Genomic DNA, 72,089 nt, shown 5'->3' with positions numbered 1-72,089 from the left:
CCTGAGCTTGCCATTGCTAAGCTAAGTTGAACTATTTCACTTGGCCTAATTTTTCTGGTTATTTTATTTCTTAAAACTTAGCACCAGCTGAGCTTGGTTGCTCACGCCTATAATCCTAGCAACTTGAGAGACTAAAGCTGGCGGATAATTTGAGGCCAGGAGTTCAAGATCAGCCTGGGTGACACAGCAAGACCTCATCTCCAAAAAAAAAAAAAAAAAAAACAATTAGCCGGCTGTGGTGGTGCGCACCTGTAATCCCAGCTGCTCTGGAGGCTGTAGGGAGCCTGGAAAGTCAAGACTGCAGACTGCAGTGAGTAATGATCACACCATTGCACTCCAGCCTAGGCAACATACCCAAAATCTAAAAAATAAGTAAAATGAAAAACTTAGCACTTATTTTTATTATGGATAAAAACAAGAAGGTGCTTGGCAGAAACAGCACAGCCCAGAGGAAAAAATGGCCCTATTGGTTTCTACCACCCTGATCCTGAATCCCCTGTGACACACAGGGTTAGTATTCTCTCTTTATGGCTAACGAGTTTTGCTGATCTAGTAGTATTTAGGCAGGACAAGTAAGGCCTCAGGCTTAGGAAGCCAGATGCCTGGGGATTTGTAAGGGAGAGCCCTGGGAGCCTTCCCACGTTGCCCACCTGCACAGAGCTGTGTGCCCTTAAGCAAGTCACTTCACTCACTGAATCCTTCTTCTTTATTAACTGGAGGATGATTGACACCCAGCTTGTCTTCCTAATACCATCACCCATCCATTGACCAGACACTGTCTTGAGAATCAAATAAGATAGCAGAAAAGGTTTTTTTAAAGCCTTTTACCTATGCTACAGAATAGTATTAAATAAACCAAACACACACACACACACACACACACACACACACACACATTTAAGAGGGAGGGGAGGGCGTTTCAGGCATATTAACTGCCCTAGGGACTGATAATGAGGACATAAAGTCCCTATAAGCCAAGGTCCAGGGCTGTCCTGTGTTAGCAGAGCCCTTGAAAGAGCTACCACAGGTCCCAACCATCTATTTAAGAACAAAGGGGAAAACACAACCCACAAAACCAGAGAGAAGAGAAAAAAATAAATAAATAAGAAACCAGGAGTACTGGTGCTTCTGAGGGCAGGCGGAAAGCACAGCCTTAGCCCTGGGGCTTTGATGACATCAGCACTGGCCAGAAAGGAGCTCAGCACATCTCCCTGCCCCTCCCACGGGTTCCAACCCCGCAGCTGCTCACCGCCAGCAGGGCCGGCACCTGAGTCACCCACTTGTCAACGCCTTGGGTTTCCCTTGGAGTCCTCGCCCGCCAGGGCTGCCAGATGATGAGATCACAGCACTTGACAAAACCCTCTCTTTCAAAAGCACTTTTATCCAAATGATTTTTTAAAAAAAGAATTTAACAGGCATTATCTTACTAGCTGTTCCATCTTTGGCAAGGCCCACGGCCTGAATACATTAAGGTGTATTCAGGTTTGAATACAACTTATTTTTTAGGGCAGTCTTAGGTTCATAGCAAAATTGGGCAGAAAGTATGGAGCTCTCACAGACCCCTTGTTCCCCCAACATGCACAGCCCCACCCACTATCCGCATCCCCACATCCTGCACCAGAGTGCTACGTTGGTTACAATCCAAAGTCCATAGTCCATGTTAGGGCTCACCCGTGGTATTGTACATCCTATGACACATTCAGTTTTCAAGGAGAGAAACAGGCAACAAGGGTTCAGAAATGCATACCCTCTCAGTAGAGCAAGGACTTCACCCTCCCCAACCAGGACAGCCTTCTCTCCATCCTTAGTGTGATGCTTTCCTTCTTCAACCATAAAGCAAGGGAACACTTGATAAGTATTAACACGTGGGGAAAGTTTTTTCTAAAGCAGAATCATCTAAACTAGTGCTTCTCAAATTTTTACTTGAATACAAATCCCTTGAGAGTCTTCTTAAATCCAGATTTGGCTTGAATAGGTTTGGGACGGAGCCTGAGCTGCTCCAACAAGCTCCCAGGGGATGCCCACGCTGCAGGTGATCAGACCATGTTTTGAGGAGCAAGGCTCTGTTTTAAGGGAGTGGCCACAGGGAGTGGGAGCTTTCAAGTGAGTGGATTGGGCCAAATCATACCTCTGCCAGTGGCTGGATCTAAAACAATGTGATGATCAAACTTACCTTGCAGGACTCAAGAGGACAATGAATGCAAAGTTCAGTTCTGAGCTGGCACTCAATGACCTGAGTGTAACTACTGTTACTGTCCTTTTTGTTACTATTAGTATTATTATTATTAAGGCAGAGTCTCACTCTGTTGCCCAGGCTGGAGTGCAGTGGTATGAACTCGGCTCACTGTAGCCTCCACCTCCCAGGTTCCAGCAATTCTCGTGCCTCAGCCTCCCCAGTGGCTGGGATTACAGGCATGTGCCACCACGCCCAGCTAATTTTTGTATTTTTAGTAGAGACGGGGTTTTGCCATGTTGGCCAGGCTGGTCTTGAACCCCTGACTTCAAGTGATCCACCCGCCTTGGCCTCCCAAAGTGCTGGGATTACAGGCATGAGCCACCACACCTGGCCTGTTACTATTATTATTATCACTCTTCTTCACTCTTCTTCTTCTTGTTTTTGTACTTGCCCAGGTGAGAGTACAGTGGCATAATCAAGGCTCACTGAAGCCTCAACCTCCCAGGCTCAAGTGATCCTCCCACTTCAACCTCCTGAGGATCTGGGACTACAGGTGTGTGCCATCATGCCTGGCTAGTTTTTTAAATTTTTTCTGTGGAGACAGGATCTCCCTATATTGCCCACTCTAGTCTCAAACTCCTAGCCTTAAGTGATCCTCCCACCTCAGCCTCCCAAAGTCCTGGGATTACAGGTGTAACCACCATGCCCAGCTTCATTATTCTTATATCTGATTTTGATCAGTTTTCCTTTACCCATCTTTGTCTCAAAAAGCATATTATCTACTTTTGGATAATTTTATATTAAATTTTACATTAATTTTACATAATCTTGCAAAGAACACCTCATAAAACCAGATTAGCTTGTAAAGTCTAGGCTGTGAAATTAAAAAAAAAAATAGATTAGCATATGAGTTCATTGAATCACATAGACCAAAATTTTAAATACATCCAAAATCTTTTATTTTACTCTGCTTTTGAGGAAAATCAAAAAACAGGGTTCTCCCCCTGCCTCTGATCTCCTCCCTCAAGGCTCTGATTTGTACTTCAGCCTTTCTTGTCTGGCCTCACATGCATTCACTTCAATAGCATCATGTTAGATCTGGACAGAACATTCAGAGCTCCCAGCCCATCTTCCCCATTTTAATAAGATAATTGCGGCCCAGGAAGATTAGATTATTTGCCCAAAGTGATAGTTATGTTTTTTGGAGCCAGGAAAAGTTATATTTATATCATTTTCTTTAAGAAAGATTTGCACATAATAAAAGACAACCTTCATATACGTGGGGAGTGTGAGGGGAAGAATGATGTACAACTGCACATCTCTAAATCATGTGCAGACAGAAAGACAACCCTCTAGATTAGTGGTTTCCAGGATGTGGGATTTCACAAGCCAGAAAAAAAGAAAGAACTCTTAGTTGAAGATTTTACCAACTTCTGGCTTTGTCAAGAGAGAAAGTTTTTTTGTAATTACAATTCACTAGACCATCATCCCATAAAAGAAAACCTAATAGCAAAAAGAGAGAGACAGTGAATGGGCATAATCCCAGAATAAAAGGCATTCTTATAATTGTAGCTTTATGAGAAGCTGAATTATATCTCCTTATTTTTCTTATTTTGTTACAAACCAAGCAATCAGAAGTGATCCCTTGTTCTTAACCTACTTTGCATTACACGTGCCTTTGAGAATCTGATGAAAGCAATGAACCTTTCCCCAGAAAAATGCGCAGACCTACATACATACAAAATATTATCTCACACCAATCAGAATGGTTATTATTAAAACGTCAAAAAATAACAGACACTGATGAGGTTGCAGAGAAAAGGAAACACTTATACACTGTTGGTGGGAGTGTAAATTAGTTCAACCATTGTGGAAAACAGTATGGCAATTCCTGAAAGCGCAAAAAACAGAACTACCATTCAACCCAGTAATCCCCACTACTGAGTATGTACCCAGAAGAATATAAACCATTCTACCATAAAGACACATGCATGCATATGTTCACTGCAGCACTGTTCACAATAGCAAAGACATGGAATCAACCTAAATGCCCATCAATGACAGATTGGATAAAGGAAGTGTGGTACATATACACCATGGAATACTATGCAGCCATAAAGAAGAACAAAATTATGTCCTTTGCAGGGACATGGGTGGAGTTGGAGGCCACTATCCTTAGCAAACTAATGTAGGAAGAGAAAATCAAATACTGCATGTTCTGACTTGCAAGTGGAAGCTAAATGATGAGAATATATGAACATAAACAGGGGAACAGCAGACACTGGGGCCTCTTTGAGGGTGGAGGGTGGGAGGGGGGAGAAGAGCAGAAAAAATAACTATTGGGTACTAGGCCTAGTACCCGAGTGACGAAATAATCTATGCAATGAACCCCCATGACATGAGTTTACCTATAGAACAAACCTGCACTGTACCCCTGAACCTAAAATAAAACTTTAAAAATGGAATGTAATAAAAATTTTACAAGTTAAGTCCACACATTTGCAGGCCCAAGGTCAAGATCACCTGCTGTTAGCTGATGACTTAATCTCTGCCTGACTAGTGACTTCACCCTCTGGTCATCCTTAAGGGTTCTGAGGTCCTGTGCAAGCTAGAAAAGACTCAGAATCTAGCTGAGCAACAGAGCAAGACCCCATCTCTACACACACACACACACACACACACACACACACACACACACACACAAGTTAAAAATAAGAAAAATAAGCTAGGCATGGTGGCATGAACCTGTGTCTCAACTACTCTGCAGGCTGAGATGAGGATAGATACTTGAACCCAGGAGTTTCAGGCTTCAGTGAGCTATGATTGCGCCACTGTACTCCAGCCTGGGCAACAAAGCAGGACCCTGTCTCTAGGCGGGAAAAAATAAGAAGACTCAGAAGAAGGTCCCACATTCAGGGCCTGAAGCTCTCGGGATTAGTCTTCTGTAAAGTGGCATGAATCTTCATAAACGAGAATAAGAAGGAGCTTCTTCTCCTTTGCCCAGACCTTGACCATCAGTGATATTGCCAAATCCAAAAAGATCCCCCAAAGCCCCAAGCCCAGAAGCTCATCTGGGTTCAAGACCAAAAAGCTCCACCTGGTGGTGTCAGATCATGGGAATTCTGGGCAATAAGCCCGGGAAGAGGCAGGGCTGCTCTGAAACCTGGCCAAGGGAGACTGTTCATCGGATCTCACACGGTTCCTCTCCAGGCCCCGCCAAAGAGGCAGGAAAAGGTAGCCGAGAAGAAAGTTGGCTCAGGTCCAGCTTAGTGAGCGATGATGTAAAAATGGGGTGGAAGGTACCTAAAAATCCTGGTCCAAAAAAAGCCTGGTGACATCCAGAAAATGATGAGTTGGCAGGTACACACAAACCATGATATATGTGCATGACAACATCATCGCAGCTTGCTTCTGAGTAACAAGCAAAGATGTAAGATGCTTCTTGACTTTCAGCTGCCGGCAGACACTCAGGACAGCTCAGCAAGGCTTCTCAGCAGCATCTGTCTTAAGACAATCTCAGCCAGGAGAGGTGGCTCACCCCTGTAATCCCAGCATTTTGGGAGGCCGAGGCGGGCAGATCGCTTGAGCTCAGGAGTTTGAGACCAACCTGGGCAACATGGCAAAGCCCCATCTCCACAAAAAAAAAAATACCAAAAAAAAAAAAAATTAGCCGGGGTGGTGGTGCATGCCTGTAGTCCCAACCACTTGGGGGGCTGAAGTGGGAAGATCACTTGAGCCCAGGAAGTCAGAGCTGCAGGGAGCCAAGATCACACCACTGCACCCCAGCCTGGGTGACAAAGTGAGACCGTCTCAGGGGAAAAAAAAAAAGACAATAAAGACAATCTCCATCTACGCCTACCTGCACCATCCAGCTACCCACCCCAGCTGTGGTTCCCAAGGTCATCATGCAGAACATAGGAAATCGTTCTACAATATCCCTCTGGAAGAGAGGCCAGAGAAAGAAGAAGGAAGATCTTCCTTGCCTTCAGTGCCTGTATATTAAAAAGAAGAAAATCAAATTTGCAACCTACCTATCCCTTCCTCACTCCCACCCCATAAAATACTGTAGAGTAGTTTATAATATACCTTACTGTATATCTTAGCTGTGTTGCAAATGGATGCAGTTGCTCTTTCCTTAAGTCTGTACCGATGCCTGGCTCTAATATCTATAGCATTTAGGAAGAATGGGGTAGGCTAAACAGATGTTATTAACAGGAACAAGTCTCCCTGGGTGCATTAACAACCCTTTTTTTGCAGACAAAAGCTGAGGAAAATCCTTAATGGTTTCAGGGCTGGGAAAAGGCAAATGATAGGGTGTTAGGGAAGTAGGGAATCCTTCAAGTCATTAAAACCAATTCTTTTCTCAAGAATGCCAAAAAAGGTGCTAATTTGCCATATTTAAATGTAGATGAATGGTAAATTCAGACATTTGGCAGTGGATTTGATAGCCATAGGTACCTGAAAATGGCCCCTTCAGCCCCACAGGGGTTTTAAGATGCTGGTAGTGCTTTATTTCTTAAACTGGGTGGTGAGGACCTGAGGATTTGTGTTCTTTTTGAGACAGGGTCTCACTCTGTTGCCCAGGCTGGAGTGCAATGGCACAATCAGGGCTCACAGCAGCCTTGAACTCCTGGGCTCAAGCGATTCTCCCACCTTAGCCTCCCAAGTAGAAGGGACTATAGGCGTACACCACCATGTCCAGCCAATTTTTGTGTTTTTTGCAGAGACAAGGTTTTGCCATGTTGGTCAGGCTGCATTATTATTCTTTAAACTGTACATATGTAAGGAAAATCTTCTGCTTTGTCTGTACGTCTCATTAAAATAAAAATATTTCATTTTAAAAGTCTCCATTCCCATTGCCAACTCTACTCCAAGTTAGTAGGACGAGACTTCCGGATCGGATTTGAAAGTGTCACTCTTTTGGCCACGCACGGTGGCTCACGCCTGTAATCCCAGCACTTTTGGAGGCTGAGGCGGGTGGATCACGATGTCAAGAGATAGAGACCATCCTGGCCAACATGGTGAAACCCCATCTCTACTAAAAATACAAAAATTAGCCAGGCATAGTGGCGCCCACCTGTAACCCCAGCTACTCTGGAGGCTGAGGCAGGAGAATCGCTTGAACCTGGGAGGCGGAGGTTGCAGTGAGCCAAGATCATGCCACTGCACTCCAGCCTGGGACAGAGCGAGACTCCGTCTCAAAAAAAAAAAAAAAGTGCCTCTTTTTGTCTCTGTCCCTTTAGGTCTCTTCCTCTGTGTTTCTTTTCTTTGTTTGGCTTCCTGTTTCCTGACCCTGCTGGAATGTGAGCAGCAAACCTCCAAGAACACAATCTGTGAACAGCTCTCGCCTGCCACAGAACTTAGGCCCGCCTCAGCCTCCATGTGTTCAGGAGTGAGGCTGGCCAGAGACTCCCTTCCCTCCATGGCCCGAATGGAGGGACAGACAAGATGAACAGAACAGAGCCACCCCTCCCTGGGACCCACCACCAGAGGTCTGGGTCGCAGACATGAAGCTGTTTGACTCAGTTTCAAGAGCCCTAGGACAGTCAACAAATGACAATCTCTTCCAGCCATGCCCAGCACTAAAAGGGGTGACAGGGAGCAGGTTCTCCAGAAATAGCCTGCTCGAGTTCTCTGTAGTGCTTGCTCTTTTTTTTTTTTTTTTTTTTTTTTTTTTCTTTTTTTGAGACAGAGCCTCGCTCTGTTGCCCAGGCTGGAGTGCAGTGGCATGATCTCGGCTCAATGCAACCTCTGCCTCCCGGGTTCAAGCAATTTCCGGCTAATTTTTGTATTTTTAGTAGAGACAGGGTTTCACCATGTTGGCCAGGCTGGTCTTGAACTCCTGACCTGAAGTGATCCACCCGCCTCAGCCTCCCAAAGTACTAGGATTACAGGCATGAGCCACAACACGCAGCCCGCTCTTTTTCATTCTCTCTTCTGTCAACACAAATGTCAGCAATCAGTTCTAAAAGCTGCTTGGGCTTGATAGGTAAGGAAGCATCCAGTGCAGGGAAAAGGCCCCGAGTAAGGCAAAAAACAAACTCACCTTCCACTCTGGAAGAGAAGAGCAGGAACCCGAGACCCCCAGCCCTTGGTTACAATCAGCCCTGCTGGAAACAGTTTTGTTGAGTCCTCGCGAAAGTGGAGCTGAGACAAGTGGCTGTGTGAGCTCAGCTGGTGTGGAGGAATCCACTCAGAGGAGTGAGGCTAAGGTCATGCATGCCACCAAGCGCCAACTGCAGGTATTTGGGGAGTATCAATTAAAATAGGATGTAGAGGCCAGGCACAGTGGCTTATGTCTGTAACCTCAGCATTTTGGGAGGCTGAGGTGGGAGGGTCCCTCGAGTCCAGGAGTTTGAGGCCAGCCTGGGCTACATAGCAAGATCCCATCTCTACAAAAAAATTAAAAATTAGCTGGGCATCATGGTGCACATCTGTAGTCCCAGCTACTTGGGAGGCTGAGATGGGAGGATGGTTTGCGGCAGGGAGGTCAAGGCTGCAGTGAGCCTTAATCACATCACTGCACTCCAGCCTGGATGACAGAGCAAGACACTGTTTCACAAAGTAATAATAATAAAACAAAGAGGGGCACACGTCCTCAGGACCTCCTGAGGCTATGTCATAGGCAAAAAAGTAAATAGATACAAAGAAAAAAGAATGTAGATGGTAGTAAAGTAACCTCCAGCCAGCCATAATTAAAGGAAACAATAAGTTAGAGAACGCATCTTCTTTGAAATGCGAAGTCATTTAAAGAAACTGGTTAATGGTGATTAACAGCCATTGAGGGTTTGAATGAAACCCAGTGAAATGACAGAGTGAGTACTTTCTGCTCCAGCACAAAAGATGTTGTAAAAAGGGTGGTCAGACCCTCCCTTGGGCTCACCGCTGCTGGAGGGCAGGTGTGGGTCAGTCTCACCTCCTAAGCAACACAGCCACCTCCTCTGCTGTCTTCTCCTCTTTATTTATTCATTCATTCAAATCAGAGATGGGTTCTCTCTCCGATGCCCAGACTAGCCTTGAACTCCTGGGCTCAAACAATCCTCCTGCCTTAGCCTCCTTGGGATTATAGACGTGAGCCACCACACTCAGCTTGACTTTTTTTGTTTGTTTTGTTGTAGTGGTGGTGGTGTTTTTTTTTGTTTGTTGTTGTTTGTTTGTTTGTTTTGTTTTGAGACAGAGTCTCACTCTGTTGCCAAGGCTGGAGTGCAATGGCGCGATCTTGGCTCACGGCAACCTCCGCCTCCTGGATTCAAGCAATTCTCCTGCCTCAGCTTCCCGAGTAGCTGGGATTACAGGAGCCTGCCACCACGCCCAGCTAACTTTTTGTATTTTTAGTAGAGACAGGGTTTCACCATGCTGGCCAGGCTGGTCTCGAACTTTCAACCTCAGGCGATCCGCCCGCCTCTGCCTCCCAAAGGATTGGGATTACAGGCGTGAGCCACCGCGACCGGCCTGCTTTTTTTTTTAATTAAAAAATATTTAATTGACAAATAAAGACTGACTAATTCAAGATGTACCACATGATGATTTCATGTACGTATACGTGGTATGATCATGGCCACAATCAAATCAGCGCCTCCGCCAGCACCCACGCTGCCTTACACTGTCTTCCTCAGCTGGAAGAGCTTTTCTCAGCTACCAATAGAGGCCTATTTTGGTTACTTATTTAGAAGTTACCATTATTTCTATCACTAGTGGTATTCTAAGTCTTTTGAAATCAAGTAGCATTTCAATTAATTTTTTTTCAAGATCCAAGATTTGAGGCCTTGCTGAGACAGTGACAGGGATTAAAACCCCAGATTAACTCACTCAAAGATGTTGACTTCAACCCTAGTAAATGTGTCTCCACTCTGACTCCTCCCAAAGTTGTTCTCAACCGAAGCTTCTATTTTTAATAACTTTCATTGGTAAGATACTTGAGGGGGAAAAAAAAACACAATATTTCCTGTAATGATTCATCACTTCTTCCTGAAAGGGAAGAACTGTTGATTCCTAGAGTACAGGACTGTCTGTTTTAAAAGCAAAGCAAAGCACTTCACAGCCTAACCCCCTTCTCTTGGATGGGACACACTCAGATGGTAATCACATCCATCTGATGTGATTAAAAAAAAAAAAAAAGCAGTAAGTTTCTTGACATCTCTGGAAGAGAGCCTCTTGCCTCAAACTTCCTAGTGGCATTACAGTGCTCCAGGACTCCACACATAGTCCAAGGGAAGAGAACAAAAAAAATACCTCATTTTTATTTCAAGTTTACTCTATTAAGCCTTAAGCTTGTCATTTAACAACTCTGGGAGATATCCCATTACTCCAATTCTACAGATAAATAAACTGAGTCTCAGAGATTAAAAATTATGACCATGGTTGCACAGCTGACAAGTAGAAAAGCCAGGATTTAAGTCTAGGTCTGTATTATTGCAAAGCCTTGGTTCTTTCCAATATACTCTGGAGTCCTCTAAACTACAAGATAGTTAATAGAGAGGGTGGGTCTACCTATCAACACCCAGGAGCTTCTGTAGTGCAAATGTCTTTTTAATGATATATAAATTTTTAAAATATGTTTTAATCCAGAAAAACATGTATTGAGCACTCACTAGATGAATGACATCGCAGTGATTAAAAGAAAAAAAAAGCATCTAGTCAATAAACACATGATCACATGATGTCAATTTCTTTTCTTTTCTTTTTTTTTTTTTGAGACGGAGTCTCACTCTGTCTCCCAGGCTGGAGTGCAGTAGCGCAATCTCAGCTCACTGCAACCTCTGCCTCCTGGGTTCAAGTGATTCTCCTGCCTTGTCCTCCCCAGTAGCTGGAACTACAGGCATGTGCCACCACGCCCAGCTAATTTTTGTATTTTAGTAGAGACGGGGTTTCACCATGTTGGCCAGGCTGGTCTCGAACTCCTGACCTCAGGTAATCCACCTGCCTCAGCTTCCCAAAGTGCTGGGATTACAGGCGTAAGCCACCACACCCAGCACTGTCAATTTTTTAAAGTTAATGTTGTTTGAAACTATAGAGCCATTTCCAAAAAAGTGAAGCAATCACAAGCTGTAAATTCCTAACAAGTCTCTGCAAAGCTAGTGGTAAAACAAAAGGAGCTGAGAAGCTGTTTAAAAGCAAGAAGGGAACTTAAGGTACATCAAGTCCAAATGTCCCTATTTATAGACAATAAACTGAGGCCCAGAAGAGCCCATGACTTGCCCAGGGTCATACAGTTCAACCATGACAGAGCTGAGCCCAGAGCCAAGCCGGTGGGAGTGGTCAGCTCCAGGACTTCAGCAGAGGCACCTTCTACATAACTTCCCCAAGAACCCTCAGAGAGGCCTCCAGCAATAACATAGAATTCCAATCCTGAGGGCGCTCTAACAGAGATCCCTATGGCCCCCGGCAAGCTTCATCATCACAATGTCCTCTTCAATTAAGCTCTCTAACTTTGGACTGAGGCCCAGTTGCTAAGGATCAGTGGCCAAGCGTGTGGAGAGTGATAGTTAATTTTATGTGTCAACTTAGCTAGGCTCTGGTGCCTAGCTGTTTGATCAAACACCACAGCTTGGTGCAGTGGCTTAAGCCTGTAATCCCAGCACTTTGGGAGGCTGAGGTGGGAGAATGGCTTGAAGAATTAGATACCAGCCTGGGCAACATAACAAGACTGCGTCTCAAAACAAAACAAATTAGGCTGGACGTGGTGGCTCATGCCTGTAATCCCAGCACTTTGGGACGCTGAGGTGGGCAGACCACTTCAGGCCAGGAGTTCAAGACCAGCCTGATCAACATGGTGAAACCCCGTCTCTACTAAAAATCAAAAAAAATTAGCCAGGCATGCTAGCGCACACCTGTAGTCCCAGCTACTTGGGAGGCTGAGGCAGGGGAATCGCTTGAATCTGGGGGGCAGAGGTTGCAGTGAGCCGAGATCCCACCACTGCACTCCAGTCTGGGTGACAGAGTGAGACTCTGTCTCAACAACAACAACAAAAAATTTAGCTGAGCATGGCAGCACAGGCCTGTACTTAAGAGCTACTTAAGAGGCTGAAGCAGAAGATCCCTGAGCCCAGGAATTGAAGCTACATTGAATTATGATGGTACCACTGTACTCCAGCCTGGGCAACAGAGCAAGACCCCAACTTTAAACAAAAAAAAATCAAACACCAGCCTGGATGTCACTGTGAAGGTATTTTTTAGATGTGAAATCAGTGGACTTGAAGCAGATTGTCCATCATCTGTGTGGGCCTCACCCAATCAGTAGAAGGTGCTAAAAGAGTAAAGATTGAAGTTTCCCCCAAAAGAAATTCTTTTCCCAGCCTGGCCAACATGGTGAAACCCCATGCAAAAATCAGCCAGGCATGGTGGCAGGTACCTGTAATCCCAGCTACTGGGGAGGCTGAGGCAGGAGAATCACTTGAACCCGGGAGGCGGAGGTTGCAGTGAGCTGAGATCAAGCCATTGCACTCCAACCTGGGTGACAGAGTGAGATTCAGTCTCAAAAAAAAAAAAACAAAAAAATAAAACAGGGAATTATTTTCAAGACTGCATTATAAAAACCCTGCCTGCATTTCCAGACTCCTGCCCTGTGGAATTCAGACTCAAGACCAACATCAGCTCTCACCTGAGTCACCAGCTTACTGGCCTGCTCTACAGATTTCAGACTTGCCAGCCCTCACAATCACGTGAGCCAATTCCTTAAAACAAATCTCTCTCTGTCTCTCTCTCTCTCTCTCTCTCTCTCTCTATATATATATATATATATGCAAGGATATATATAAAATCCAAAATCCAATATATGGATTATATATGTATATATCCTATTGGTTCTGTTTCCCTGGAGAACCCTAACACGTGGAGCATGAATGAATGGTGTGACTCTAGGCTGAAAATGGGAAGTAGAAAGCAGATAAATTAGTGAGTGCCCATCTCGTGAAAGGCACTATGCTAGCATCATGTTCCAGGGTACAAACTCTGCCCCTAACCTCAAAAAGCAGAAGTTGAATAAGGCTTCAAGGCTGAAGACTGGCATATGAGGCGGATTATGTCACCCTCCTTTTTGAGATAAGAGCATTGCAGCCTTGAGAGATTCCAGAACTTGTTCAAGCCTCAGAGCTGCTGTGTGGAGCCAAGATCCAAACCCCCATTTGCATGACTCTGAAGGCACAGTGTTTCCATTTCACCACAGCCCTGATTTATCTATGATGTCTCCAGAGTCAAAAGGGGGAGAAGGCTTCAGGTAAGATGGAGAGGGCCACAATGTCAAATGCTTCTAAGAGGTCAAGGAAAGAAGGTTGGATGGTGCTGGGGACAGGGGAGAAAAGCTCCATCTGCTGCCCCAATTCAAGATATAAACAACTGAAGCCTTCCCATGGTCAGTTCCAAAATAAAGGTATCTCTGACCCATTTAGAAAGAAAAGGAGTCACCCTCTGAAATTTCTCCTGGAAGGACTCAACTGGAAATCATGTCTAGTGATATCAAAGAGTCAGAAATTTTTTTTGGAGACTCAAGTGATCGGCAAAATGTAAATGGAAGAATAGGGTAAACAAAGCTACAAAGAAGGAAGTCCTGGTAAAAGTACAAAGAATAATAAGAATATAAGAAACAATGGGCCGGGTGCGATGGCTCACACCTGTAATCCCAACACCCGCCTGGGAGGCCCAGGCGGGTGAATCACCTGCGGTCAGGAGTTCGAGACCAGCCTGGCCAATGTGATGAACCCCCATCCCTACTAAAAATACAAAAATTAGCCAGGCGTGGTAGCGCATGCCTATAGTCCCAGCTACTCAGGAGGCTGAGGCAAGAGAATCACTTGAACCCGGGAAGCGGAGGTTGCAGTGAGCTGAGATAGCGCCAGCCTGGGTGACACAGTGACTCCATGGCAAAAAAGAGAAAAAAAAGAATACAAGAAAGAATGAACAGAATGTTGAATCACAGAAATGTTAAATATTATTAAATCTATGCCAATGTATTCCACACAGACCAATTTGTATTTGGTATGCCATTATAAATTATAAGTAACATGCAACCGGTGTTCCCAGGATGATTTTCCATGGATAAGAAGCCTTGTGTTCTTGGTATATGGGTCCTCTGAATTAACTATAGTGGGTTCACAAAGTTTATTCAAATGGAGTCATCACTCTTTCCTGCCAGCCCAGCTACTGGTCATTGCCCAGCTGATTAGAGCCAGAGGTCTTCCCTCTGCCAGATTCAACAAGAGGGAGCATGAAGAATGCAGCCTCTTATTTACAAGCTGTGAAGCCTGCAAAAACTTTGCCGAGTGTATCTGTCCGTTTGGTGATAACTGATCTCCAGTGGCTCAGAAAGGGCAGTTGTTTGGGTTAGCAAGTGTAGGTGTCTGTCCTGATTTTCTGCTCTCGCAATGCTTCCATTTACTTCAGCAAATGTGGCCTGGTGATTCACAGGAGACCAGTGGTCATGTGGGCCACTCCCTGGAGGGAACTCAGAGGTGGTGTTTGGAGACACATGCAATCTTTGAAAACCCATATTGGCCCAAGTCTCAGTATCTTGTTAATTACTAAACCAATTAATGAAGCATTACTCAGAGTAAAAAGAAGTTATAGCTTCTGCCAAAGTCCAAGCTTTTGCTCACAGTGCTTGGTTCTTGCATTTCCTTCAGTGACCTCTCAGCCTAGCCCACAGCACCAAGGTCATGAATCCCCGAGCCTGGAAACCTGAGCTCTATACTGACCAACCACAACCCAACCTCTCTGAGACTCAGTTTCCTCAGCTGGACCTCAGTCAAGTCTCTTCCATCTCTAAAGGTATATGAATCGATGATTTAAGTGAATAAATGCAGTGTGAGGTACCTAGATTTCCTTAATCAGACAATACCATGAAAAGTGTTTCCACCAACACCTGAACCACCAGCAGTACAAATAGAAACTGCATATTCTCTCAGAAAACACAAGAGAATCGACTGAAAAAAAATATGAGAATTTTAAATGGTTCTGGGAAAGAGGCTTACTATACTCTTAATGAACATGACAATCCATTAGAATAAATTAACATCAAAAAGTATTGAACACCTAAGAATAAACTTAACCAGAAACATGCACAAGATCTACAGGAAGAAAAGGTTAAAATGCTTATGAGGGACACAGAAAAAAAAATTTTAACAAACAAAAAAGACACACTTCATCTTGGACAGGAAGACTTTACAAAATTAAGATATTAATTCTCCCTAAGCTAATCTAAAATTTTAATATTATTCCAATAAAAATACTAACAGGATTTTTTTGAAAAGGAACAAGCTGATTCTAAAGTTTATGTGGAAAAACAAGTAAGCCAGAATAGTGATCAAATTCTTATTTAAAAAATAAGATTAATGAAAAGGAGCTGGCCTTCTAAACAGTAAAATACACGCAAAGTATAGTCATGCCCCCCACAATGACATTTTGGTCAAAAATGGACTGCATATATATGAAGGTGGTCCCATAAAGTGATAATACTGTATTTTTACTGTACATTATCTAAGTTTGGATGTGTTTAGATACATAAATACTTACCATTGTGTTACAATTGCATACAGTATTCAGTAGAGTCACATGCTGTACAAGTTTGTAGCCTAGGAGCCATAGGCTATATCATTATAGCCTAGGTATGTGATAGGCTAAACCATCTAAATTTATGTAACCACACTCTATGATGTTCACACAATGATGAAATTGTCTGATGTATTTCTCAGAAAGTATTCTTGTCATTAAGTGAGGCATGCTTATATAATAATCAAAGAAATATGTATGAGATTGATACATATATAAACATATCATTGGTACAAAATAGAAAACCCAGAAATAGACCCAAAAATATATGTAAATTTATATTAAATATATATACACATAAGAATTTATAAAAGAATACATATACATATGAGAATTTATATAATTTTAACTTTCTATTTTCAATCAGTGGGAGGGAAATGGATTATTCAGGAAATGATGCTGTGACAATAAGGTTGCCATTTGGACAAATGTTGAATATATACTCTACATGTTACAACAACCAACAACAAAAGTTCCAGATTAAAAAAAAATGCAAACCTCAAAAATAAAACCATAAAAATAATAGAAGAAAACACGAGATTTAAAAAAAATCATCTTAATGGTGGGGAAGGCCTTCCTAATATTATACAAAACTCCAAAGTCATAAAAGAAAAGACCAATAAATTTAATTACTTTATAAAAGAAAAGATCATCATGACTTTTTAAAAAGTATAAACAAAGTAAAACAAAAAACCAGAATATATATATATATATATTTCAAGTATATTTCAGACAAAGGGCTGCTTTCCTTAACATGTGAAGAACTTCTCAAATCAATGAGACTGATAACCCAATAGAAAAAATAAGTAAAGAAAATGGACAGAGATGGGCAAAAAGTTCACATAAAAGGAATTACACATGGCTCCTAATCGTAGGAAAAGATGTTCGACTTCACTCACAATAAGATAAAAGCAAAACAAAACTCAGAGAATCAAGACTAACAAGATCAGAATGTTTGACACCAGACTTGTGTGACAAAGAAAAAACACTCTTGTCCATTGCTGGTGGGAATACAAATTGGGGAAACCTCTGTGAGAGCAATTTGGCAATATCTATCAAAATGAAAAGTAGATACCCTTGAGTCAGTAATGCTACTTCCAGAAATTCATTTTACAGATATATTTGCACCTGCGTGAAATGACACAGATAAGGGATATTAATTGCAGCATTACTCAAAAAAACCAAAGGCTGGAAACAAATGTACTTAAATATGGCACTGATTAAATAATGACCTACCCAGATATGCTAAGTGAAAGAAGCAAAATGCAAAGCAATGTGTATAGTGCGCTACCCTGTATGTCAAAAAACCGGAATATATTGTGTGTCCCTAGTCAATGCATACAATCTATGCAAGAAATAAGAAGTTACGGCTAGGCGCGGTGACTCACGCCTGTAATCCCAGCACTTCGGGAGGACTAGCTGACAGATCACTTGCGGTCAGGAGTTCAAGACCAGCCTGACCAACATGGAGAAGCCCCATCTCTACTAAAAATACAAAAATTAGCTGGGTGTAGCAGTGCATGCCTGTAGTCCCAGCTACTGGGGAGGCTGAAGCAGGAGAATCACTTGAACCTGGCAGGTGGAGGTTGCAGTGAGCCAAAATCATGCCACTGCACTCCAGTCTGGGTGACTGAGGGAAACTCTAGCAAAAAAAAAAAAAAAAAAGGAAGGAAGGAAGGAAGGAAAAGAAAGAAAGGAAAGAAATGAAAGAAAGGAAGAAGAAGAAGGAGGAGGAGAAGGAGAAAAAGAAAAGAAAGAAAGGAAGAAACAGAAAAAGAAGGAAGTAACATCTGGGAGAGGAACTGACTGACTGAGGTAGAGGGGTGAAAAGGACAACTTTTTTTAGTGCATTCTAACTTACAACTTTGTGATTTTATACTAGCCAAGAAATTTTAATTAATGCAAAGGCCAAAATTGCAGCTTCCAAGACAAGACCTGCAGAATCCAGTTCTCTGGGGGAGTTATGGACTCTGCGATTTTCACAAGCCCTGTGTGTGATTCTCGTGCACATGGGAGTTGGAGAACCCCTGACACAGAGCATCCTTGGCAATGCACACTTATCAAAATAATAATAGCAACAATGATGTAAGCAGTAATGAACACTTATTTAAAAAGATAAAGCCCAAGACACCACTGCCAAGATCTTGTGCAAGTTTTCCTGAAAAAAATTCTTTGGCACAGCTAAGCACAGAGATTTTACACCACAACAAGGTATTCCTTGTTCCCTCTGGTGTTCAGTTTTAACCACTGTTCATCATTTCACCAGCTTTTTTACACTTTACAAAATGCTTTACCCTAATCTTTTGAGCTAGATAAGAGCATAATAAGCTGCACTTGAAGTTACAAGAAAAGGGGAAGGGACTCACTCCAAAAATAGAACGATACCTCTAAACTTTCCAGCTAACAACTAGGCACTCTCTTGTATGTTCTAAAGAAACAACTAACTGTGAGAAATACGCATGTTTACTCAGTTTCTTCAACCTAGGCATACCTGTGTTGCAAATGATACTTGTGTATTTCTGAGATGCGAGGGGAGAAAGAAAAAGCATAGCCTCTGCTCTCGGACAGCGATGGCTTCCCTCTGTGTTCTTCTATTTCTTCACTATTTATTTTATTTTATTTTATTTTATTTTATTTTATTTTATTTTTTGAGACACAGTCTTACTCTGTTGCCCAGGCTGGAGTCCAGTGGCACAATCTCGGCTCACTGCAACCTCTGCCTCCCAGGTTCAAGTGATTCTCCTGCCCCAGCCTCCCAAGTAGCTGGGATTACAGGCATGCATCATAACGCCCGGCTAACTTTTGTATTTTTAGTAGAGACGGGGTTTCACCATGTTGGCCAGGAGGGTCTTGAACTCCTGACCTCAGGTGATCCACCCGCCTAAGCCTCCCAAAACGCTGGGATTACAGATGTGGGCCGCCATGCCCGTCCTGTTTTTCTGCCTTTAAATCAAGAGGAAAAGACAACATGATGTAGTGATTAGGAGCATGTGCTCTGGAGCCAGACTGCAGGGGTTCAAATCCTAGCTCTGCCACAGTGCAAACTTGGGCAAGTGACTTAACTTCTCTGTGCCTCCGTAGACACATCCCTAAGATGGGAATAGTACCACCCCATTTACTTGGTATGAGGATTAGATAAATGGGTATATGTGAAGAATTTTGCATAGAAAATGGCACGTAGTGTTATATAAATATGTGTTATTCCTATCTCAGACCAGTCTTGGAGCATTAAAGAAATAGAATTCACAAAAGTAAGGGTAAAAACCCTGGAAGAGTGATGAGACAGAGAGGAAAACTCTGTGGTAGCTAAAGAGAAGACACAGAAGGCAAACAACAATGAAATGTTGATTGTTTCCAAGAAATAGAAAACCAACTATAAGATATTGAAGCAATGGGCCAAGCAAAGCAAAGCTGTTTTTTCCTTGTTCTGCGGACTGCTCCAATGCCAGACTTTTCCATTTTCCGGTCTGGATTCGTATCGCTGTCTCAGTTTCATATGGGGGACGCAGACCAAACAGGTTCAGCGTTAGGGAGCAGTGGCAGCCCTTACTAAACCCCTGGGTTCATGAAAATGACTGCAACTCTCACCCTCTTTGGCCTAAGGTTATGGGAGGACTTGGCCTCCAGAGATCAGATCTGAGGTGGGGAGGAGACAGGAAGAGAGGAGACTGTAAATCTACCAGCCTCCTTACTCACAGAGGGTCCCTGCGAGCCCCTCAAACTCAGCCACAGACCTGCCATCACCTTGCATACAGTCTGCCCATGGGACTGAGGGATATAAACGCAGATAGAAGGGACCTTCTAGACCCCAACTGCCCGATCTCGCCATTTTTTGGCTACTGAGATCCAGAGAGAGCAAACAACTTGCCCCAAAGCTATAGGATATGTAGATGATTATTTTGACAGACAGACCACTGATAACTGAAATATAAGCACCTCTCCTCATTAAATATTCTTTAATAACTATATTTTAGTCATTTTTAAATGTTCTTTCTTTAAAAAAAAAAAGCCACCAAGCAAAATAAGTATCTCTTGAGTCAAAATAGTGACATCAACTGTGTAATGGTCACTTCCCTGTGACAGCTACCAGGCGGCAAGAGCAGTGAAGCACCCGTCGTCACACTGGTTCCCTAGTGCAGACTTGGAATATGCTGGAGAATATTCAGAGGAGCATGGGTGCTTGCTCTGACACGAGTCTCAGAGGTGCAGACACACACCTGCAACGTCCTAACTTTCCTTAGAAGCAATTTGGAACTATTAACCACAATATATTTATCCAAAGTCCCTATAAACTAAGACTTTCTGGCATCCTTTATCTTGAAGTTGAACCAACTGAAAACACGCTTTGACTCCTCTTCTGCCTGTCCTACTGATGTCTGTCACCTTCTCCTGCCTGATCCCAGCCCCACCAGAAGGTCATAAGCAAAGTGGCCTTCTCAGAATGCAGCTGCTGAAGGCTCAGCCACACAGAATCCATCCAGGGGCCTCAAGCAGCCAGACCTGTAGGTACCACATTTTTTCCCACAGACCCTGTTCTGAAAGATTTGGTCTAGCAAGTTTATTAATATGTTTCCCATTTAAAATAATCAAAGCATATCTGACTGCCAATTAGAGTTCCCAAGCAACAGAAGATAACTAGTATTGCCACACTGACTTGCTAGTATTTCAACCCAGAAACAAAACGCATTTTAGCCAGGTGCAGTGGCTCACGCCTATAATACTAGCACTTTGGGAGGCTGAAGGGGAAGGATCACTTGAGCCCAGAAAGTTGAGGCTGCAAGTGACCTATGATTGTGCCACTGCTCTCCAGCCTGGGTGACACAGCCAGACTTTGTCTCAAAGAAAGAAAGAGAAAGAGAGGGAGGGAGGGAGAGACAGAGAGAGAGAGAGAGAGAAAGAAAGGGAAGAAGGAGGGAAGGAAGGAAGGAAAAAGAAAGAAAAGAAAGAAAGAAAGGAAGGAAGGAAGGAAGGGAAGGAAGGAAGAGAGAAAGAAAGAAAAAGAAAGGGAGAAAAAGAAAGAGAGAGGGAGGGAGGGAGAGAGAGAGAGAGAGAGAGGAAAAAAGCATCTTAATAAGCCAGCACTGCCTGATTCTGAAAATATTTGCTTCTGCCTGCCACCTTTCTCCCCACTGCACTGCTCCAACCTGAACGCACCCTGGAATCTGGCACAGCACTGAAGACTCGCTGGGTTGCCCTCCCAGCAAAGCAGTCAATTTATCTATGATCTGAAATTACATCAAATTTCCAAGGACTGTGAAAAACATTTCACATGAGCAAGAAGTTAATTTATTTGCACTGGGAAAGGAATGGTTCCCTTTGCTTTCCTGACCCTCCCATAAGCACCAGGAAACAACATTAAGTGACCCTGAAGAGAGACCCCAGACAGAGCCTTCACTTATTTAAGATGGCCTCAAATCAGCCATGTGTGACAGAGGACATAAATTCTACAGCCCACAATACACGGTCTGGGGATTCTTTAAGCTGAGGTGCAGCATCTATTTGAATGCATTCCCTTTTGAGAAATGATTGGGTCGTGTTCAGTTTCACATGTCATACTCTGGGAGAAGAGTGCTGAAATTGTGTTTAACAAACTTCTTCTTTATGCAATCGTAGGTAAGAAAGTAATCATTTAAAAACCCAGATAGTGGAGTTCATTGTGTTAGGACAGGCTACAACAAGCCCCCTGTCTTCTGCCCACTGCAATTTGTTTCATAAAAACTAGAATTATTTTTAGAACTGGAAGGAGCAATATTTGAGATCATCCCAGAAAAAAGGTCATTTGGAAGCCCCAAAAAGAAAAATTCATTTTCCAATCAAACCATATTAATTTTAACAACTCCCAACCCAACAAAAAGCACTCAAAGTAATGAGAACCATAAAAGGAGGGAGGAAAACAGACATCAGTTCATGGGGATAATAATTTTCTTCTGTTGTCAGAACAGCCTTGTTCTATTATAAAACAATCAGCTCTCATGCATCCTCCCTCCATTTCTGCAACCCCCTGGATTAGAAGGAGTCTCTCATTTCACTCTTCTTGGCCTTGTTGAAGAAGCACAGGTGACCCACAGGACATCAGACTCTTACAGACCATAACCTTCTGATATTCCAGGTAGTCAGACATTATTCAAAGGACCTATGTTGCAAATCATGCCACTCTCTTTCAAAGTCAAGTTAGTACTTAATATGTGCCAGGTATTGTGCTAAGCACTTGGCATGGACTATCTCACTTAATCCTGTGATTTATATACTATTTGCCTTTATTTTATATTAGAAAGATGAAAGCTGGATAACTTGCCCAAGGTCACAGAGCTTATCCACGGCCAAGCAGGGACTTGAAGCCTAGTGATCTGCCTGCATACCCAACACTCTTAACCATTGTCCTGGCCCCCCTTATGATATCAGGGTGCATGTGGGCCTTACTGAATTCCCCAGAAACACATACACACACACACACACACACACACACACACACACACACTGGCTATGGACACTGTCCCTCCATAGAGTAGCATTCACCAGGAATAAGGAAGACATTCCTTTTCTTGAAAGATTCAGACTGAACCCTATAGAATGACTGTAATAAGTGCATGAAAAGAAGTAAAAAATACTGTACACTCAGGGAGCCACAGTTAAAGGCTATCATTCTGTATTGTGAAACAGCCTCCTGATTTCCTGAAATCTACTCAACAATGAAGAAAATACAAAGAGGCTGCTGGAATCATTTCTACCTATCTTCTGATGGGGGTAACGTCTGCAACCTCCAGTGAGACTTCAAGGCACGTTGCAAAAGGAAAAAACTGAAAGCAAATCACTCTGTTCTTGGGCCAGAATATATTTCATTCACAAAGAAAAAAAAATATGAACTTTCTAGAATGTTTTTAAGCATTGATCCCAACAAAATGCTTACCATCTCAAATATAATACTGTGTCCTTCCCACTTATAAAAACTGTCCCCAATGCACATGGAGAGTGGTAACTAACCCCATGTGTCAACTTCAAATAAGCCAAGGTATAAAAGGTACAAAACAGCTCCAAAAGGACTATGCTTTGAAAGGAAGGCCTTAAAGCATTTTGCAAACTTCACGTGCACTTGTTTTATATGAATATCTATAGTCACATACAGCATAAAAAGAAAGCTTTGAAAAGGGAAGGAACTCACTGTACAGAAGACAAAACAATACCCTTTTTATTTTTAAAACTCTGGTGAAATAGGTTTCCATAGGACATCCCATTAAAAAAAATTAATGTAAACCAACCTGCCTGTGGGTTAGTCACACTATACAGACTTCATCAGAGTGTTTACAGATACCTAGAGTATTTACAAATGCTATCCGTTAGGTAGTAAAGTGTTGTTGCAATTTTTCCAGCACATATTCCACAGTAAAATAAAGGGGGTATATTGGTGTTCTTGTATAAAAATTCTTAACAAACAGAGAAAGGCAATTTTCCTGAGAGAAGATTTGTTCTTGAAATATTTTTCTTTAACAATTGGAAATATAGAAATGGGATGTAGTTGTAAAAGAAGCATAAGAATGTCTAAGTTAACATTTTTCTTTTAAATTATTTTAAGTACCATTAAGTTAAAATGTTTACATTCATTATAAAAAATGCTGTTAAATCTTATGCAAATGATTTAACACTGATTGCTGCAACGCAAATTGCACTTTTTAAAAAAATTATTGTGTACATGGAAGAAAAATATCTTGTTTGCTACCCTGTTTACAAATTCCGACTGACTTCAGATCAGCCACACAATATGAACTTTGAGAAACGTCAGTCACAGTGTATGTTAAAGTTACAATGCAGTCTTGCAAACTGAGTAATATTTTTGACAAGAGACCTCATGAACCGACTCAGCCTCCAGAGATGTGTACCAAATGGCCTCAAGTGATCTTCTCCATGAACGCACATGAAATCTGGATGTGGAAAAGGTATGCAGAAATTCTGGAACAACCAAAATTGATCAGAAGAAGCACATGATTTTGGACAAAATGCAAAATCTTTTTTTTTAAATCTCTCTCAATATTTCTTAGCAGGCAAGGCCCGGGTCCTAGTCCCGGCTTCTGGAAGTGGAGCAGGGTCCGCCCCGGAGGCGGGCTGGCTGGAGTGGCCCAACGCGCCCAGTTGCACTGGCCCTTCCCTTCCATCTTCTCTCACTCTTCAGCAAGCCTCTTGGGAAAAACATCTCTTTCAAAATAAAGGCACGAGAATCACGTTCTGTCAGCGCAGTCGCCACTGTCTGGACTGCTGCACAAAAGCAGACACGAGTGGAGTGAGGCCCGCGGCGGAGCCCTCCCTGCCTCCTGGCGGCGTGGGCTCAGGCCAGGGCCAGGGCGCACCAGGAATCCTGTCGCACGGAGGACGTGACTTCAGCTGGCGAGGCCAGACTGACGCCTATGTAGAGCCCATCTTGACCCGAATACTTGAGCTCGCTGTTCTCGGGATTGGTGCTCTCTCCCGCGCCAGTCATCACCGGAGCACCCGCCTGGCAGAAGAGGGGGACACAGAGGAGAGACGAGAAGGCGAGAGGCGGTTACAATCCTGCTAGTGAAATACATGGGAGCTAATGAACGGGTCTGTGCAGCCAGGGCCAGAGCCGCTCCTGGGCAGACCCAGGGCAGGGGAAACGAGGCCGGCATTACTATCCCCTGTCCCCAGCAAGTGGGGGCTTTTCCCTGCATTGCACACAGTGCCACTGACCTGACCACTTAAGCCTTGGAAACTTTAGAACTCAGGGCAGGAGCCACTGGCAAGATGCAAAGCTGGACAAAAGGAAGGGGAGCTGAAGAAATCCTATTTGTAAAAAGTGCCAAGCTCTAAGATCTCTGACTGAAACAAACCTCACTGTGTGGGTGAATAGGCATTAATGATGCACACACAACCTGATCATTTCCAAAGAGAAAATGCAGAGCGCACACGCGTGCACACACACACACACACACACCCCTCTAACAAGGCTTATCCAGTGATGGCAAAGTCTTTTTAGACTTTTTAGAAAAGCTGCACAGTTCAACATTCCCTGATAAGTGAAATTTTTGAGCACTGACTTCATGGAAAATAAACCTATGCATATACAGGTTTTAAAATCTACCTCATTTACCTTAATTCTTTACAAGAACAGTCCATGTCTGAAGCAGACCACGTTATAAAGAAAATGCTAACATCCTCTATCTGCCATGATCATGCCAATGATTTCTTTCTTTTTTTTTGAAACAGAGTCTCACTGTCTCCCAGGCTGGAGTACAGTGGCACGATCTCAGCTCAGTGCAACCTCCATCTCCTGGGTTCAAGTGATTCTCCTGCCTCAGCCTCCCGAGTAGCTGGGATTACAGGCACGCACCACCACACCTGGCTATTTTTGTATTTTTAGTAGAGACAGGGTTTCACCATGTTGGCCAGGCTGGTCTCAAACTCCTGACTTCAGGTGATCCGCCTGTCTGGGCCTCCCAGAGTGCTGGGATTACAGGCGTGAGCCACTGTGCCCGGCCACAATGCTTTCTTGAAGCACAAGTTCACCTTTCCCCTGTTCCACCCATTCCTCCCATTCACAAGAAAAAGGCCAAATAGGAAACATCATATAATTTAGTAAAATCAAACCAAAATAACTAAAATCTGTTTAGACAACAGTTTGAATAAAGTTGCTTTTGAGAAGCTTTTTGAAAAATTTCGCCATATTCATGTACTTTTTAAAATCACCTTTTTCCTTCTAAAAGTTCAGGAGCTCTTATTCCTTCCAAGCTTTCAGGGTTCCATTCTATAAATTACCAGATACTTGTTATTTGACAGAGGTAGGACATTGTGTACTTTTCAAAGAATTTTTTTTACATACATAATCCCATTAAATCCCTAAAACAGCCATTTCTCTGGCACCAGACACAGGTGGAACAGAAAGGAAGTGTGCCGAGCCTCCACGGCCTGCAAGTGAATGAGGTCTAACTCTACTCGTTTTCCAACAAGATCTGGTTTGCTCTCAACCCTCACCATAAGGGCACGAGGCTGGGAGGCAGGACTTCAGACGAGCAAGCCCTCTAAGTCTAAGCACCCAAACTTCCTTCCTCCCAACCAGACAGACAAAACCCAACCCCTCCACAGGTAGCCACTCCTTCCCTTTCCCAGCAGAAATGAGGTTTTATGAAAATCCAGCAACAACACTGGCCCCACACCCAAACTTTTGTTTATATAACACAAATGTAAAGACTTAAACTGAGGCTTTTAGGTGCATTAAAAAGCAAATTTCACAAAATCAGTGAGATGTCTAAAGCTTCAGATGGATTCTTGTGGCAATTCTGAAAGAGCTAAAATAATCCTGTCCAACGAACTGAATGCCATGAACTCGGTTATACTTATAAACAGAGTGATTAACTTTAGCCCTTAATTCTAGAGACTCCACTAGAAGAAAATCCAGTGTGGATCCAGATTTAACCCTCAAAGAAATAAGCAAAAGGATGATATTCAATTACAAAAGAATTATTTATTTAGAAAGGAATTATTAGAGTGAGCTTCCTTATAATGATATATGTCACATCCAACTTTGCATTGATTTTCTTATTCGAAAACAGGCACATCAGCATATGCCTCTGACTAAATCTGACTTCACCGAAACAAGTGTTATTTTCTGAAATGGAGAGGGTCCTGAACTGGCCCAGGAAATAGCCCATCTCAAATGGCAGGGAAGTGCCAAGACAGCCAAGGGGTCTGTCACCATCACCACAGCCAGCAACAAGAAACATAAGCAGGCTGGGCACGGTGGCTCGTGCCTTTAATCCCAACACTTTGGGAAGCAGAGCAGGGAGGATCACTTAAGCCCAGGAGTTTGAGACCAGCCTGGGCAACATAGGGAGACCCCCATCTCTACAAAAAATACAAAAGTTAGCTGGGCATGTAGTCCCAGCTATTTGGGGAGCTGGGGTGGAAGGACTGCTTGAGCCCAGGTGATGGAGGCTGCAGTGAGCTATGATTGCGTCACTGCACTCCAGCCTGAGGGACAGAGCAAGACCCTGTCTCTAAAAAGTAAAAATTAAAAAAAAGAAGAGAAAAAAAGAAATATTGGCAAAGCACTAAGTGACAGCCAGACACTAGACCAGGAGCCTGAAAGATAGTCAACTGCCCCAGGAGCTCCCAGGCTATGTGGGGAGCCAAGATCCATACACATTAGAAAGTCGACTGTTGGCTGCTTATCATGAATGACAAATGAGTGGCTGAGACAGGAAGGTAGACCAAGAGTCAGAAAAGGAATAGCAGAGGGCAAGGACTCCTGGGCAAGGAAGCAGAGGCAGCCCGCACAGGAGCATGAGCAGGAAGGGAAGCAGCTTGGACTCTCAAGTCCTGTCCTGATTCAGTCTCCTGCTGAGTGCAGTTCCCCCTGAGCCTCCTCTGTGCCCGGGGCCTCACATTTCCCACCTCAGGGATGGTTGCGACAATTAAATGAGCTAATGTTTGTAAAAGCGAAGGCAAGGTGCCTTGCCATGTTAAACATTCCATAAAGGGAAGCTATTGTTATTGGCGAGAGAAGGATGTTCAAAATGGGAGGCAGAACGGATGAAGAGAGGCGGTCACCTGGCCTGTTCAGAAGAAAAACCAGCTGAAAAACAGAAGGATGAAGCAAAAGAGTGAACAGACCATGTGGGAAAGGTAAACCAGAAGCCTGACATACAGCTTTGTGTGCCTCAGTTTCCACACCCATTAAGTGGGATAAAAAGAGGCACCTATGTCATAAGGTTATTGCAAGAATTAAATTGGCTAGGCCAAGCGCGGTGGCCCACGCCTGTAATCCCAGCACTTTGGGAGGCTGAGGCAGGTGGATCACCTTAGGTCAGGAGTTTGAGACCAGCCTGACCAACATGGTGAAACCTCGTCTCTACTGATACAAAAAAATTAGCTGAGCAAGGTGGAGCATGCTTGTAATCCCAGCTACTCAGAAGGCTGAGGCAGGTTGCAGCGAGCCGAGATTGCACCACTGCACTCCAGTCTGGGCAACAAGAGTGAAACTCCATCTCAAAAAAAAAAAATTAAATTGGCTAATATATGTAAAGCCCTTGTAACAGTGTCTGAGAACAGTAAAGATTATGTCAGTATAAGCTACTCTTGTTATCTAATTATTATTGTTAAGGTTAAGAGGCTTGGATCTAATTTATTCTCCTCATTCTATCCTTCAGTCCAAGCAAGTTACCCCATCACCAGGCAGAGGCAGAAGCAGTGGGAACACAGTCGGAGCTCAAAGGGAACCACCTCCAGAATGACCCTATTCAAACTGTCACTGACAGTTCTTCACAAAAATAAATCAAAAGTGTTCTGTAGCCATTCAAAAGTCTCATGACTCTTTCTCTTTTTTACTTTTTTTTTTTTTTTTTTTTGAGATAGGGCCTTGCTCTGTCATCCAGGCTGGAGTGCACTGGGTGTGATCTCGGCTCACTGCAACCTCCGCCTCCTGGGCTGAAGAGATCCTCCCATCTCAGCCTCTGGAATAGCTGGGACCACAAGCATGTGCCACCATGCCCAGTTAATTTTTGTGTTTTTTGTAGAGATGGGGTTTCACCATGTTGCCCAGGCTGTTCTCAAACTCCTGAGCTCAACGGATCCACCTGCCTCAGCCTCCCAAAGTGCTGGGATCACAGGCATGAGCTACCACACCTGGTGACTCATTGACTCTTTTTCAACAACCCACATTAAAGAAACGTTAACACCCTGAATGTTATTCTTACACCTGAATAACAATCCCAAAAGCAATTGGCGAAAATAACCTGTCTTTTTTTTCAGACAAAATGTTAAGCTATTTGGCAGGCCAAGAGTCCTGCTATCAAAGCGCAGACAGACCTCAAATTCCACGAGTGATGCACTCCTAAAAATAAATCTGCTCATTTGCAATTAAAAGCAATAGCTGAGCCTGTCAGAAAAAAAATGGGGCAAGTACTTGTGCCCAATGCTTGGTAGCCTTATTTTATGTGTAGATATAATAATATTTAAACATGAAATACTGCAAAGAAAGGCTGATGTTACTTACATAACACCAGTCCCCTCACTCATGGCTGGCGGGGCTAAATTCTGGTACACCCACCTTACAGAAGGCAGTTAGCTGCAATATCAAGAGCCATCCAGAAGTTTAGACCCTACTTCGCCCAGTAATTTCACTTCTGGAAATGTATTATAAGGAAATAATTCAAAAGAAGGGAAAGGCTCCGCAAAGGAAGCCAACCGTTGCAAGGTTACTTCTAATAGTAGAAACTATAGAAACAATCTAACGTCTAATAATATGGGAACGGTTTAGAAAAGCAGGGCACATCCGCTCAATGAACTATTATGCAATTATTAAAAATAATAAGATCATGGAGCAAAATGGAAAAAATCCTGTAATACCATGTTAAGTGAAAAACAGTAAGATATGAATTACACGTCATAACTGCAATTTATCCATGCACATGTGTAAGTATTACAAAGGTCCGCTGGGAGGAGGGGAGAAACAGGGGACTAGCTGAGAGGCCCAAGTCTATTAGCCATCTATACCTTCCTTTGAATATTTTTCTTTGAATACTTAAATTGAATTGCATAGTAAATCTATTTAGGTTGGTGCCAAAGTAATTGCAGTTTTTGGCATTGACAGTAATGACAAAACCCACAATTACTTTTGCACCAACCTAATAAACTTTGGGGATGAATAGAAGACATGAGTACCAGAAACACAAGGCACTTAAGGGGACAAGCCAACCTTGATGGGATCAGAAAGTGGCTTGAAAAAATAGGAGGGAACCAGAGTCGGGGCACTAACAGGAGGGCGGGTCAGAAGGGCCCCCATCCGCCCCTGAAATCATCTCCCTGCCACCTGGCATAGGCCAGGGCCTGGCCAGCCATGCACATGTGAATCTCACAGTTCTATACAAGTTAAAACAACCAACACGTCAGCTCCATGCATCAGTGTAACTTCAGCTCTCAAAACTGATATTCTCTCACTCTGTCGCCCAGGCTGGAGTGCAGTGGTGGGATCTCGGCTCACTACAACCTCCGCCTCCCGAGTTCAAGTGATTCTCCTGCCTCAGTCTCCAGAGTAGCTGGGATTACAGGTGCCCACCACTACACTCGGCTAATTTTTGTATTTTTAGTAGAGTTAGGGTTTCACCATATTGGCCAGGCTGGTCTCAAACTCCTGACCTGAAGTGATCCGGCTGCCTCGACCTCCCAAAGTACTGGGATTACAGGCATGAGCCACCATGCCCGGCCTCTAAACCAATATTCTAAAAGCAGAAGGCGTTCAGAGTTGGCACAGCGACTCTTCTTAAGAAGCCTGGCTTTGTCCTGTTTTTGTTCATCTTTTAAGTCCCTTTCCCTCACAGATGTTTGTCAAGAGCTGCCTACTGAGAATCAATACAATGTGTGTGGGGCGGGGGGTGGGGGGAAATCAGAGAAAAATGTACTATGATCCTGGACCTAATACACACACATACAAACACACGTATAAATTTCAGTTGGTTAATATATTTTCCCACAAATAATTCAACCCTTTAAAGGACTTTAGTTCAGATCGCAGACATCACAACCCAGCAAAAGCAGGCACTTCACTAACCTAGACCAACCTAAACAAACGTTCCTGAACAAAAGGGAGGGGGAGCTCCGGAATGCCCACAGCTCAACCATCCTCCCTCCTTTGGGCAGGCAGCACAGGCCAGGCGGAGGTCCCTGCTCTCTCCCTGATCAAAGTGCAAGGAGGGTGGAGCAGAAATCGGCTCTGTGTTTCCATTCAAGGCTTATCTGCCCTCCACCCTCCCACAGACAACTGAAAATGGAGGCACTTCCTGTTGAAAGAATGTGTTATCAGGGCCAGACCCAGCCTGGGCTTAGCACTGAAAGCTGGCCGGGTTAGGTGGGAGACAGGCAGAGCAGCTGGGCTGGAAAACTCCCTCTAAAAGGAGTAAATGACTTCAGGGAGAGCTTGGGCTGCTACAGATTGGGACATGGAAAATATCCGCTAGCCTGAGAAGTAGCCACAGTTCATCTTTAGATCACCTGAAATTTTTTTTTTTTTTTTTTTTCCCCTGTGAGGAGCCTTCACTCATTTTTGGACACATATCTGAAAAGTCAAAGATTTCTGATTGGATCAACTCATGGAGACAAATGCCCAGCAGTGTCTCTCTTTGTTTTCCTTCATTTCGCACATCCCATAATGGGGAGGGCAAGAGACAGCTTCTGATGGGAAGGCAACACAGCCGAGAAAAGGAAACCCTGAAAGGGCGTAGCCTTTTCCAAAGAAAAACATGGGTTCTTCGGCTTGTGGATTACATGCATAAATTTCCTTTGAGGAAGAAAACCAGAGGAGTGTACGGGGCATGCTCTATCTTCCTTGCTGGAATCTCTCTTCATGCAGTTTCGGTCTGAAGAAAGAAAACACTGCCCCCCAGGCAGGCTGAAGGACGACTGTGTGATCCTTCGCAGAGCAGAAGACTTTGATGGTGATCACATGCCTCCTTCACTGCAAGGCAGACTGTCGGCTCCCCCAGCCTCTGATCCGTCCTTCCTACACATCTGAGTGAGATTGTGCTTACGGCTTTTTCTTGTGTGAGGGGAAGCCAGCCGTCCCTCACTGCCAAAGCTCTTCTCTGCTTTTGTAACCTCTAGGTTAGACTCCTGTGGTGCTTTATAGCTGCCTTCCTCAAAAGGGGAATTAAAAACTTTGTATAAATTCCAACAAAGGGGAAATGCTTTCCTGCAAATCGTAACTTCCACTATATAAACTACGATCATTTCAGTTTGGCTAGAGGTAACAGAGGACCAGACACAAAGTGACAATAATAGTTTAGAAGGTCACACATGAAAGACACACGAACACACACAGATTCTGTCTCCACCAGGACATGTGAAAACCAATCACAATGAAACTCTCAAATTCTTAACAGCTTAATAAAACAAAAGAACATGGACACCTTTTCTCTAGAGAGTCACCGTCACCTCAACTGATGACCTAACTATTCAGCAGAATAGTTTTGTACATTTAATTCGGCAAACAAATTCCTTACTGGAAATTTCACCGGCTGCTCTCCCACTCTGCCCCAACCCCTACCCCTCTTGCCCCTTCTAGGCCTGAGTAGGCAAGGTTATAGCCACACCAAGGGATGCTGCCCTTTTCAAGAAGACGAAAGCAATTCTATGCACGTAATCTATTCTGGACAAAAGAGCAAATTGCTTTATGTATCTGTGCACACTCAACAGCAAGCATGTTGTGGTGAAGAAAGGCGCCAAACTTTATAAGTACTCTGGGATTATCACCAAAATACTGATGTACAAATATAAATTGCAAGGGAGAGGGTTTGTCCCACAACTTGAAGTCAATGAGGACCCTAAAGAAAAAGCTTATCTTCTAAATGAATCAGAATGAATTACACTATTCTAATCTTCAAATTAAGTGGGACAGAATCCTGAGGCAAGATTTAAAACCTGGTGAATTATGATCTTAATTTTTATAACAAAACTGACTTTTCAGGAGATGGATGAGCATCTTAATCTCTCCATCTTAATTACAGAAAACATACCAAGAAGCATTTACAATGCACTTAAACCACAAAAAGCATTAGGAAAGTACTAAGTATCAGAAGGAATAAAAAATTTGCTATCAGTGAAATACAAATCTCTAAAATGTGGTTACTTTCTTAACACAATAACTCTACATCTCTAAATTTCCCCATTAAGAAAGTGAGGATCTTATTCTAATATCTTGGGATGAAAAAAAATGCCACGCAAATAAAGCTGATCACTATTAACTTCCAAGATCCGTATTTAAGTAGTGCTATTCTTCTTAAACTTCAAAGAGGTCTCCAGGCATCTCCCACTCACTCTACACAATACTCCTAAGGACCAGATGGTAGGAATTACTTTTCCCCTTTAGTAGAAGGAGGAAAACAGAGGCTTTACAGAACCTTGGCAGCTTGCTATACTCACACAGACAGAGCTGGAGCTAGCGCCTGGCTGCTGGAATCTGTTTCCTCCCAGCTGCTAATCCGTGAACCCCCAGAATAAACTTTTGACCATATTCAGGCTTCACCACGAATCAAGCAACTAAATTTAATGAGAGCTTTAAATGTAAAATACTTGTGTTTAATAAAATAAAAATATGGTTCTGCAGCATGTGGCCCAGCTCTGGTGAAACTGTGCCAGGCCAACAACCAAAACAGGCAGCACACCATCAAGTCGGATCATGATTTAAGCATCGTCAGATGTTGACTTGGAACCGTTTACTCATAAGACCCCAACAGGACATTAAAATCAATGCCTAGTTATGTATTTGTTCAAATCATTCTTAAAATATGAGGTCAATAAAATAATGTCTTTGTGCTCAGTCTCACAAATTCTGAGTACTGGGCCTTTAAAAAAGCCTGATGTGATGGGTAGCTGAGTGGTGAATTGTCACATTGCCAACACCTGTCTTTGGAGATGCTTTTTTAAAATTATTAAAATTTCAGAGAAAATTAACAGGTAGGTCTAAACATGAACAGAACTAACAGATTGTACTTAATTCATATCCACTGGATCTTCATACTGCTAGTAACTCTTCTGGCAGACACCCATGAAATGCATAATAAATTACTTTTGTTCCAGTAAAGGAATTCGTTTTCTTCGAAGATTCATTTAGCAATAACCTTTCAGAGCAATCTAAGCCAGATTTCTTAAATTTGGCCATGTTTTCCCGTAACATTATTTCATGTTTTCTGACAATTTTGTATATTCTTATAGAGGCGTGCGGCGGGAGGGGGGATGGGGAGAAAACTGCAAAGAATCTGTAATTTGCAAAGAAAAGCTGTGTTCTGGGATGAGGCTATAAGAAATGGTGAATAACTTCTGCCCACACTTATTCTTTTCTTTATCCAGTATTCTGGCTATCAGATAGTGATAATGGGTCACTTATTAAGTAAACCACAATTCTGTGATAAATTATGTGGACATATGTTACAATTTAAAGCTTTACTGTTTCGTAATGTATAAAGCCATTGGATATTGATGTAGCACACAATGCATTTTTAAACTACTTCTTACCATCCTCCCTGTCATACACACACACACACACACACACACACACACACACACACACACACGAGATTTAAAAAAAGGGAAGTCTAGAAAAAGCCTTGAGATCAGAATGAAAGTATGCAAATCCACATGCTTGAACATTCCCTGCCGGGGTGACGTGTGACTTTCACGCGAAGGCCAATGTGGTCAGACAAGAACTTGAGTTATTAGAAGGGGCTGTGAACGTAGAAAGAAAGGGAGCCTGGCACATAGGGAGCACGAAGATAAAATGCCAACAAAATATTTATGTTCATGGGTTGTAGCATGTGGCAAGTGGGATATTAATAACTGTGATGATTGGTCAACTCCCTGGGAGTGGTAACAGCCCTGGACTGGGAGGCAGGAGACGTCGGTTCCAGTCCCGGCTTCAACACTGGCTTGTTTTGTGACCTTAAGGAGTCACTCCGGATCTTGGTTTATAAATGAGGCAATAATAATACCTAACCACACAACTCTCTCACAGACCCTTTGGGAGATTAATGATTTTTTAACCCCTTTGCTACTCATTTAGAAGAGAGTGTTTTGGACGATAGACTCTGAAAAAAAAATTAGGCACTTGACAATTAAGAAATGCTTTTTCAGTGGTTTCTTCATAAACATTCATTGAAGACAATTTTAACATTCTGAAAAGTTCTAAAACTTAGCATTTGTTTGTGTATGGATTTAAATCGCAGCATTAGAAGGATTTCAGTATGGCAATCTTGTGTTTCTCTTAAAAGAACCTTGTTATAACCACATTAGATATGTCAACAAAAGTAATTTTTACTACTTTTTTAAAAATTTTTAAATTAATGTTACCCAACTGCCATATTCTTAGTACCATTATACATTTGATTTCTAAGTATAACATTGATAAGAAAATTTGCATTAAGTGTCTTAAATACATTCTTGGTCAAGAGCAAATAACTTCTCTCACACTGTTTTCCCACCTGTTTCAGTGGGAGGATATGTGATGCTAAAATTATTAATCGAAGTTAGTCAAATTTCCTTAAGAAAACATTCTTTCTTCTCTCTGAAGATTTCAAAGAAATGAACTAATATCGCATATTAATCTAACACGCTGTAGTGGCAACAACACTGACCACATCAGCCAGACCTGCGGCCAACGTGAAACCACGCGTCTCAATTTGACACGTGACCTTGGAACTGTTCTTTACCTTCTGCGTCTCACTTAGAAGGAGGAGTAAAAAATAAAATGTATCTAAAGCACCTGGTACATAAAAGGTACCTGATAAAACTAATTTCCTGCCTCCCTATGTTCACTATCTTATAAGTGAGCGAGTATAGGAAAGGGAAAAACTTCCTCAAAGCAAGAGCACTATGAGAAAATCGAAGACCAACCCACCACTGTTTGGCTCTCGAGTCCTCTAGAAGCTCTGTGGCATATTCAAATTAAAAATGAAGCAGTAATTTTCTGCTCCAGCCCCAGCAGGCTCTTGCATCGGAGCTCGCCTTCATAGGTTCCTCTGAGCAACTTAACAGTATAAGCACAACATAAGTCCTTCACAAATGTTCCTTTCAGCTCTTTCACAGGAACTATAATTTTGTGACCAACCATAGTGCACAGTAAATCAAAAATAATTCCATTACTTGAAGAAAAAGACGGTGAAGTGTAAATCTGCTAATAAAGAATCCTCCCTCCACTGGAAAATGCATAGTAAGCTACAGGACCTACTAAGGTGTTTTTCTATTTCCACCACAGGATGCAAATATTATATATGAAATAAAATCTATGAAAAAAATTTAAAATATTTACCTGCCTAAGCTTTCTTCAGAGGCCTTATAGAGCACATCAAATAATCTTGAGTCAGTCCCTAGATCACTGCTGTTGGCCACAAGCACTTATGGGTGCCTAACTCCTTCAAACGACCACGCAGCTCAGGAGTGAGTACGGTAGGGAAACAGGTCTAGCTAAGCACACAGCGTCCCAGAAGCACACAGGGGACGGGAACGATGACGCCTATTTACTAGCAAGAAACAGACCAAAAGAGTGGTTAAGGCCCACCCATCCAGGCCCAGATGCAGCCGGCGAGGAACCTAAGTCTCTATCTCTCAGTCTATTGTCCACCTCTCTTTGTGGAAGTTGTATATCACCAGCAATGCCCCACAAAGGTGAGGAAACACATTTCCTATCCCTAATACACCATGTCTAACATGTTTCCATTCGAAGAGGTAAAGAGGTAACCAGGCAGCCACTCCAACCATCCTGCCCCCAGAATCCCTGGAGGCAGAGAAATTACAGTGCAGACCTAAAGAAGGTCAGCGCATAGAATCAGCTGGCAGATGTTTTTCCTCCCTAATTGTGAGGAGGAAACTCTGCTTGTAAACTTGACAAGCAGGAGCATGCTACATTTGTTTACATCAATTATCAAAATACAGAACCCTCCAGTAAGAAGGTCCTAATTGTTGGACTCCAGTGTACAAACAGAAAACACGTTTGTCACCGAAGCAGGATTTAAGTAAAGTCCATCGTTGATTTGAAATATTTTCAAGTATCTACTTTCCACCCATTCTACCAGCCTCACTTTCTGCCTTTGGCTTCTTACACCCTATACACTCCAGCCACAATGAACTAACTATTTCCCTTCAGCTCCAAAGATTCCTATGCCTTCTTCTTTCCTGGATACCTCTATCCCAATTTTTCCCCTGCAAAAATCCTAACTAATTTTAATTTCCTCTACTCTGTGGAGCCATCTCCAACTCGTTATCACTCCTTTAAAGCACGTCCAAATCTGAACAGTAGTAAGATCTACGTCTATATCTGTCTCTCTCCACCCACCCCTACCACCTCCATGTTTTAAACAATTCCAGATGTGGCACTTTTTTTTACTCAAATGGAACAAAGACCAGCAAAGCAAGGGCTGGTCATATATATTTATCTCTCCATTTAACTTCAACACTTTGTGTTTAATGATGATTTCAATATTATATTGGTAGTTTTAATATTAACTTAAATAGGGTTTACATTTTTTTTCAAAAATAGAAATAGAGACAGGAATCTTGCTATGTTGCCCAGGCTGATCTCAAACTCCTGGTCTCAAGTGATCCTCCAGCCTCAGTCTCCCAAAGAACTGGGATTACAGGCATGAGCCACTGCACCTGGTCTAATTTTTAAAGTAATTATTTATTGAAAGTATTTTTAGGCAGGCAAAATATGTTCAGTGACTCCTTGTTCTCAGACATTGTCTTATTGCTAATTTCTTTTTTTTCTGTAGCTGCCATTTTCAGATATTATTGCTAATTTCATCTCCAAATTAATCCCTATTACAAAAGAAATTAAGAAAAAAACTTTTTATCTATAAAATTTGGGGATTGAGCTATAAAGTATCCTCCAGTTTTACAAATTTTGAGTTATAGGAGGAGAAATAGGAGGAGTAGGACCATTTGTGGACTACTTATTAAATCTTATTGCAGAAATAGAACATTACCATGTTTCTCTCCTAAATAACAACCAAAAAAAATATATAAAATACAATTCAGTCAATAAACGGAATTCAAGAAAAAAAAGATTTTAGTATTCTTACAATCCATAGAGAATAAAAGCTAAAGAAAATTTTTTTTTTTTTTTTTTTTTTTCTGAGATGGAGTTTCGCTCTTGTTGCCCAGGCTGGGGTGCAATGGTGCAATCTCAGCTCACTGCAACTCCAGGGTTCAAGAGATTCTCTTGCCTCAGCCTCCAGAGTAGCTGGGATTACAGGCATGCGCCACCGTGCCTGGATAAGTTTGTATTTTTAGTAGAGACGGGGTTTCTCTATGTTCGTCAGGCTGGTCTCGAACTCCTGACCTCAGGTGATCAACCCGCCTCGGCCTCCCAAAGTGCTGGGATTAAAAGGGTGAGCCACCGCACCCAGCCCAAAGAAAATCTGATATCTATATAAATCAACTAAATATACATTTTTTAGTAAATCTGCATGGATAAGAAAATTCTTAGCCAGAAAGAAAGACTATTTTTGCCACAGAAAGTAACCATCTATCAAAAATTTAAGTTTAACATACATTTTTAATAAACAAAAATAATTTCAAAAGAAAAAAACAGGCAATATTTTAAGCAGGGCTGCATGACCGTGAGTCCTCCTGATACACACTGCCCTCCCTGTGCCTCCAGCATACGCACAGCCTATAACCAAGAGAAACTGAGTCATAAGGTGGCGAGGTCATTGACTTGCTGACTCTTATCTGAAGGAATGTCTCCTTTTTGCCCAGACACAGGTCTCATGAAAGCACAGATTAACAAGTATATAAAGCTAAGACATGAGGCTTCGGGGCAGCACAAAAATTTTCGTGGCATTAGGACAACTTATCCTGGAAGAATGCCGTGCACTAGGAATTATGCCCACACCTTCATTCCTGCTAGGGGAGAGGAGCCCTGGAGCCCCCTCTCCCAGAAGCAGACAACCACGATAGACCCCTTCCACAATACTCAGCTCCTGTGGCTCCTTTCGCCCTGGCCAAAAGAGCTCAGGACTCTGTGTCATGCTAAGGTCCTGGTGCCATCACTTAAATGGCCACGTGAAAGGCAGGTCAGAACCCTGTTGCTGTCATGTCCCAGGACTTAAAATAAGCCTGCTGGGAATGCCTACCAGTGATCTTCTACAACTGATTTTTCAATGGGGAATTAAAGTAAACAGCATGTTTCATATGGGACTCTGAAACAGTTTTTTACTTCCTTGCTATAACTCACAGTCATTAGAGAAAGGCAGTGATACTGCTACTTACATCTCTAAATGGAGGGACATGTGGCCCCCAGTTCCATCTTCTGCTGGGAGTGTGCCTGAGATCGCCCTTTGCTTTGTAGCTCCGTGGCCCCAAACTAGGGTCACCCTGCACTACTAATTTCTACCAGTCAGTCACAGGGAGCGCTGGAGATCCGTGGGGTGGACGCATTACCTTAGGAGGCTTAAACTCCAAGCCAACCTTGGTGCTGTGTATGTAATACATATACTTTGTAAACACCAGATACAACCTTGCTATGTGGATCTGTTATTTTCTTCACCCACAGCATTTCACAAAATCCTACAGGCAATCAGTCACAAAGCCAGCTGCCCTCTAACATCATGCACTGTGACCAAAATGGGAAAATGACACACCTTTGTCAACACAGCCACCTTTTAAAAATGCTTCTACCAGCTGCTCACAGATGGCTCCTCCAGCAGACTCTTCACAGCTACTCGGCTGCCACATGGGCCATGCCATACACATGAAGGCTCAGCCCACCAAGAGAGGACATCAAAAAGTGCTAAGGGATCCACGGTCATACGCGGGCACGCCATGAAAACAACCTGGGGAAACCACTCAAGCCTACTACAGGTATTCTTACACGGGGACAGCTTCCAAAGGCAGCCAGCAGACGAGTAGCTGTTTCCCCACAATGGCCACAGCAGGTAGAGACTTTTGGAGACATCCATGAAATAAAACCCTGCAAGCCCAGGCACCAGCCGTGTGCCCTCAGAACAAGGCCAGGAGTCAGTCCCTGGGGAACTGGGGAGGTTGGTAGGCAGGCCGGCAACCCTACCCCCTGCCCTGGTAATTGCAGTCAGCGTTTCTGCAGCGCAGCCCAGAGGCTGGAGGCAGCCCAGAGGCTGGAGAGCTCGGAGAGATGCCCCCTGGCTACAGCTCACACCAGCCACTCCCAGCTTCTCAGTCCCCGTGGAGGCTGCCTAGACTACCGCAGGGATGGAAGCTTGCAGCTGAAGACCTGGTGTGAAACTAGTACTCTCAAACTCCATCCTTAAGATCCTTGTTGCTTTGCCTCCTGGCCTCTGGTGGGGAACTGATCTTTCCCCTGAAGGGCACTGACCAGCAAGCCACCTCCATTTGCTCTGTCCCAGGTGAGAGATTCTGGGAAAATAAACCTAGGACCAGAGATGAAACTCCCAAGGCCCTTCTTCTAGCCAGACCATGGCCCTTTTCACTGCCTTTTCACTCCTTTCCCTGGACGGCAACTGATAGGACTTGCTAATAGCCAATTGTGAAATTTTACATCACAAAATCACAAGACTCCACCCACAATGGTTCCAAGTCCCCGAAGCCCATTGTGGGTATATATCGACTTCAGTGCAATTTATCATTCAAATTAGTCTTTTTGCCACATTTAAGCTGGACTGTACCAACAACAAAAGTGACTTGGAGCTGGCGGCAGTCCTTATTTCAGCTAGGAGAGACCCAGCTCCCTCCCTGCTTTAGAAAACCAAATTGTTTTGCCTCCAGCTACATATTGCTCCTGAGGACTAGGGCATAATAAAGGATATTTTTAGGCCAGGCACGGTGACTCATGCATGTAATCCTAGCACTTTGGGAGGCTGAGGTAGGTGGATCACTTGAGGTCAGGAGTTTGAGACCACCCTGGCCAACATGGTGAAACCCCGTCTCTATTAACAATACGAAAAAAATTATCCAGGTGACTTGGTGTATGCCTGTAATCCTAGCTTCTCGGGAGGCTGAGGTGGGAGGATTGCTTGAATCCGGGAGGTGGAGGTTGCAGTGAGCCGAGATTGCACCACTGCACACTCCAGCCTCGGTGACAGCAAGACTCAGCCTCAAAAAAAAATTATTATTTTTAAATAATCTTTTCATTTCCCAAGAAACATGTTCTATTTACCACTTTCAATCCTCAGTTACATCTAACCTGCCTGTAAAACACAACACCGTAGCATGGAGTCCACCTTTATAAAGCCTAGAAACATTCTTTACCATGAGTCTGCAAAAAAAAACAACTAAAAGGCTTCTTCCCTTGTGAAACTCTGAAAACACGTTTCGTTTCATTACAGAAAAAGCTCAAAAGAATTTGGGTCGGAGGACAAAGAAAAATATCAAATATAATTTTAAGCACAGTTTAAACATTTTGTTTTAAATATTTAATTTTTGTTTGTTAAAGCCAGTAAAAATACAGTGGAAAGAAACCAGGTCTGTGGTTCCCAAACACCTCCGGGGCAGTAGTTCCAATTTCACCTGGGGCACTTGTTCAAAAACAGATATCCAAGCCCCACACCCAGAGACTCTGACTTGGAAAATCCAGGGTGGGGCCCAGGAATCTGTAGTATTTTAAAGTACCCCAAATAATTTCAGGAGAAAACTAAATGTAGAAAACAATTACTAAGTAAATAGGCATTTAAATGCTGGTGTTTAGTCCTAATCTAGTCTCAGTGTAGTCCCAAGGGTCACAAGGACACATTTTAAAGTCCTGCTTGCCGGAGGCCCTGCCTTGGAGCTCAATGAGGTCTGAGGGAAGGCCCAGTATTTTTTAGAAGGGCATTCCGGGTAAATTTGGGAAACATTAGGGTGGGAAAATGCTCTTTACTTGAGGCAAACTGAGTTTTGGTCACAGCTTTACAAGAAACTAAGTCTGTGATCCTCATGAAGACCCAGGCATCTCCTGTCCACAGTGGCACAAATCACTCCTAGGTTTTGTCGTAGCTGAAATAAACCCCAGTACAATTAAGGTGCATTAGAAGAAGGCAAGCTCTCCCAGCAAGAACACAATTGGGCAAAGGCAATCAGTGAATACAGCAGCACATAACACTTTATGATGAGCTTTGCTTTGGGTGGATGATAAAAAAAGAAAAAAAGGCTGGAATTGATAGGATAAACAAAAGCTACTTAATTGTTACGGGCACTGTAATCTATGAAACCACTGGCCTCATAGTTCTTATGATCTACATTGGAAATACATAAATATACACATATAATATATATAGCAACTCTGATAAAAACCTGGAAATAAAACAATTTCAAACGCTTTAAACCAAAACTTCTTGCTTTTACTTAGGTTAATTTAACCATAAAAAAAAATGATACCGATCTTAATTAAGAGGTTTGTAAAGTACTTAAGTTTGTCATTTTGTTGACATTTAAATGTAATTTCCTCTAAAAACTATTCTTAGGTATCAACTAACTAAACTGAACTGTTGGTTTAGATTATTGTACTACCAGATAAGATAAAATTTGAGATAATTTACTAGAGAGCAGCCCAGTAATTTAGGAGTCTATGCTGTTTTAACACTTACCCCTGAGGCTGTAGGTTGTGTTGTGGGGGAAGTATTTTTGCTGCAATCATCTGAGTTAGAAGAGGTGGAAGTTGGAGTCATGGGAATGGAATTATTGCTATTACCTGCAACAGTCAAAATAAACCTTATAAATATACATATGCTCTACTGCTAAGGTTGGCAAATACTTTACAGTCAAACGTCATTTTAGTATATTTACCAGAGCAAGTCTTTGATTTATTTATGTTCTTAGGTTTTCGTTTCCTGGTTTGAATTCCCTCTTTTTTCATAGCAAGTGGTCTGGGCACCTAAAAAATTTTCACATAGGCCATAAATTTAATATTATATTGAAGAAAAACCAAAGACCCATTGGCACTAAAAGCTCTCATTTAAAAGAATTTGGCGGCCGGGTGCAGTGGCTCACGCCTGTAATCCCAACACTTTCAGAGGCCGAGGCAGGCGGATCACCTGAGGTCAGAAGTTTGAAACCAGCCTGGCCAACATGATGAAACCCCGTCTCTACTAAATATACAAAAATTAGCCAGGCGTGGTGGCGCATGCCTGTAATCCCAGCTACTTGGGAGGCTGAGGCAGGAGAATCACTTGAACCCAGGAGGTGGAGGTTGCAGTGAACCGAGATAGCACCACTGCACTCCAGCCTGGGCAACAAGAATTAGACTCCATCTCAAAACAAGAGAAAGAAAAAAAAAAAAAAAAGACTTTGGCATAAATTTCAATCCAATTTTTATACACACTCAAAAGATCCCAAGTGCACAAAGACTACACTTTCCTCATCAAATGCAGAGATTCCTTCAGAAAGAATGAGATGATTTGCCAAGGAGAATTTAATTCCTTCAACTTAATGTTTATTGTTTGAAATGAGTAGCTATTCATTGAATAAGTATTATTTCAAAGAGATCATGTATTTCCTTCCTCCTACAGATGCAAGGTTATTTTTCTTTTTAAGATTGAGTTGTTTATTATATTTTGTGCAATCTTTTAAAATGAACTATGAAATATTTCAAACTATAACTATTAAATGCATTACTCCTTTGCACAAATGTCTGATTACATTCAAAATTTTTAAGAGATATAGACTAGTGATTGTGCATTTTTTATTGATTTCCTTAATTGTGCATTTTTAAAAATGGTTACTACCATATTACCAATTCTAAAATACACACTTTTCACATTTCTAAAACTGGAATGTGTCTTAAATGAATGTTTGCGATAGTTCAACTGGTGGCATTTTTTGTTTCCTACTGGTGCATAAGGTAATATTTCATATTATAATTAAAAGCACCTTCAACTCAATAAATATATTCAGTATGTACACTGACTATATTAAACATATTCAGTAATAAATTATATGCATTCCAATTTTTCACTTGAGTATCTTTCATTTGCTGATTTTTTGTAACTGATATCACATACAAACCAGATACTAAATGTATATACAAGTGAGCAGAATACATGGCATACCCCATGGAGTTTCATGTAGAGTCCACAAGCATTGCACACGGGTTCACCCTCGGCGTTTCTGCGCCATAAGGTGGTAGTTGTGGTGTGACAGTTGGCACAGGACAATCCAAGCCGCCGTGATGAAGGCTAGAAACAGTACAAGAGCGTAAGTGGAAAAATGTAAGTGACATATATATATATATATATATATATATATATATTACATACATACATTAAGGTATTTTGCCCCTGTCATCAACAAGCATGTATCTGTTTTATTATAAATGAAATGATCCTTGAGAAAAAAAAAGTTGCAGTGTACTTAGACTGACTTTTCTGGACCAAGAAATTTGAGGTTTGCATAGTGTGCTGGACCCTATAGATTCGATTTACTCCTCCAGCTAGCCTGTCTCCGTGAATTCAAGAATACCCGGGAGCAGTCATATAGTTGGCCAATAACTTCATGCAAAGCTTTTACCAGCACCATAACAAGGAGAGTTTCACCCATGGTTTCTTCTCCAGTTTAGAGTTTCCCAGATACTACTGGTATCTTTTTTAGGGGAATTAAAAGATTTTCTAAAAGTTGGCCAAATAGAGTTATACTCAAGACACACCAGAAGTAACAACACAAGTAGACACTAACATGAGAGTGCCCCACCTCCCCGCCGCCCGCCCCCCACCGTGGACAGCAGTTGGCCGTGCACTATAGTCACAGGTCTAAGATTTAGGTTGTGAAATGCAATCACAAGCCACTTGCCAATGTGCTAAATGGCTCTGGGCAGTCTCCACTTCCCCTGAAAACCGGAGATCATCAGGTCTATTTCTCAGATATATGTAAAGGAGTAAACCAGAAACTTTGAAAGTACATTAATGGAAACTTTGAAAGTACATTAACAGAAATGGATTCAGAAGAGGGGTAAACGTTTTGTAAAAAAAAAAAGAAATATACTTGAATACATTCCATAATTACCATCATGATTGCCTGCTGCCTGCATTTTTGTTTTATCTATTTTACAAAGGATATGAGCAAATTTTATGGCATCATCTTAATGCCGCCCTTGTCTTAGATGCAGTGATACTAATATATTTGCCCTATCAGTATTATTCTCAACTTTCGTTCATACAAAGGGTTAATTGGTATTACCAGGAAAGGTAAAAGGCCACTTGTCTGCCACTGTCACTCCCATTTCCATGTTTTCTTTATGCCCATAACAGCCTTAAAGGGAATTTATTACCTCTAGATTACTACATGTTAATTATAATAAGCTAATATAATTTCTTACCCAGAATGGCAAAATATAAAACTTGTTTTTAAGTTGCCAAGCTTAAATTTCCTTTTAAATGCTGTAAATTACTTTAAAAATTGTGACATAGCTTCAGTTAAAAAAAAAGGATGCTTGCTTCAGCAACACATATACTACAATTGGAAGGATACAGAGAAGATTAGCATGGCCCCAGCACAAGAATGACATCCAAATTCGTGAAGCTTTCCATATTTAAAAAAAAAATTAGAGAAAGATTCTGGACCAAACCAAGTTGAAAATTACAAAATTTGGGAAGTTAAGAAGATCAATTGTAAAGAATGAAGAAGAGAAATGTAAATTGAGTATGTATCGAAGATTCACAGATTACAGGACAGAGACTTCCAAAACCTTTGCTGGCAAATTTAAAAGATGAAATTAAAATCTGCATTTATGGTTTACATCCTGTTGCATTACTTAGCATCACTCTTTACAGAGAAGTTATAAACAGAGACACTGGCAAACCTTTTAGCACTACAACATTTCTAGGAAGTCAGTGCTGAGAATCAATTTGCCTTTAGTTGAAATGAGTATGCTTGGCTCACAGGAGAGCTACTTGAAAAACTGCTTTGCTAAAATGATGACAACATATTAACAAAACTTTACACATCCAGGCTTTTCTTTTTCTTTCTTTGTGGTTAAAAGAAAATAATTTTTTTAGGAAAGGATTCCTTTCTCTTCATAAATGTGAAATCAGTAAACGAGGGACAGGAAGGTTCACTTTATAAACCAGCCATTTATGACAGTTTCCAGTGGAATTTGGAGCCAATGTGAAGCAAACTTGTTATCAGAATTTGCCATTATAACAAAGGACTTTATGACTGTCAACTGCAGATCATAAGTGAAGCCAGTCCTCATAAACATGTGAAATGCAGGTGAATGGGTTATAAAAGTTCCTTGTAACAAGTGATCTCAGTCATATTCCTCACTGACAAGGAATTCAAGTTACACCATAAATCTCTTATTTTGCAATGTATTGCAAGTTCAAATTCACAGTGATTGGTTCTATAGTGCTGGCTAAACAAACTTGAGTTCAACATTCTGCTTCTGAGAACTAAGCCAGATCCATCAAAACCATAAATAAGAAGCCCACAAGGAGACCTAATTGATAGTGACACACCCTTCAATTGGTATCATTTACAACCCATTTACAAAGCATATTTGCTGACCTTGGTTATGGCCAAGACACCTGCTAAGCACAGAGAAAACTAATGATTCAGAAGAGCTAAAAACTGTTCTTTTTTTTCCTTCCAAGTTATTTTGACTGGTACATGCACAAAACAAATGGCACTATCTAAATGTTACTAGATCAAATGTATAATGCAAATGGAACCTAAATGACTACTATTCCACCAAATTTTTGCTCAATCTCTAGAAAATGTTACCTTTGAAAGTTGTTAGTACTCAGCTCAATGTGCCTTTCCAGAAAAATAAATCAGTTTCATTGTTCATGTGTTGTCTATTATATGAAAACAAGGAACTTCTGTGGGATATTTTCCAGTTACTACTTTTTCTTCTTTAATATGATGCATTTAAGAAAAAATGAAACCCACAGTCACACTGCAGTTAAGGGTACCCTTTAAAGAAAATTTTAAGCTGTGGGAGGTTGTAACGAGTTTAAGGCATATACACTCATTAAATTAACCTCGGCCACTTTATTTTAAATGCATTAAAACAAAACCAACCATAAAACTAATTGCTTCTCTTTAAGGTGTCAGACTTACATTGTGATGCAATTTCACTCTAATCTATTTAACACAAACAACATGTGTAGCATTTGTTCCTGCTAATTAGAGTATAACAAATAAATTACTGGGATACTTAAGACGTCTGGCATCTAACTGTAACATATTTAGCTTTAAAGGGTTATTAGATTATGAGTACTTCGCTAAACAAATGTTAACCTTACAGTGGGGCTGGTGAAAGCTTTCTTTTATTTTCTCTAACCATTACAGCGGTAAATACTCTCTCCGGCTAGGAAGCACACATAACAATGACAATACGAGATTAATCCCTGAAATCAGGATTCCCTTACTTTAAAACATGGTGGCCGGGCGTGGTGGCTCACGCCTGTAATCTTAGCACTTCGGGAGGCCGAGGCGGGCGGATCACATGAGATCGGGAGTTCGAGACCAGCCTGACCTATATGGAGAAACCCCCGTCTCTACTAAAAATACAAAAAAATTAGCCGGGCGCGGTGGCGCATGCCTGTAATCCCAGCTACTCGGGAGGCTGAGGCAGGAGAATCGCTTGAACCCTGGAGGCGGAGGCTGCGGTGAGTCGAGATCGCGCCATTGCACTCCAGCCTGGGCAACAAGAGCGAAACTCCGTCTCAAAAAAAAAAAAAAAAGTAAAACGTGTGCGAATTGGGGAAAATGCTCAACTTAAGAACATACAAACCACACGTTTTCTCAAGTTCTACGAAGTTCTCTGATTTCGGAATAACAAAAGTTAGAGCAAATAAATTTTCACCAGGCTCAAGGGCAATCCAAGATATGGTATTTGGGGATACACCTGAGGATAAGAGGTAGAAGTGACCAAGAAGGTAGAAAGGACAAAGTAAATGGCACCCAAAAGAATGTGGCTGTGAGGAGGCGTGAGTGGGTGGATTTCTGGCATATTCTATTTGGGGGATGAATGGTATAAGTGAGCGTGGTTTTTCAAGGATAAAATCTAAACTATACACAGTGAAAAAAGTCTTCCTTCGCCCGGCCTCGGTAGGTCTACTGTTTTTCTCCTCGGGCTACCATCACCAATTTCTTGCCTATCTTACCAGAATTATTACGGTGCTTTGGCAAGTACACCTAGAGATATATAGATTATTTTTTCTTTTTTTGCTTAAAACATGGTGACATTTTGCACCTTCCTTTTTTGTTTGTTTTTGTTTTTGTCATTTACGGACGTCATCCCCCGCGCGTAAACATGGGGAAAAAGGCTATCTTGGCTTCCCAGACGCCAGTTTCGGGGTAACCTCCACTTGGGCGCCAGCGGGTGGGCGTTGGAACAGCCGGCACAGGATGGTACCGCTGGGTCCCCGCTAGGGTGGGACCGCGGCGGCCGCACGTGTCCCCGGGGAGGGGGACGCCCGAGGCAGGCCGAGCCAGGGCGGGGCGGGCCGAGCCCGGGCGGGGCGGGCCGGGCCAGGAGAGCCCGGGGCCCGGCCGCGAGGCAGGGGCAGGGCGGGTCACACTCACCACGCGCTTCTGCGGCTTGATGAGGGGCCGGCTGAGGCCGTTCATCTTGCTGTAGAGCCCGCAGGCGTTGCACAGGTAGTGGCCGGTGCCGTCCCGCCGCCACAGCGGCGTCTGGATGGAGCCGCAGTTCACGCACTCGCGGCTCTCAGACAGGTCCTCCAGCAGGTCTGCGGCAACAGCGGGGCGTGAGAGCGGGTGAGGCCGCGCCGGACCCGTCCCTCCCCGCGTCACTCCGGGGACCCCGGCCCCCAGCCCCGGTGCCCGGCTTCCCTTGCCCGTGCCCTTCCCGGCTGCGCTTTTCTCTTTGGCCGCAAAGCCAGGAGCAGGGTTATTTCGTCACTATTGATCCACTGACCATTTGTCCAATACTTCTGCACACCCGGGGCGCCCCAGTAGCGACCCCGGGAAAGAAACAGTGCTGGAAGCAGAGGACGTCAGAGTCCGAGATGAGCGGTGGGGAGGTCGGCTTGAGTCCCCTGACCCCTACTCTCAGGCTGTCCCGGAGCTTTTAAAGACTGAAATCCATCATCATTACAGTACGTCGTTGCCAAACCCGAGCAAGCCACTCAGCAATACTGACCACTGAGCCCCGCTGCAACCCACAAATATCCGGGGACACAGCGAGGCTGCCTCATTAACTTTTATCTCAAGTAATTTTAAAAAGTATTTTCTACATCTGCCACCCGTCCATATGTGCCTCTTCTCCAATTAAAGATACACAAGTGAAATTAAAAGTACTATTCTTAGGCCCCTACGTTAGTTAGAAACTAGAAATGAGAAGACTACTCTCATCTTTTCAGGGGAAAAATGCACTAACATTAAGCACAGAGTTTTATTTTCATGCCACAAAGATCAAATGCCAAAATCCCGATTTAGAAGTGGGTCCAACTGCTTCTATCTGCAAAATTTTTATAAAAAGTTGATACCTTACTGATTGAGAAAATTACCAAGACCTTCCCAGTGATCATTTTGAGTTATGCAATCTATTTAAAATGTGTTTATTTTACACAATTTTATTATTATTATTCTTTGGTTAGTTTTCAGAATTCACAATAACCTAAACCTGCTAATAAAAACAAATCCTGATTAAGAGTAAATGTAGCATTTATTACTTCTCAAGGTTAAATATGGAAGAATAAATGTCTCTAAAAATGAGAAAGGTACTTATTATAAGTATAGACCAAAAAAAAGTATAGATCACCGTTTAAGGTTCTTTAGATTAGAGAAGGTTTAAATGTTTCTAGTTTTGCATTATTGAAGAAGCATTCCTGAATCACTTTTTAAAGTAAATAAACATTACACTTTAGAGTTTTAGCTGAAGATTATGTGAACCTTTTTGTTCTTTCTCATCCCTTTGCAGTTTATTGCTTGTGTCTACCATCAACTGTGTGGTAACGATATTTAAATGACTTTAGCACAAAAACTCTTTAATTCCATTAATACTATTTACAAAACAAGTCTCTTTTCTCATTTCTTATTAAGTTTTAAAGAAACTAGCATCCTACACAACCCGAGTTCAAAGTTGTCATGGGGATACTGCAACTTACAACACATCACAAAGATTTATTCTTCTCTGCCCTAAAAGCCACTATTGACTACGGTAATCAGTAAAATGCTCAGGACTTCAAGGACACTGAAGTTAAACAAGGTATTTGTCTTTGTTGTTGACTTTAAAATGTTACCTATCAGAGCCCCTCTGGATAGAGGAGTGGGGCATTCCCTGGAAAACCCAGTCCTATGACTGGGAACAATAAGAATCCTATTAGAAGACAGTGTGAACTCCCCAGGTAGAACTATTTAGTCATCTGAAAACCCAAAGACAAAATTTAATTAAAAGTCCACTTTGGATAAATACAACCTAGGAAGCTTGCTTATTTTTAGTTGAATAAAATCTCTCTCATTCCCTCCCTACCTCTTTCCCAAACCCACCGGGCAGCTATAATCCTGTAAGTGACTAAAAAGGAAAAAAAAATGCTGCCTTTATAAAAGCTATAAGATATAAAAGCTGGGGGCTTGCTCACCAAGTTCCCCCTTTTCAACTCACCATTTGTCTCCTAACATGGCTGTTTGTGGTGCCCTTGGGGAGTGATAGATTCAGGGGAGAAGGGCACCACCACCTGTCTTTCTGTGTGTGGTACCAAGATACGGGGACTCAAACACATTTCTGCAGAAGCTTAGGAGGGTGTAGGACCCAGGAAATAAAGGAGTGTGAGGACTCTGAGCTCACCCCAGAGTAAGCTCACCCCATCTACCCAGTCAGTGAGAGGTGCATAGCATGGGTTTCCAGAAGCCTCCAATTGTGCGGGTTGATCAAGTTCAGCACTCAGGTTTTAGCTCTGGTGTTTTAAAGTGTCTGCCTCCAAAAACGGTTTGTTTAAAAAAAAAAAATCTAGGAAACAGGAAATCTAGCTAGGAAGCTGGCCTCAGAATACCTGTGAGGACAAGCAAAGTTAGGGTCACTCACTCCCCACCCTTCACCCCAATACTGGCTTGGTCCCAGTCACTTCCTGATTTCCTAACAGACTCTACGCAAAAGCTGGGTGTTCCCAAATCCCATTTTTTTAAACATACTTTAAAAAAAATACTTAAAAAAAACACACATCTTCTGGGTCTACAGAAAATTTCTCTAACTGTGGTGTGCCCAGAAGATGAAAAAATTAGGAAAAGTATAGGCTAAATTTAAAACAAAAAGAAACATATTAACTTGCTGACAACTGCCCCATACTGCCTCTAAAAGGATTTCTCATACAGGACCGGTTACTGTAAACATCAAAAGACTCTCTCAGCCATATGAAATGCTGGAAGATTGGAGGAAAGGAACCTGGAGATCAGGCTAAGGTGTGTCAAGAAATAGGCAGAGCTGCAGGCGCTGGCTCAAGCTGCAGCTACTACCCCTCACCCAACTCACAACACCCTTGCACATTCCCTACGGAACTCCCCGACTGACAAAAGAAGCTTCACACCCAACCATTACCTCCTTAGAGATTCCCAGCCTCTCCATCTCTCTGCTCCTGGGAGCCAAACTTGGGTCCCTATGCAGCGGTAAGGATGAGAGCCCTCGACTCTCAAGTCCCAAGCCAACAGTGCAAATCTCAACAGGGTCCCCCGATCCCATTCCATACACACATGGGAAAAATGGTCTCCAGGGCCAGCTTTGCAGCAGAAACAAAAAGAGGGAATTTCGCTGGGCGCAGTGGCTCACGCCTATAATCCCAGTACTTTGGGAGGCGAGGCGGGTGGATCACCTGAAGTCAAGAGTTCAAAAACAGCCTGACCAACATGGCAAAAACTACTAAAAATACAAAAATTAGCTAGGTGTGGCGGCGCGCGCCAGTAATCCCAGCTACAAGGGAGGCTGAGGCAGGAGAATCGCTTGAACCCAGGAGACGGAGATTACAGCGAGCCACTGCACTCCAGACTGGGCGACAAAGCAAAACTTAAAAAAAAAAAAAAAAAAGAGGGAATTTTGAGACCAAGTCTTGCAGCGCTTGGAAGAAGACAGAAGGAACTCAGGCTATCAGGGAGCTGTTCAAATTGGTTCCTTCTCTTTCAGACCACTTGCATTTCCAGCGTGACTTTTGAGGACAAGGCTGGGAATGTCCCATTTTATCCTAAGGAATCCTGGTCCCTAGGACTGACTTGCTGTCCCTAAAGGTAGCATCAAGGCTCCTAGGAGAAGCACAGACCTGGGATACACAAGACACTGGGGTAGGACTGTTTGGAGTAATGTGCCTTCCTCCACTCTGCCACCTCTGTGACTCAAGGGGCCTCCCCCACACCTCCCCTCAAACAAACAACAATAAAAAAAGATGTTGTTTCCTTAGAAAGATTATCAAACAGGTGAAATATAAAGTAAGAGAAGCCAGTTGAAAGCACCAAGGACGCAGAATGTTGCATCTGAGAAAAACAGTCTAACAGGGCTCACATACTCCTGTGCTGGAGTAAACAAAACACCTTTCAAAACGAGGTATTTCCAGGTATTTTTGACAATAGCGTTTTCACGGTTTACCCCCTAATGGCTCCCAGACACAGGAAAACATGAGTCAAATTGGAAACTGAAAAATTGGCGGGCTAAACTTCGAAGGGAGAATAGGTGCCCCACCTCCAGGATCCCTGAGTTGCAGCCTGGCCATGTGAGCAGCAGCCCCAGACCAAGGCCCAGCTGATGCCAAGCCCAAGGATCCCCGAGTTGCAGCCTAGCCATGTGAGCAGCAGCCCCAGACCAAAGCCCAGCTGATGCCAAGCCCAAGGGCCTATCCACCAGCTCTCTTTCACCATGAAGTCACAAATCTGACCACTCCAAGTGCCCTCTCTTCTTTCCCTCTCTCCCTTGTGGGAGAGGAGACGCCAACTAGCTTCCCTAGGAACATCTAGGTTCTTCTGTTGTGCTCTTCTAAATACCCTTCTCTAGGAAAACACACACACCCTTTGGAGAGTTAAACTGGGTGAGCCTGCCTGTGTTTGTGTGTCTGTTTGGGGGTGGATCAAGTGCCCGCCACTCTCCCAAACTTACTCCCATCGTGGAATTTCTTCCACTCACCCAAAGTAGGGTCTGCGATGGGGCTCAAGCGCTGTTAGTTCCCTCCCAGCCTCGTTTTTCCCCAATAGCAGATGCCATTCACTACTCATCAAGGCCCTGAGCTTCTCCAAGGCACGAAGGTACAGATGTGCATTTAGCCTCATCCATGCAAAGGAACTTGGCACAACAGAATCGCCTCAGCGCTACCGGACTCTGGTTACCCAGCCACAGGCCTGCAAATCCTTCCTGGGACCAGGCCGACCTCCGCGCACCCGGACGAGAAAGTCCTGAAAACAGGGCCCGAGAGGAGCAGCCGCTCCACGTCCCCCGTGCGCCCCAGCGCTTTGGACCCGCACCCCGAACCTGAGGCGCGACCCTTACCTGCACTGGGGCCCCGGGGCACCGGGAGCGGGGCTCCGGCGCGGCTCTGCAGGCTGTGCAGCACCGGAGTCTCGAAGGGTCCGGCGGGCCAGGCAGGCGTCAGTGGCGCCCCCACGTAGGGCGAGTATGGGCTCGGATGGTGGTGGTGGTGGTGGTGGTGGTGGTGGTACGTCCCGTTCAGCGGCCGCGCCGCCGACAGCGAGCTGTACTGGGGCTCGCGGCCGCCCATGGCCGCCAGGCTACTGCCGCCGCCGCTCACGCCTCCCGCGCCCCCACTGCCCGCCGCCGCGTAGCCTCCCGGCTCCCGCGCGGCGCCGTTGGCCATGGGCGGGCTGGGCGAGTAGGGGAAGCGCGCCGAGACGTGCGCCGCAGCCGAGCCAGCGCCGCCAGGCCCCGCGGCCCCGCCGCCAGCCGCGCCGCCTCCGCCGCCGTATGGAGGGCTGTCGGCCGAGGCCTGAGGCCAGCCGGGATGCGCGCCCGCGCCTCCCGCGTGGTTAGCTGGCCCACTGCCCGACCCCTGCAGGTGGTACGGTAGGCCAGGCAGCATGGAACCCACGCGGGTGGTGGGCACGTAGACCGGGGAGCTGGCCGCCGCCGCAGCTGCTGCCGCCGCGGCCGCAGAGTGCACGAAGCCGCCCGGCGCGCCGTCGTAGGCGGCCGGACCCTGGCTGGAGAGAGCGGCGAGGGTCTGGTACATCTCCTCCGGCTGCTCGGGTGCGAAGGGGCTCAGCTTGGCGCCGCGGCTGGACCACAGCAGCTTGCTGGCGGTCGCGGCTTGGTCGAGGTCAGTGAACAGCAGCAGGTCCTCCCAGCTCGACAGGTTGCCCCCGGGACCCGCGACCCCAGGCGCCGAAGGTCCGTGGGGAGCCCCGAAGGGATGCGAAGCGTAGGAACTGAGCAGCAGCGAGCGGGCCGGGGGTCCGGCCGCCGCCTCCGTGTCGAGCTGAGGCGTCCCGCAGTTGCTGGCGCCGCCGGGGCCCCGCTCTCCGCCCCGGGAGCAGGAGGAGGACGAAGAAGAGATGGGAGACGGCGGCGTGGAGGGCTCCCGCGCTGGAAAGACTCTGGAGTCGCTGGCGTCCGCACTCGCGGCCCCGAAGCGCTTCGGCAAGCACCAGCCGCCGTCAGTCAAGGCCATCCACGGTCCGGCGCCGCTCCAAGCTGACGTCTAGCTCCTGAGGTGGGGTGGGGGAGACGGGTATGGTAGGAGATAGGCGGGTTACCAAGAGCGTAGGCTGCACACTACCTCGCCCCCACTCCTTTTTCTAGTTCAAATGGGATCTGACTTCTCAAAGATCCCACTTGAGACTTCTCAAAGATCCTATTTCTGCCCCGGGCGTGGGGATCAATAAGGGAGGGGAATGGAGCCTGCGCAGCCGCCACAGGGCCCTGGAAGGGCTGGGATACCAGCCCTCCCTCAAAGGCACCGCTCCGGTCCCCGCGTCTTCCCCGCCCACCCCCTCGGCCGCATCCTTTCTCCGTGCGCGCGCCAGATCCCAGGGGTGATCTGCAGAAGCTGGCTGAGGCTTTCCTTCCGCCCTAAAGTGTCTTCCCCGGGCTGATGACACACAAAAGAATTTAAGTAGCTGTGCGTGTCGGCACCGCCGCATCCCGCCTCTCTGCGGATGCCCTTCTCCCGAAATGCCTCGGGGTGAGGGTTCCCCACGGGAAAACCCTTCGCTTAAGGAAGGCAACCTGTCCCCGAAAACGAAACCGCCGCGTTCTCCTATATTGGCTCTCCCTGAGCTTCCCGGACTGCGCTGACCAGCCCGAACGCGAGCCCCAGAGAGAAATGCAACTCGGCCCAGGGAAAGTGGGACGCCAGGGCGGGGGCAGCAGTCTGGGTCCTTCCCAGCAGAGGCAGTGCGGGGAGCTTGTGGGGCGGGAATCGCCAGACCCACCGGCGTCCCCGCGGCGCCGCACACCTTAGACACGGCCCGCGCCTGCAGCCACCAGCGTGCGCGCTCACGCCGGCCGGGCCACCCGGCCCACCCCGCGGTCATCCCCAGCAGCAGAAACGTCGGACCGTTCCGGAATCGGACGTAGCGGGGTGGAGCGGAGAGCAGAGAAAAGGAGGGGGAACGCAAGGGGCTGGGGGTGGGGGGACGTGAGACCGCCCCAGAGCCGAGGCGACCCCAAATGGGAGAGCAGGAAGAATGACAGGGAGACTCGGAGGGAGTGGGGGAGGGAGGCGAAATGCAGCCGGGCTGGCCTCCTCCAGGCTGCTCTTTCAAATCGCCTCGGCTCATCGGAGATTACCACACTAAAATTAATGCCCACACACAGACCTGGCTAGATAGCAAGAAAGAAGTTTCTCTGCCCGCCTAGCTACCGGCTCCCGCCCCTTTGCGCCGAGATAACTCGGAGATAAGGCTGCGCGCAGATAAGCGCTTCGAGGAGAGGAAAAGAGACTAGAAGTTGGTCCGCGGTGTCCCGGGAGCCTGGGAGCCGCCTCAGCCCGCCCGGAGGGGAGGAGGGAAACACCCTCGGAGCCGACCGCGGCCTGGAGAGGGCCGGAGAGCCGGAGGCCAGGGGCCCGCGACGAGTAGGGGTGGAGGGGAGGAAAGCGGGGAGATCGCGCGAGGAGGAAGCAGCCGAACCTCGGGCGGGCGCTGCGCATGGAGAACGGCCGCGGCGGAGGGTGCTCCCAGGCGCGGAGAGAGGCCGAGGGCGCCAGCGGGCGAGCGCGAGTCCGGGGTCTGCGCCGCGCTGCTGGTGAATAAAAAGGAGAGAGGAGGCGCCTCTTACTGCTCTGCCGGAAAACTGCAGCCTGCGCTCCTGATTGGACTCACCGAGCCCTAAACAAACAGCGCTCGCCGAAGGGTGCCAGGCTGTGGGTCGGAACTGCGCTCAGCGAGCAGCTGGGCGCTGGAGGTGAAGAGGAGGAGGGATCGAGGGGAGGAGAGAAAAGAGGGTGGGGAGGGGACGGCGAGGGGGGAGGGGAGCGCGCCGCCCAGGCAGACAATGAGCGCCGCGCTGCCTGCCGGCGTGGGCTGAGCCGCGAGCCCTGTCCCCGGAGTGGGGGCGAGTCCACCCGGGGGGCACCGAGCCCAGGGACCCCGGGGGAGGGGCGGAGGCCACAGAACGCCTGACCTGGCTAGCGACCCGCACCCATCCAGCGGCGGTGCACCCTCCCGCTCCCGCAGTCGCACACACACCCACACGAGGGAGGAGGAGGGAGCCTTGGCACGGAAGGAGTTGGCAGTGCAAGCCCCGCGCCGCCGCCGCGGCGGGAGGGGCGCTCCAGACCCTGGGTCAGCACGCCCCCAGAAGGAAGGGGGAACGTGCTCTGCGCCCCCCCGCCCCCCAACCCCCGCCTAGCCCCTTCACAGCAAATGCGCTTTTTGCCCTGAGGTTGTGTGAGACCGACCTTAAACTTTCTCCGACCCTATCTAGGGATGCTACGGCTCAGGTCGTGGTGGTTTCGGGAACCTCAAGACAACATTCCCCAGCTGACCTTTGGGAACTTTAACTCGGGTCGTCATGTACGGAAAGGTAGTCTATGGGGTACGCAGAATGGAAAAGGGCTTCCACATCAGTCGTGTCCGAGGACGCTCTCCAACTTTTAATGTCCCGTTTGCTCTGATATTTCCCTGGAGAGTTTCAGGTAAGTCACAGATAAGTCACTGCGAAGAGGGGGTGTCACCTTCCCTAGACCCAGCGCTAAATGCTGCTTCCCCACCCCCACGTTCATATACACACCCCCTCTTCGCTCCCTCCAAACAGTTATCACAACACTGTACAAACTGATACGGTCCCTAGCGGGCAAAAGGGACTGGAAATGAACGTCGCGGGGTTATCAGCGCCGATCTGTCAGCGGCAACTCGCGCGGCCGCAGGCTCGTCCGCTGTAGGAGCCGTGATATATGTCTCGCTCCCTTTCGCTTACAGAAAGGATTTCTTCCGACAGACGTGACCCCAGAAGGCTGCCGAGGGAGACTTTAGGACAAGAGGAGTTGTTTTTGTGAGAATGAATTTTTATACTTTCCCCCGCCCCCACCCCCCACCTCGCCCAGGTAAATCCAAGTAAATGATTTTCTGAAGGTCGGTCTCCCAGAAAGCGTTTAGGCTCTAGTTTTTTGTTTTGTTTTTATTTTCGTGTTTTCCCAGTTAGGGAAGGGAGAGGAGCCTGTGCAGAGTTGAACTGGGGTGGGGAGGTGCCTTGTAAAGTATGGTTTCCAGAGATGGTGAGACCTCGTAGCTAAGCGTTGTTTCCTCTGCACGTAACTGTGAGTTGTGAACTTGTGGCTCGTGGGGGAGCGGGACAGGGCCTGGCAGTGCGGGGGAGGGGGCGAGGAATTCAGGAAGTTGGCGAGAATTCTTCTTTTTTCATTCTTCGTTGTAAATTGCTTCTAAACACTTCTGAATTTTAAATTGCTACCGAGAAGGTCCAGAAACCGTTCTCATCCAATTTAGTCACTTTTATTACATTCCACTTTGCCTCCCCTAATCACTGCGGAGGCTCCCAGTTTCAGCGCGGCCGCATTTTGAAAAGGCTGAAGGTAGAAAACTCTGGAATGGAGAGGCTGGCGACTGGAGTAGGATCCAGGGGCTTTAAATTTTAACCTGAGTGCGATCGAATGCGCGACTCCCAGAAGAGATAGCCAGGCGTCCGCCCGGCCGCTCAACCCCCGCCAGGACTCGGAATGCCTTGCTTTTGGTTCTTTTCGTGAGTTCCGACCAAATGTTTAAGTGGACTGGGTTTTGCAGAAGCTCATTTGTAAGCACTGACGGAAATGGGTTGTGGGCATTTGATTTCCTTTGATTCCAACGTTTTGAAATAATGTTTCTCAGATTTGCTATTAAAAGCAATTTTCTAAAAACTCATATCTTATTTGCTAAAAATAAACTCTTTGGCTCAGTTTGTGTCCAGGCTGTGTACGGCCTCCAACCCTGAGCCCCGAGGAGACCGAGCCCTGGCGCGAGCCTGATCTCTGTCCTGTGTGTTTCTTTGTATTTGCAAGTACAAGGATGTCTACGTGGATATCCCTGGACACTTGATACCCCCCCGGGGACCTGCTTTTCCCGCAGCTCCGCAGACGCGGCGGGAGGGCGCGCTGGCCCCGGCGCTGCTGGGACAGAGGTGAGCGGCGGGGTGGACATTGACCGATTCGACAACGTTCGGGCTCTAAGGGCTCGGGAAGGGACCCAGCATTTTACTCTCCAGATTCCCAATCTATTTTTTAAAATAATGTTCAAAACATATGGGAAAAATAAGTGATTGCTCCTTTTCATGGTCACAGATTGTATTTATTTTTTCAGACTGGTTTTCCAACCTAACGAGGGAATGGGTAGTGAATGTTGTTGTTGTTTATGTTGGTTAATTTCGAAATAAAACTGTTTAACTCGTACAGTTGATTCAGACAGAAAACCAGGCTGCCTGACGTCTCCAATGTGCCTTTTCCCCAATGCATCTTTGGCGCTAGGGACCGCTCTGGGGAAGACAAGCATGTTTTCAAAGCCACTCCCATGAGTCCCAGACCCGCGCGTGGAGCTTCCTGAGCGAGCCCCAGCTGGTCTGGAAGGCCGGCAAATTAGGAAGTTCGGAGGGAAGAGGTGCACCCCAAACTAGGGAGAAACCCAAGAGCTGGGGAGAAGGCCCCCACTAGTGTCCAAAGTACGCGGACAGCTCTTAAAAGTTATTGTTTTCTTCGTGGGTATATATATTTTTTCTTTTCCTTCCTTTCCTTTTTTTTTTCTTTCACCCCCGCCTGTCTCCTCTTTCGGGATTTGCTAATCTTGAACGAAACTGTTTCTCTCCGGACTGTTTAGACCCAATGAGCGGCCCCTCCTGGGCGAGTCGTCCCCCTTACCCTCACAGAGGACTGGCTCCCGGGCGCGGCCTGTCCCCAGGGTTGATTTATTTCGGCCGCGCCACACCACTATTCGCGATTCGAATCCACCCAGAACACTGCAGCCAATTGGGCAGGGGGCGGGGGCTTGGCTGCCAAACGGGAAGGGTGTTTGGGGACCCAGCCTTGCGCCGCTTCCGGAGGAGCGGCGAGACCCAGCAAGGACCCGCGTCCCCGTGCACCTCCACCCCCGCAAACTCACGCTCATTTTACGATCCTGTCACAAAACTGGCTGCTTCGGCGATGTTTCATAAAGAAAAAGAATGCATTTCTGCCTTAAAACATATTTTTAACTTAGATTTTTAACAGCCCAGATTTATGAGGCCTTCTCGCTTATACCATATTTCTTCCCGTCTCGGGGACGCTTTTACCCAAGGACCCGGGGTCTCCTCAGAGGCCCCCACCCCTGCCAGCGTCTGGGGCCAGTGGTGGGTTCCGGGCGGCGTGTCCCCCACTCAGCGGCCGCACTGCACGGTAGGCCGTCGACCAGAGTCCTGGCGGTGATTTTCTTTAAGTTTAAATCTCGGGAAACCAAAAACACTCTTTAGAAACGTCAGGTGGTGGCGGCGGAAACTCGCAGGTCGCCCCCACCCCCAGCGCCGGCTCCCGCCTTCGGCCACTTCGGGGAAGGAGCAAGCGGAGCCAGCGCCGGGGTCCCCGGGCGGTCGGAATCGAGGCCCGGCGCGTTGCGCAGGCCAGGCCGGGCCTGGAGGCCCCTCGCCCGGCGCAGCCCCCGGCCGACCCCCGCGCGCCGCCGGCGGCCGCCAGCACGGCGCGGAGGTGGGCTAGCGGCGGCGGCGCACGAAAGGTCACCGCGGTGGCATTCCTCTCCGCGCTGTTTACGTGACTTAATGTACTCGCCTCGCAGCGGGTAAGTTCGGGCCGCGATAAGGGGGCGGCCGGGGGAGGGTCGCCGTAAAAGCCCCACGCCGGGCGCCTCCAGCCCTCCCCTCATCCATTAACCTTTTTACTTTCTTCTCCGCTCTCTCTCCAAGCCTGTTATCTAGGCCACCCAATGACCGACGAAAGATTTTCCCTCCCTGCTTCTCCCGTGGCCGCTTTAAACCAAATAAATTTAGCTGTTAAGGGCCAAGATGTCTGACAAAAGATCGAAAGGTGTCTTTCCGTGATCGCTTAAAGAAGCGAAGGAGAAGCTTGCGGCTCTCAAATCCCGATAAAGAAATTCCGCGCCGGCGCCGGCCTCCCTCCCCGCGGCCTGGTTGCTCCCTGACGCCCTGAGACCCCGACTTCGGCGGCCGCAGACCTCGGACGGGCCCGGCGGGACCTGTGGCTGCCGCCTGGGGAAGGTGGAGGTCCCCGGGCTGCGGGGCCAGGGAGTGCCAGGCCCTAGGAGACGGGCGGACACGGGGGTCCCCGGGAGCTCTGGAGCTCCAGGTGGGAGCTGGGTATCCTAAAACGGCCCCCCTGCACTTCGCGGAAAAACTAAGCCAAGCTCAGGGGGCCGAAATTACCACCCTGTTTTGATTATTTTCTGATACTAAATAATAAAGATAAAACCAAACTGCCCCCACCTACCATCCCACTCCCTGTGGGTCTGCTAAGGGGCAGTGTGCTGGTCCACGTCGCTGGTCCTGGGGCAGCGCTCCCTTTGAACCCCAGGCTGAAGGTGGTGGGTGGAACTGAGGCTGCCAGGGAGGGTGTGGACTCGCAGAGTAACCGCACGCAGGTGGGAGGCAGAGGTCCAATCATTCAGTCATCCTCGGCTTGGGTTTGGTTTGAAGTGTGGTATTTATTATCATTATTAATTGCTACTGGCATCACTACATAAAGCCTAGGGCTGCCAGCTGGGCTGAGGCTCTGCCCCTGGAGTGATCCCTTCCCTTTCACCAACGGGTGACGGCAGGGAAGATCCAGTTTCCTGATCCTGGATACTAAAAAGTGGGCTTGGGGAGTCAGTTGTGATGTTTTTGAAGTTTTCTCCTCCCCTTAAGTAAAAAGAATCCATATTCCAGACCAGCATAAACCTTTTCTACCTCTTTGAAATAGGACAAGGAGGTGATGGGGTGGGGGTAAGTTTCAGATGAGACCACTTGGCTTCCCTGCAGAGGGCTTTCCCAAGTCTTCTGCCTCCCCCAGTGTGTTCTCTGGCAGATGTTGGGAGCAGGACTCTCAATTCCAAAAGGCAGCCCAGGGTCTGCTGTCTGTCCCCTCACACTAGGCTGGGAAGTGGAAGATGCCTCTCTTTTTTTGTTATCCCTTCCAAATAAGGTGAATGCCAAAAATCATACGTCCTATCTAATCCTTACCCCACCAGCCTCTGGGGAGGGGAAAAATTAGAGCATCAGAGGAAAAGGGAACATTTCTGCTCCCAAGAAGGTGAAAGAGATGGAGAAATGTCCAGCCCACTAGACAGGCAGGACCTAGGCTCTTCCTGGATTTTGCTGGTATCAGAAGGTGTGCAGGCCATGCCAGTTCTAGGGCCAGGGTCCAGATACCACTGTCCCTGGGCTGTCTCAGCTCAAAGACCTTCCTGACTGTTGAGTAGTTTTTTGGTTTTGTTTTTTCAAAACCAAAAAGTGTGGGACAGGGATTGCTAAAGGGAAGCAAGGAAAAGAAGAAATCAGCTTTTGGAGACTTGCTAAATTACAAATGCCCCGCTTTGAGTCAATTAAAGGGGCAGAAAGTGCCCAAGAAACAAACAAAAAAATTACCCAGAAATATGACCTCTCCATACAGCTATGTTGCAAATATGCAGAGAATTAGGACCAAAGGCTTGTCTACCAGGATGCAGTCCTCCAGTTCCCTGCCACTTGCCCAACGCGTACTGAGTATGAACTGCACGAGGAAGAAACAGAAGGGTTAGCTCCTAGTTTTGAAGTGTTTACAGTCTAGAAGGTTGGCACCTCTGTAAAGCCGGTTAGGCAAAATCCCACTTTCCAAGATGGAAGGAGATGACTGAGTTTTTTTCCCTTCTCTAGAAAAGTACTCAAGTCCAGATTGCCCTCTAGGCAACCCAGTGGGTTTGAAAAGAAAGGAATGGCTCATACACTGAGGGAATTTCCAGAAGCCATTGGGCCTGCGCAGGACCCTGGGCCAGGCTGCCTGGGTTTCAATCCTGATGCCACCATTTACTAGCTATGTGATCATGGCAAATAGCCCAACCTCTCTGTGCCAGTTTCTTCATCTGCAAAATGGGGATAATAAAAGTACTCCCCTTACAGGATTGCTAAGAGGATGAAAAGATTTCTTACATGTAAACTGCTAATAGTACTTGGCACATAGTAAGTGCAATATAAATATTATTACTAATATCTATTGTAGTAGACTTTCATATACTACACCAAATTTTGATTTCTTGTTTGGCCCAAGTGTCTCCAGGAGCAAGATTAATTCCCAGTAAGTAACTTCTTTGAGCACTCATTCAGTTGGGACCTGTGATTCACCAGAGGTCTCAAGCCTTTTCTATGTACCAGCAGTGAGGACTTTATTTATTGCATTATGGTAGGAAAGGAGGTGAAGGGTGAGACAAACATAGGTTCTTTACTTGTCTTTGGTTCCTTTGAAGAGGAGACATCCCTTGTTGTTCCCCTTGCAAATGCCAGCAACAGATCTTCTGCAGTATCTTCTACAGGACAAAGACAGTAATCTTGAGGCTTCTCCTCTGCTCCAACAAAAGAATCCCTGTCCCAGCAGCACCCCTTCCTGGGAACCTCTTTCTGGCAGTAGACAGGAGTGAATTAACAGACCACTAAGAAGGGCAACCTTGAGGACTGCCATTAGATATTAGTGGGCGTGGGGCGGGTGGAGGAAGAACTAATTAAAGTGGCCTGATCATCTAACTTCAGACTTCTCTTATGCCTTTTACTCTTCAATTTGGTTTTGCTACATATGCAGATTTATTATACTTTAATCATATTTTTTTTGAAGGAAGAAAAAAAGAAAGATCTCTGAGAAGTTAGGGAACACATTATTGATAGGGAAAAAATCTAGGCCATTCCTGTCATTTTTCAACTGATTTTCTGTTTTGTTTTGTTTTTTTTCTTATAGCACCCTATCTTCTAAAAGAAGATCTAAACCTTCATAATGAAAACTTTTAAAAAGGAATTTATGGGATATAACAAAGAATACTCTTCTCTAGATAAAATGACAGGGAAATAGATTTGTTTTTCCGAAGACAAAGTCTGGAGGGAACATAAAAGTCTTCCCGTCCCTGCAGCTTTTCTGCCCGGTTTGTGCCCAGCGCCTGTTTTTCTCTTGTCTTTGACAGTTCTGATCTTCTCTACGTTTGATTTACTGAGTGCTGTCAATTCTCTGCTCTTTACTTTCACAATCACACATTCAAACCTGATAAAGTTCAAGACCCTGAATACTTGCAGCTCTCCCAGATTTACAGCCCTCCTGCCCCCCAGCCCAGCCAGCCGTCTCGAGGCTGATTGAATCCTCATGGACAGAAGCCTTTGGGGATCAGCAGAGAGCCAGAGGGTCCAAGAGGGCCAGGCCCAGGAGGAACATCAGCCCCTGTGTCAACTCTGTTATCCATAGCAAGCCTGGGTAGGTCCCTTCCCCTTGAAAGCGATTGTCAACATCCTCTTGTTTCAGTTCTCACTTCCAGCCTGTAACGGGCCTGTGGGCAAGTACAGGAACTGTAACTCACAAAACAGAATTGGTGAGGATTCAAGAGGCTGAGATGGGAGTATCGCTTGAGCCCAGGAGTTTGGGGCAGCAGTGAGCTATGATCACACCACTGCACTCCAGCTTGGGCAACAGAGCAAAACCCGCTATCAAAAAAAAAAGGCCAGGTGCGGTGGCTCATGCCTGTAATCCCAACGCTTTGGTAGGCTGAGGCGGGCAGATCACCTGAGGTCAGGAGTTCGAGACCAGCCTGGCCAACATGGTGAAAACAGCAAAAATTAGCCAGGCATGGTGGCGTGTGCCTCTAGTCCCAGCTAGTCGGGAGGCTGAGGTGGGAGAATCACTTGAACCCAGGAGGTGGAGGTTGCAGTTAGCCGAGATCACTGTACTCCAGCCTGGGTGACAGAGTGAGACCTTGTCTCAATTAAAAAAAAAAAAAAAGAAAGAGAGAGAGAATTGGATGCAAAATTATGGTCAATGTGCATGCATGAGTGCTAGATTTTCCTGGACTACTAAACAGCCTTGTAATCAAGGGCAAGACACTTAACCTCTTCGTGTCTCAGTTGCTCCATACATAAAATGGTAAAAATATTACTTTCTACAAACATTAATCACGAACTAATGACTTCGGTCCCCTTTCCTGCATGTACGTCCGTCAGGGCCCGAGAAAGACCACTAGCATGTGGCTGATCTGGCTCTTTGGTTTCTGTCAGGTTAAATACAAACTTACACATTAATCTAAATACTACACCAGTGGGCTAAACAAAAGGGATGATCCATTTCCAAAGGCTGAACGGTTAACTTAGAGTCAAATTTTCAAACCACTGAAATGTCTTCTGATAGAAGATGCTATCTAAATTATTTATTATTTGCCTGTGAATATAAGCCCACTCAACCATAGAACGCTGACCAAAAGCAATCACTGAGGATGGACGCCCTTATTCTCAATGATTACTCTAAAGGGACTTCATACTTACCAAATAAGCAATTCTTCTGCATGAGCTAATGTTTTCATTTATCCTGAACTATCAGAGTTTTCTGACTAAGGGAAACATTTTAGGTGGCAGCAGTTTAAGTAGGTTTTTTTTTAAATCACTATTCTAAGTCTATGGACTAAGAAAGGTATGATTCCCCTCCCCCGCCCTTTAATGTTCATGTCCTACAGAGAGCCAAATTGTCATAATACCTGAGGGGAAAATTGTATTAACCTATTAGGGAAGGAAGCAGAGTAGTTGCCTACCTTCTTCAGAAGGGATTTTTATTTTTAATCTATCCACTCAAGAGACACCCTTTAGAGTATATTACAATGTTGCTTTTTCCTGGCCATAATAATATTCACCTCTACAGAAGTGGATAAAGATACAAACCCGACTTAATGGATATCAAATAACTTTTTCTGGCTACACTTAAGCTAGATTACTGCTGTTTATAATACCACAAATTAAAGGTATGCAATTATCCAACAAAAAAAGTGTGACTATTATACCATTTTTAAAGATTGACTACCAGTGCCCAGCAAACTCTAGCCAAAAACCACAGTGTGGATCCACAAAGCTGTCAACCTTTACATTTCAAGGTCATGTTTCTGTCCAGAGCTCAGCATGCTTTGGGCAGAAGTGCAAAAGGCTAGGTGCATAGGGAAAAGTCTATCCAGTGCAACTGCTGCAGCAGCTGGCTGCACCTCTGCACCTGGAGCTAGATTAAGCACCAGTTATGGAGGCATAGGTTCAAATCCCAGATATGCATCTTGCTGTTTCTCTTTAGTTGTGTGATCTTGGGCATATTCCTTAATATCTCTACTCCTGGTCAGGCACGGTGGCTCACGCCTGTAATCCCAGCACTTTCGGAGGCCAAGGCAGGTGGATCAACTGAGGTCAGGAGTTTGAGACCTCCGTGGCCAACATGGTGAAACCCCGTCTGTACTAAAAATTCAAAAATTAGCCGCACATGGTGGCAGGCACCTCTAATCCCAGCTACTCAGGAGGCTGAGACATAAGAATCACTTGAACCCAGGAGGTAGAGGTTGCAGTGAGCTGAGATTGCGCCACTGCACTCCAGCCTGGGCAACAGAGCAAGACCCTTCTCAAATATATATATATATATGATTTTCATGAAGATTAAATGAATTAATATTTATAAAATGCTTAGAAGAGTGTTTGGCTCACCATACAGGCTTTTTGAGATGTTTGATAAATAAGCAAAAACACAAACTTCTATTTCAGGCCACTTTTTAAGGGGAAGAGAGGAGGTACCAAGGCCTCAAAGAAGTGAGGTAGGAGGGTGATCAAAACTAAAAAGAAAAGATGAGAAAAAGCTTTCGAGAATATCAGACATTTCCTATAGGGAATTATTTGCAATCATCAACTCACCCTGTCTGTCCCTAGGTGATAGTGCAAGTAAGTTTGTATTTGTTTTATTTGGTCAAACTCCTTGATCCTGCTGAGACAAACACTATGGTGGGTACTAGGGATGCAAAGATGCGTGACAATGCCCTGCCCTCAAGCTGCTCCCAGATAAGCAGGAGAGACAGACAAGATTGCAGAAAATCATCACACCAGGTGGCGAGTGCCACTGTAGAGAGAAATCAGGGGACTGTTGGAGTGCAACCAGGGAAGGCTTCCTGGAGCAGTCTTAAAACTCACCTGAGTTTTGAGAAATGACTTAATCAGACAAGGTTTAGGAAGTGAGAAGAAGCAAAGATAATTAACTGGAGCCTTAGTCTGAAGTGCCAGCAAGAAAGCAGAGAGGTTGGCAGGATTCTAATGCAGCCAAAGATCTTTTAACTATAAAATTATACTAAAAATGTAGATGCAAAAATATGCCTTTTAGAACAAAAGATAAGGAGTGTCAATGAGAAAGAAATGATCAAACCTCCAAGTGTATTCACCGGAAAATTGACCTCAAGGATGAAAACCTCTTCAGACAGAGAGATCACTGTTGCATGCTATGAGGGCCAAGTCATGACTGAATCTCCTAAAGTAAATTGTAATTAGATTTGGGGCATTAAAGTGGAACCCAAAATAATAAAATTAGGCTGGAACACTAGAATGTAAGCTCAACACGGCCGGGCACGGTGGCTCACGCCTGTAATCCCAGCACTCTGGGAGGCCGAGGCAGGCAGATCATGAGGTCAGGAGATCGGGACCATCCTGGCTAGCATGGTGAAACCCCATCTCTACTAAAAATACAAAAAATTACGGGCACCTGTGGTCCCAGCTGCTCGGGAGGCTGAGGCAGGAGAATGGCATGAGCCCGGGAGGCGGAGGTTGCAGTGAGCCGAGATCATGCCGCTGCACTCCAGCCTGGGCTACAGAGCGAGACTCCGTCTCAAAAAAAAAAAAAAAAAAAGAATGTAAGCTCAAGAAAACTGGGATTTTTGTCTGTTCTGTTCACCACAGTTTCTCCAGAGCCCAGAACAGAGCCTGGCCCATAGCAGGCATGTCATACGTATTTGTTGAATGAATGGTACATGAAAATATATAGCACACTCCCCATAACCTTGCCACTCACTTCTCTGTTGTCAAGACATGATATCACCAGCCTTCTTGATATGCCATCAAAAAGTAATTCCACTCACCAGTATCACAACCTATTGCCACATCCCAGGGCATTGCTGATTGCTTTCGCTTACAATAATACCCTCACTGTCTTTGGGCCTGTGGCACACTCTCCCCAGGCCCTGGCAACCTTTTACTTAGACTGCTGTAGGTCTCTTGGGAAGCAGGTGCTTGAGGGGTGACCCCTCACGTTGGAACTGTAAATGAATTCTCTACCTGGCATCAGACTTTCTACTTACTATTTAATAGTCTTCATTCTCTACTTTCAAAATCCTGGCACCTGCACCTCACCTGACCCTCCTTCCTGTCCCACCTATAGCTTCTCTTCTCCCTCAAGCCTTCTCTCACGCACTGCTCTAGGGCTGAATAGAAATTCAAGCTCCCAGCTGGGCGCAATGGCTCACGCCTGTAATCCCAGCACTTTGGGAGGCCGAGGCAAGTGGATCACCTGAGGTCAGGAGTTCAAGACCAGCCTGGCAAACATGGCGAAACCCTCTCTTGCTAAAAATGTAAAAATTAGCAGGGCGTGGTGGCACACGCCTGTAATCCCAGCTACTCAGGAGGCTGAGGCAGGAGAATCGCTTGAACCCAGGGGGCGGAGGTTGCAGTGAGCCGAGATCGCACCACTTCTCTCCAGCCTGGGTGAAAGAGCAAAACTCCATCTCAAAAAAAAAAAGAAAAAGAAAGAAATTGAAACTTCCTCCTTTCCTATTCCACCAGTCCCTGAGATTCTACCTCCTCCATGAGATCTCACCTGACAAATTCGAAGAGGAACAGTGGGTTTTGTTCCTACATAATCACCTCACGTCCATGGCACCATTCATGGACTATTCATGAGAATAGTCCAGAACCAATTTAACTTCGACATACAAGAGGTCTCCCATGCTCTAAGTGCTAGTTATGTTTCTGAAGAGTTGTGGGCATGTAGCATTTTTAAAATTCAAATTATTCAAGGCCACCCTGAGTGAAGAAAAAAAAATCAAATCACTTTCTGGTTGATTTACACTACAGCTTTTAATTCTTCATTTCAAACTAGTTATCAATTAGCAGTAACTTCCAATGTTTATAGTTTGCTTCTCTGTTCCCTATTGACTCTCCTTTAAGACTATAATTTTTTTTTTTTTTTTTTTTTTGAGATGGGGTCTTGCTCTGTCACCCAGGCTGGAGCGCAATGGTGGGATCTCGGCTCAATGAAACCCCTGCCTCCCGGGTTCAAACGATTGTCACGCCCCAGTCTCCAGAGTAGCTGGGATTACAAGCATGCGCCTCCCCGCCTGGCTAATTTTTTTGTATTTTTAGTAGAAACGGGGTTTCACCATGTTGCCCAAGTTGGTCTTGAATTGCTGACCTCAGGTGATCCGTCAGCCTTGGCCTCCCAAACTGCTGGGATTACAGGTGTGAGCCACTGTGCCCACTTTATATGTGAGATCATATAAAACCTATAATGATCTTTAAATAAATAAGTTCATAGTTAATGCACTGGGAAGTATAGTTTTTACTTTCAGCTCTTTAAATTAATCACCTATATATTTTTATATATTTGTAGCAGAGGCTGCTCTTTGCCCTCTAATATTTGCTCTCCTTTTTATTTTATTTTTTGGGATGGAGTCTCGCTCTGTCACAGACCTGAGTACTGTGGCATGATGTCAGCTCAGTGCAACCTCTGCCTCCTGGGTTCAAGCGATTCTTCTGCCTCAGCCTCCTGAGTAGCTGGGATTCAAGGTGCCCGCCACCACGCCCAGCTAATTTTTGTATTTTTAGTAGAGACAGGGTTTCACTATGTTGGCCATGGCTGGTCTCGAACTCCTGACCTTGTGATCCACCCGCCTCGGCCTCCCAAAGTGCTGGGATTACAGGCATGAGCCACCATGCCCAGCCCCTCCTTTCTTACACAGGAAAAGATGTTTTAGCTCTATCAATTGTTGCCCAGCTAAAAACTACATTTCTCAGATTTTTTTGCAATTAAGGGGGGCTAAAAGACCAGGTTGTAGACAGTGGGATGTGAGATAGACTTGCAACTTCTGGGCCAGGTGCGGTGACTCACGACTGCAATCCCAGCACTTTGGGAGGCCGAGGCCAGTGGATCACTTGAAGCCAGGAGCTCGCTATCAGCCTGGCCAACATGAAGAAACCCGTCTCTACTAAAAATACAAAAATTAGCTGTGCATGGTGGCATGCACCTGTAATCCCAGCTACTCCAGAGGCTGAGGCACGAGAATCACTTGAAACTGGGAGGCGGAGATTGCAGTGAGCTGAAATCATACCACTGCACTCTAGCCTGGGTGACGGAGTGAGACTCTTGCCTCCAAAAAAATAAATAAATAAATAAAATAACTTCTGGGTCGTTCTCTTAAAAGCAAAGAAACATGCTTTTCCCCTAACCTTTGCTCAAACTACTGGCTGGAATGTAGACGTGATGGCAGGCACTGGATCAGCCACAATGAGACAGAAACCACATATTGCACAAAGTTGCAGTAGAGGGTGTCAGTCTGTGACATCACAGAGCTTTAGAAAAAGATCACTCAGTCTCAGACTGTTCCATGAAAGATAAATAACTTTTAACTTGTTTAAGTCACTGTAATGTTGGTATTTATCTTTGCAGCCAAAACATATACTTATAAATATATACACTTATAAGGGTATATCTAATATATATGTGTGTGGGCTATAAGAATACTAAAACAAAACCCAGTGCGGGTATTATCCAGCTTAAGAAATAAAACATTATCAATATCGGCTAGGCATGGTGGCTCACGCCTACAATCCTAGCACTTTGAGAGGCCAAGGCAGGCAGATGGCTTGAGCTCGGGAGTTCAAGACCAGCCTGGGCAACATAGCAAGACCCCTTCTCTATTTCAGAAACTTTAAAAAATAATAATAATTTTAAAAACACATTATCAATATCTCTGAAGCCCTTGTGTGAATCTCTTTGGTCATTTCCCCCTTGCTATCTCCACAGCCAGTAGCAATCAATACCATGAAGATTTTTGCAGATAGATAGCTCAGATTTCTGATAGGCAGCACCTGGCGCCAGGCCCTGTGCACGTCGGCATTTAGCAAGAGTTAGTTCTGATGCAGACGGTAATATTACCGTGGTCTCTTGAGGTTTCAGGCTGCCCTTCAGTCCAGGGCTCAGAACCTCCCAGGCTCCCCAGAAATACTCTTGCTGCTCCTGCACAGAATCCCTGGTGCCTTGCATTCCATTGCTGGGTGCCTCCTCCTGGATCTCTGCTGGCCAGAGTTTCCTTCACCCACACAGCGGGTGGTATGTCTGCCTTCACCAATGGCACTCCCCTCTGGCTCCCTGGGCAAAGCAAAAAATGAGAAACTGTATCATCCATTGTCGACAGTCTCTTCCTTGGAGTAACTGCATAGGAGAGTTTAAAATATCTATATATCCACAGATCCACAAAATTATCTACATATATCTATAGTCAGCTATTAGCTTACCAAGTTGTTAAGACGTAGAACATGATCAGTCAGTGTCTAGTGAGTGAATTCATGGTCCTATGATTGAGATTGAGGGAAACTTTGAAGATTAGTAATGTTAATAAGAGTTAATATTGGACTAGCACATGCCTCGTACCAGGCATTGTTCTAAAAGCTTTTGCGTTTTGTCTTCCTAACTCTATGAGTAGGTACACATTTTACAGGGGAGGCACAGAGAGGCTAAGAAAATTCCCCAAGGTCACTCAGCTAGTTAAATGACAGAGATTAACTTCAAATACAAGCAACCTGGTTCTAGAGTCCAGGTACCATCATATCTTTTATGCCTAAGACTTTCAAAGTCATGCTATGGATTCCTTTTTCATCCAGTCCATCTGTTACATCTAGGATTTTCCTTGCAGCAATGAGAGGCTTTAGAGACCAATCTCTCAAAATAGGAACTAGGACAAGACCAATTTCCTCTTCTTGCCACCACTCAGAGAGCAGCTAGTAGTAAAATTATTTATTGAATGGACAACTTAAAATAATCTCTTTATAAATGTGATTCCCGGCCCCCAACATACTGGCGTTGTTCCAGTAAGTCCAACTCACAAGTCTGACTCTCATTTCAAAAGAGCCCCATTCATTCACTCTCTGACAAATTTATCAGCAATTTTGTAAAAACAATAAGTAATACCTAAGTGTATATATATACATTCATATGCACACATACATTTATATATACATATACACATACATACATGCATGCAGTTGATTGTTATTATTAATGATAGCTATGTGCTATAAAGTTACCACAAACACTCAATTGGTGGGTACTGAGCCATTGCCCCCAGGGGAAATAAAGGGTTAAGTTTCTATGAGCCTCTGGTCACAATGTTTTCATCAACCTTGTTTTATGTGTGTTTCTGTTTAAAGACACCTTATTTCATATGTAGTGTTGATTCATTAACATTGAATTCACAGCCAATAGCACCGTAACTCATGCCTGAATGAAGCTTCTCTAACACATATATTTTCTGGGTAAGGCACATTATAGCTTTCTTGCACTTAGGAACACTAGACAGCACTTTCATACTATGCTCAGAGGGCATTTCAAACGGCAAAATCACCAACAAAAGGCACAAAAATGTGAAAAACGTGGCACTACAGAGACTTTGAAAGGACACTTGTTTACAGTATGAGCGCTGAAACAAGGCAGAACATAGTCCTGTTCAACCTCAGCTGGGAACAAGCATGTTGAACAACTCAAGATTTTTTACTGCTCTGTACATATCTGAGAATTACCAGGAAAGCACCGTGAGCATTGATTTAGGGATTACCAGTAAACATTATTGAGTATGCAAATTTGCAAATATCAAATCTGCCAATAATGAGGATCACATCTATTTAGTCTCTCTGCCCTTTTTAAATAATCTATGATAGACTGGGCGTGGTGGCTCATGCCTGTAATCCCAGCACTTCGGGAGGGCGAGGTGGGCAGATCACGAGCTCAGGAGTTCGAGACCAGCCTGGCCAATATGGTGAAACCTCGTCTCTACTAAAAATGCTAAAATTAGCTGGGCATGGTGGCACACGCCTGTAGTCCCTGCTACTCGGGAGACTGAGGCAGAAGAATCGCTTGAACCCAGGAGGCAGAGGTTGCAGTGAGCCAAGATTGCACCACTGCACTCCAGCCTGGGCGACAGAGGGAGACTTTGTCTCAATAATAATAACAATAATAATAATCTATGATAACCAAAATGTGGGATCAGCATTAAACAGTGATTCCATGATGTCAAACCTTCTGATTTAAAACCTTCTGTTTTAAATCAGAAACAGAAAACAGGCCAGGTGCAGTGGTCATGCCTGTAATTGCAGCACTTTGGAAGGCTGAGGCGGATGGATCACTTGAAGTCAGGAGTTCGAGACCAGCCTGGCCAACATGGTGAAACCCCATCCCTACTAAAAATACAAAAATTAGCAGGGCCTGGTGGCAGGCACCTGTAATCCCAGATACTCGGGAGGCTGAGGCAGAAGAATCACTTGAACCTGGGAGGCAGAGGT

At 44.9% G+C, this 72,089-nt stretch overlaps 1 protein-coding gene, 1 long non-coding RNA gene and 1 other non-coding gene across 3 annotated transcripts; 2 read left to right on the top strand and 1 right to left on the bottom strand.

Annotated features, from left to right (window-relative positions):
* Nucleotides 1-22,797: 22,797 nt before the first annotated feature.
* GATA6 (GATA binding protein 6) lies at nt 22,798-55,320 on the bottom strand. Its single transcript, XM_024236173.3, has 7 exons — nt 55,199-55,320; nt 52,602-53,773; nt 47,702-47,868; nt 43,228-43,353; nt 41,966-42,053; nt 41,767-41,870; nt 22,798-24,203 (listed from the first exon to the last, which is right to left on the bottom strand). The coding sequence occupies exons 2-7, from the start codon at nt 53,734-53,736 to the stop codon at nt 24,036-24,038; spliced, it is 1,788 nt and encodes a 595-aa protein (XP_024091941.1). The 5' UTR covers nt 53,737-53,773; nt 55,199-55,320; the 3' UTR covers nt 22,798-24,035.
* Nucleotides 44,602-44,706, top strand: LOC112130042 (U6 spliceosomal RNA). The gene has a single exon (XR_002912354.1). It is a non-coding gene; the product is annotated as a U6 spliceosomal RNA (small nuclear RNA).
* LOC134760288 (uncharacterized) lies at nt 54,772-57,964 on the top strand. Its single transcript, XR_010137565.1, has 3 exons — nt 54,772-55,472; nt 55,995-56,205; nt 56,489-57,964. It is a non-coding gene; the product is annotated as an uncharacterized LOC134760288 (long non-coding RNA).
* The last annotated feature ends 14,125 nt before the right edge of the window (nt 57,965-72,089 follow it).

This window comes from Pongo abelii, chromosome 17 (genome assembly GCF_028885655.2).
Source record: "Pongo abelii isolate AG06213 chromosome 17, NHGRI_mPonAbe1-v2.0_pri, whole genome shotgun sequence".
NCBI lineage: Eukaryota > Metazoa > Chordata > Mammalia > Primates > Hominidae > Pongo > Pongo abelii.
This window is presented reverse-complemented; position numbering and strand designations above follow the sequence as displayed.

What these genes read in the sequence shown, in the direction of transcription:
- GATA6 (XM_024236173.3), bottom strand. Translation starts at nt 53,736, where the DNA reads ATGGCCTTGACTGACGGCGGCTGGTGCTTGCCGAAGCGCTTCGGGGCC. An exon ending in GCCCCGGGGCCCCAGTGCAG is followed by an intron (nt 47,869 to 52,601) that starts GTAAGGGTCGCG and finishes CTGTTGCCGCAG; the next exon opens with ACCTGCTGGAGGACCTGTCT. An exon ending in TCAAGCCGCAGAAGCGCGTG is followed by an intron (nt 43,354 to 47,701) that starts GTGAGTGTGACC and finishes TACTGTTTCTAG; the next exon opens with CCTTCATCACGGCGGCTTGG.